This window comes from Sceloporus undulatus, chromosome 2 (genome assembly GCF_019175285.1).
Source record: "Sceloporus undulatus isolate JIND9_A2432 ecotype Alabama chromosome 2, SceUnd_v1.1, whole genome shotgun sequence".
In the NCBI taxonomy this organism is placed as follows: domain Eukaryota; kingdom Metazoa; phylum Chordata; class Lepidosauria; order Squamata; family Phrynosomatidae; genus Sceloporus; species Sceloporus undulatus.
The window spans coordinates 98,724,546-98,796,634 of NC_056523.1; the positions used below are offsets into that span (position 1 = coordinate 98,724,546).

Sequence of the window (72,089 nt, forward strand, 5' to 3'; positions counted from 1 at the left end):
CGAAAGTGATTCCAAGCAAGCAAAGCAAGCGAAAGTTCCCTGAAGCAGCTAGCGCGGCGGAAAAAGGAACTGGGGAAAGAGCGGAAGGCAGGGGCCTTATAACGGGTGGGCGGAGTTACCGCCAAAAAGTTTCAATATGTTGCAGAGTTTAACTCTGCCCAGTGATTCCAGTAGGTTCCGAGCAGCACTGCGCAGCGCAGTGAAACCCATTTATATGATTCGCAGAGACCACGAAGAAGAAACCCATTTACTGCACATCCTCATTTCTGAAGTGTGTGGTCCTCGTTCTAGAAAGGCATAATCCAATTCTTCAGTTTGATTTGGGGAAAATCCCACAATATCATCCCTGTTGCTTCTCTCCTCTTAATTTTTATCCGAGGCTCTCTTCCTGGACCTCTTCACAGGCGTAACATCTTGACAAATAATGCTACTCTCCTCCCTTCCTGTTTGGCTTATTCTCATTAAAACGTTAACCTTTCTATTACAAATCATGAAACTCACAATAGTTTTCAGTGACACCTATTAATCATATTTTGCTTTGCTAGTTAGAAGTTCAAGTCATCTTGTTTTTTTCCCATGCGCTGAATTGGTGATAGACATCTAGGACCATGGGACATCCCCCTGACTGCCGGGTAAAGTTTTTTCCCCCGCTACTGTTGTGTCCTTGCACATTTGCCTTATTCCTCATATAACAGTTTGGCTCGTATCCCAACCCTTAATGAACTCCTGTCTCCTCGCCCAATACAAACTCATGTTAAAGCCTCCTGATCAAATTTTTTAGACTGTTGGCACCCATCCCTGCCAGAAGTCCCTCTCTCTTGCAACTGCAAGCCATGGTCCGAGAACCCAAAATCTTCAGTGGCACCTCCTGGGGAGCCGGTTTGTTTCACATCTGCTATTTTCCCTCTCCTTCCTGGACCATGCCCTTCAACTGGGAAGAAGAAAAATGAAACCTGTGCACCCAGCTCTTTCGGCTTCCAACTCAGATGTTTGATCTTTGCACCAAAACTTAAAGGCAACTAAGCTTTCAAGGGTGCCATCTGATGACACAGGCTTCGACCTCTAAAAGCGATGCTGCCATAGATGCATAAAGTCTTTAAGGTATTTCTAGGAGTTTTTGACATTTTGCACTGTCTTGACGTTTGTCCTAATCTAGGCACTCTGTGTTAATAGTGGAGGGAAACGGTAGGATCAGGCTATGTGGTTGTAGTTTGTGAAGTTTGTTGATTAGTGTAACTTTATTAGCTACAGCTAAAGGCTATTGAGACACTCAGCTACAGATGTATTTTGAATTTACCTTCTGATTCAGGCATTATGAAGGGTTAAACTCATTGGAAAGTCTGCTTGCGACAATTTTTTAAATAGCTTCCCCTGACCCTCCTCTACAGTGCAAATAAGCATTCGGCTTTAAAGCTGATGTAGAGGAAGTCATTGTATGGATTTTTTAAAAAAACCAACTATATTGTGTTAGTATTTCACAAGGAAGACAGCTGCTTCCCAGCTGCCGTACATTACCCATAAGTAGCTAGGTCAGGCAGCATGAAGCACGAGCCTCTGCCGCAGCAAATAAACAATTAAATATTAATCTCCGGCAGTTTTCATGATAATGCTGCAAGCTGAAGGGAGCCAGAGTGCAGTTCCCCCACGGTCTCTCTTCAAGAGAACTTGTTATAAAATGGATTCCCAACCTCTGCTCACCTTTAAAATGTGAGTTTACAACAGGCAAACTGAATGAGAATGCTGGACTCCTAATCTAGGATCAAAACCAATAAGGCATTACATAAATGCAAGAATTCTGGCACATTCTTTGATAGCAGCAGCAAATAACAACAAAACAAAAAAACCTTCTTGCCTAACATATCTTTGCTTTTTAAAATTAATAAGGCCCTGCATTTATGTTACAATAGTGCTGCCTCTTCCCCCCTTAGGTTGCTGGAATTTATGTGGAAATGAATCTGTTTTAAATGCATGTTTACTTGTGTGCAAATTGAAAAGAATCAGAAGTGATTTCCAAATATAAGTCCAGGATTCGCCATTTCTAGTTGTGGAGGTAGTTTCATCGTGGGATTTCTTTCTGTATAATCACACTAGGCTACAAAGCTTACCAACCAATATATCTAATAATTAAATTATATAGCCACTAGGCTAGCACAGAAAATGTTTTTATCTTGAGATTCAGGCCAGACTAGATATTATAAGAGATGAAGCTGCTGCTGCCAGATCACTTTTCCTTCTCTTCCTTGTAAACATTCAACAGAAGTATCATCTAGAGGAAATTAATCATAATGGACATTTGCTCTCTCCCTACTCTGTGTTGCACATATAGTAATGTGAGGTGAGGGAAGGAGATACAGTCATGCAGTCAGCTGTTAGTTTTAAACAGGAGATGGGAATACACCAGTGGTGAAGTTCCATATCTCTTAGTACACCATGTGAAGCCACATCTACTGTCCTTCTCCTATGATGGGGAAACTGGCTGCACAATTGCACAACAGCCTCAATAGCACTGCCCTTGTGTATGCCAGGGCTGATTTGCCAATTCAACTGCAGTACTCAAGTGCGTTTGTCATTCTAAAGCGGTTATGAAGGTTGAGCTGCCTGTCTTTCCTCTCTTTACATAATTTGTTCTAGAAGAACTGGGACTATCTATATGGCCAGTTTTGCCCAGATAATTATAATTAGAGTTCTCAGATCTTCTTGCATTGCTGGTGCAAGATGGTATCGACAGGGTTAGGTTGTTCTACGGAAGTGTTCAGACAGTGCTGTTTAAAACAGAATGGTTATTAAAGTACGCAGCTTGGGGTGTTATATTGTTTTAAACATTTTTTATCTTTAAAACTGTATTTGATGTTTAACATGCAAGTTTTTAAAATTTTTAGTAATTTAATCTGTTTAATGTATTATTTGTGTATGTTTTAATTGTCTGTTTTTATATTGTAAGCGCCCAGCGTCCAATTTTGGGAGACGGGTGGGATATAAAATAAAATAATAATAACAAAAAGTGACTGAATCCAGATTTCTCAGATTTGTTTTCATTACCAAATGTTTGAAAGAATGACAGGCAGGAAAGATAGTGCTACGACAGGAAAGGGCGGCACAAGTCCGGCAGCCAGCAAAAGAACGGAATTTTAAAGTTTTAATAATTGGTTGTGTTTTTAAAAAAAGACTGTAATTAGCCCTGGGAAGAACACGAAGTGCACTACTATACTTAAACATGTTGCCTTTGTTCCAAGGCCATTTGTGCAGGCATTGCATAAAACAAGATGAGGGACGGGCCGTATGAATGCCAGTACACTGTAGTGTGGCGCTACCAACCCAGCTAGAAGCCTTTTCAAGTTGCCCTTTGTGTCCTGCTGTTCACAGATGCTTGCCTGTAAAACGGGTGACCAGAGGGCCCCATTTTCAGGACATACCTACATTTCAGCTCTGTCCAGGAGAAATTCCAAGGTGTCCTCCATGGTGAGTAAGGCGGAAGCCATGAATTTATATGATTGTTTTACCTTTTATTTGTCATGTCCCCATTTCTTGAATGTCGTGTTGTGCAGTGCCTGTCCTCCTTTACTGTGAGGACACTGGTCACCTGGTTCGCCACCAATAAGGTCTAAGCCTTTTATTAAAACACAAGGAAATAAAATTTGTCCAGCTGACTGGAAATAGGTGCAGCCAGCTTGAATGTGGCACTAAAAAGGAAAAGGAGTATCCTTCCCCCTTGGCTGGGGGAAGCTAGACAAGATAATTGTTGAAAATGCTGTAGATCGTTGAGTAGTAGGGATCTGTAGAAGCAATTATTTTACCAAAACACACATCGTCAATACAGTTAATGAATGAGAAAGGGTTGAAGTGACATAGGCATGGTTTCCTTCACCTATGTTTGTGATACAAACATGGCACAGAGAAGCAGTATTAAAAATATCAAACCTGCTTTCATACTCCCATAAGGATTTGTTTAATTAGGTAGTGAGACTTCTTCTGCCTCGCTGATTTTAATCTCTTATCGTGTCCTCCCTTGAGGTCTGCAGCGAAAAAGGCCAGCATAGGCACCAAGTCCATACCTTAGCAGAACATAGGAAAGGATCTTATCCCTTTAAAAATGTTCCCCCCTGTTTCCAATAAAGGTTTTGATTTTTTTAATAAGAATGTAATTTCTAACTCCTGCCCCCTCACTTGAAGTTAGAAGAAATGAGATACGGTACATGGAGCTTCCGCTGGACAATTTGTTCCGTAACAAAATCAAAGGCTGCATCTATACTAGCAGAATGAATGTAGTTGACACCACTTTAAAATGCCATGGCATTCTTGGATAATGGTTTGGGAATATTAGCGTCACTGTCAGAGAGCTCTGTGCCACAACGCCACTACAATCCAGGAATCCATAGGATGAAGCCATGCAGTTAAAGTGGTGTCCAACTGCATGATTCTGGCAGTGGCAGCAGCCAAGTGCTTCAACTTGCAGCAGGAAGGCTGGTCCACCATTATACAGTGGGCCCTTGGCAGCCACTGAGTTTGGTTCCAGGCCCCCTATGAATACCAAAATAAGCGATGCTCAAGTCCAATTAAATACAATGGGGTGTTGAAATGGTGTCTCTTATATAAATGGCAAAATCAAATTTACTATTGAAAATGTTTTAAAAAAATAATTTCAACCCATGAATGTTGAATCCATGGATTAATTAATCTGTGGATACAGAGGGCTGATTGTATGGAGTGAGGCAGTTGACTCAAGAGAGCAAGTCATATGCAAGAGTGTTTGATAGAGCTACATGTAGACCTACCTTCACCTTCTAACTTAGACCGGCGGTCCTCAGATGTTGTTTGTCCGTAGATGCAGGGATACAGTGGTACCCCGGGAACGTAATGCGCCGCCTTACGAATTTCCGGTTACGAAAAAACCTTAGAAAAAATGTTCCGGGTACGAGTTATGTCGGGTTACGAAAAATTTTTGGTGCTTTTCGGCGTATTGCCACGAAATCGCGGCTTTCCCCATTAGCGCCTATGGCTTTTTTGGTTACGAGCATTTCGGTTACGAACGCGGCGGCGGAACGAATTATTTCGTAACCCGGTACCACGTATTCAGATCTTGATGGTTTTTGTAAATGCAACCAGGCAGATGCCATCTTGTTCATCCCCCGCGCAGCAGTGTCTATAGCAATCCTGGCCAAGGAAGACAAATGCTGGGGGCAGGGGCATAATCCTTTCCCACCAGCTGTAGCCAAAGTAGTGGATTGGTATTTACTTCAAAGATAGATTATAATTTCCACTACCACTATCAGGACAGATTGTAACCTTTGTAAGAACAAAGAAGGTAAACAACTGAATATCAGGTAGTATAGGAAACAGTTTGTCGTGATTACAGTACCTGTTTACAAGAAATATGGGCCTTTCGGATTTGTATGCATCAAAAATGTTTCTTCTTGTAGCTTTAGACACATGCAGTAATTAAAAAAAACCTGCTCTACCGCTGGAAACGCTAACATTTGTAGTATAGCAAATTATGAGGCATGACTATGTATGTAGTAAGCAAAAAATGGTGCATGATCTATGTTATGATTTTCATAGCCTGAGTGAAAATTTACATCTGGGAACTCACATCCAAAAACAATTGACGGCGATTTTAAAGAGTATTCTGCATACTATCACACCTATTTTATGCAATTTGTATCAGAAATATCTATACAATAGAACAGGTTTAGTCTCGAAGGCAGGAGTAAAAATAGGATTAAAGAAGCAGTCAACATTTTAAGATATGCTGGATGACACAAGATATCGTACAGGAAAAACACAGACTTGGAACAATTACTAAGGAAAGGTAAAGAAGAAAATGCAAAGGTAGGCTTACTGTTTAACATAAAAAAACAAAAGTAATTACCATGGAGGATCTATATAAATTCAACCTAGATAGGGGGAAATCAAAATACTAAGATGGAGACGGCAATCAACAAATCAGAAGACTAGTAAGGGGAAGGTGAAGCCATGAAAGAATTGTAAAGCTATACAACAGAGCACTACAAGTCAGAATTGTTCAAGCCAGGGGTAGGCAACCTTTTTGAGCCGGGGGCCGGGTTGCTGTCCCTCAGACAACTGGGGGGGGGGCTGAAGCCGGGGGGGTGGAGCTTCCACACCTCCAGGGGTGGAGCTTCCACCCCCCGGGGGGCCAGCCTCCTCCTCTTTGCCAGCCCCTGATGGGGCCCAGGCCCCGTCAGAGGCCGTCAAAAAAGCCAGCGGGGGCCACCAGCACTGGAGCCTCCTCCTCTTTGCCGGCCCTTTTGCCGTTGCTGGTGGCCCTCCAAGAGGCTCCGGTGGCGGCAGCGGGCCTCCCAGAGGGTCGCTGCCATGCCGGAGCCCTCTTGGAGGGCCCCAGCAACGGCAACGGCCTTTGCAAAGTGTCGCGCGACCTTTCTTGTGGTTCACAAGACTATCACCGCTATTTTGAAAAACAAAATGGCAGCGCCCGGGAGCCGGAAAAAGCCGCAAGTCGGCGGCGGCGCGCAAGCTGCAGGCAGGGGCCGGCAAAAGGCCCCGTGGGCTGCATCCGGCCCGCGGGCCGGAGTTTCGACCCCTGTTCAAGCCATGGTATTCCCTATTACCATGTACAGATGTGACGCGAAAAGTGAGAGAGAGTTGACAGAAATGAAGTCATTTCATTTGAGATATGGTGCTGAATAAGGAGTGCTGAGGATACCATGAACAACCAAAAAATACAAATGGGTTTAGAACGGATCAAGCCTGAAACTCGCCTGGAAGGGAAGATGATGAACTGAGGCTGGCTAACTGGCCCACATCATGAAAAGGCATGATTCACAGAACAGTGGTTCCCAACCGGTGGGTCAGCACCCCTTTGGAGGTCAAATGACCCTTCACAGGGGTCACCTAAGACCATCGGAAACAACATATTTGTATGTAGCATTGAAAATAATTGTATGGTTGGGGGTCCCACAACATGAGGAACTGTATTAAAGGGTCGCGGCATTAGGAAGGTTGAGAACCACTGCACTAGAAGAAACAATATGCTAGAGAAGGTAGAGGGAAGCAGAAAGAGAAGAAAACTATTGCATGGGCGCACAGAGGGGGCGGGGGGTGGGGTATAGACTGGCATCCAGTGACACTTACGGAGCATGACACCACTGGTCCTCAAACACTGCGTTTTTGGGCAGAAATGGCTGTGGCATTTGTCTGTGTCCTCTTTAAAATGCTGAAGACATGGTGTGTGAGTGGGGTGAGGTTCAGTGGGAGGAATCATAAAACATAGAGTGTAAGAGACTGCAAGGGCCATCCAGTCAACCCCCTGCCATGCAGGAAATCTAAATCAAAGCATCCTGACAGATGGCCATTCAGCCTCTGTTTAAAAGACCTCAAGGATGGAGATACTACTACACTCCGATGGAGTGTGTTCCATTGTCAAACAGCCCTTACTGTCAGGAGTTCCTCCATGTTGCGGTGAAATCTCTTTCCTGGAGCTTGCATCCATTGCTCCAGGTCCATCTACAAGCTTGTTCCCTCCTCAGTATGACATCCCTTCAAGTATTAAACAGGGCTATCATATCACCTCTTATCTTCTCTCCCAGGCTAAACATCCCCAGCTCCCTAAGTCGTTTCCTCATAGGGCATGGTTTCCAGACCTTTCGCATTTTGAGTTTGCCCTCCTTGGACACACTCCAGTTTTTCAACATTAAAAAAATTTAAGATTAGTTTAATGAAAAACTTCTTTAAAACATCACATTTTACCAAATTTTCACTTTAACACATGAACTATGTATATGTATACATTTATTCTGTGCCTATGATACAGTAATTTAAAAGTATAATTAAATTTTGCTAGTTGTCTAGAGGCACAACTATTACATTAAATTCAATGACATAGGAATTACAGATTTAAGAATAAACATACTACAAAAACATTTTTTTGATCTATGGAAAAACGATATACAAATTAAAAATTATTATTATTGATTCTGTATAGGGTGGTATGAGAGGAGCTCAATGTGGCAGTGACACCATGAATTACCGCACCAGGTGACACCAACCCTAGTGTCCAGATCTGACCATATGCAAGATGGATAGATTTAATCAGGGAGGTCACGGGCCTGAATTTGCACAACCTAAGAAGAGCAATGGAGGACAGGGGGCTTGGAGATGTTTCATCCACAGGGTTGCCATGAATAAGGGCTGACTTAAGGACAGTTAACACACACCAACAAATTATATCTAGTTTTCCCTTCTCATCTTCTTAAATCCTAGGCTGAAATGCATTCTTTCTGTCATAAACCAGGGTTAACTAAAAGTCAAAGTTTCTTCTAGAAGAAAAATAACCTAGCCTTTAAGTACACAAGCTTGTTTAAGCAGATACCATATTTGGAAGAAAACGTAGTAAAAGAAAATAATCATAAGAGCAGCACATTCCATTTCAGTCTCATGACTGGGAAAAAGCAAGCAAGCAGACAAACTTGCCCTAAAAGGTGGAACAGAAATATTTGAAATAATAAATATGAAGCAAACACAGCTACTCATTCCTTTTTATCTGTTGGACTGAAATGCTAACAAACAGGCTTTATTCTACTGACAGTGTTTCTAGAGCAAAGACTAGGTGCTTTATGTAAGATGGCCAAGGTCCTGCCAGGTTTACAATCTTAGGCAAGACACAGGAGAAGAAGGGACTGGAAAAAAAATGAGTGGATGTGTGAGATTCATTAGAAAATGTTAGTGTGAAGTTGTTTAAAATAACCAACAGCTTGGAAAATGTAATGTAACTCCCAGAATGGTCATAATGGATGGGGCATTCAGATGGATGTTTGTCCAAACAGTAATCTTCTCAGGCTGTGAAAAAAACCATACCCCACCATTCAAATGTACTTCCTTTGCTTTAACTGAAGAAAATATTAATAGTCTTATAAAATATGAACAATAAAAAATGGGAACTAATTCACAGGCTTTCCTGAATAAAAGCCCGGCCACAGAATGACTGCTCCCTGCATCATGTATCAGCCCACCGCTCTGTCCTCACTGTATTTATTATTGTGTTTTTAACAGATGTTTTAATTGTAACTTGTTTAATCCTGTTTTAAGGGGGGGAATTTGGGATATAAATTTGTAAATGTGGATTATAACGTGTTGTAAGCCGCTTTGATTGTCCTGTCACAGAAAAGCGGGATATAAATAAGATTTATTATGATTATTTTATAAAAAAATTCTGAACAAGTCAAACATTCAAGCAGACAAGTAAAAGAGTAAACAAGGTATAGAATGGCAAAGTGTTCCAGTGGTAAGAAGAATGGTGGGAATAAGTGAGAACTGATGGATAAAGAAAATGGGGAATGATGTACTGTGTTTTAGAGGAAAATGGTAGTAGATGAGTAAAATGTCTGAAGGGGTCTGAATATAGAAGAGTAGATATACAAGTGGGAATGTAATAACGAAGGTCTTTCAAAGCTAACAGAAGAAATTTAAATAGAATGTGAGAAGAGAAGTTGGTGATTTATCAGTATCTAGAACCTGAGTGACTAATGAAGGTGATCAGACCTTACCCATAGCTTTATCAGGCTTAGTATAAAGAGACTGCACATAACATAGAATAAAAAGCAGTGACACTGACCATGTGATATTATTTTTTTCTGTGGTAACTTTTTTTACATCCATACCAACGAAATCAATTTTTATGATATAATTATTGTACCTTTCAATATACCCATAATTTGCTTTAAGTAATTTGGCTGAGTCGGGAAATTCTAACCTACCTCTTGCACTGAAAATATTATCTGTGTGCAAAGCAGTTTCAATTTATTTATAGTTACTTATTTGTTTATTTACTGTATTTATACCCTGCTCTTCAGCCAGAAAGACTCTCAGCATTTTAAAGTTGCTAGATTTGGATTGTAGGCAACTATGTCCACTCCACTGACTGAAAATAGAGGCTTCTATGAGCAGAAAGTTGGCAAATTATCATTTTCTTCTGCAGACTTCCCTACCCTCTGTAGATGTGTGGTGAGCACATGGTCTGCAGAGGGAAGAGCCAACAAAAAATTGTTTCCTCTGTCCTTTCATTCATAGGAGCTGCCACTGGATCAAAGAACCTTCCATCAGCAAAGAGGACACATTCGGATAGTCCTTAGAGCTGTTGTTTTTGCAACTTAGGGTTCAACATTGGTGGTTACTTGCACCTAACTTTCCTCTTTACATGTAGCAAAAATGCCTAGAATTCAGAGGCATGTTAGTCAGGAAAATCAGTATGCAAAGGGATCTTGTAGCACTTTTGAGGCCAGCTGAAGAGAAGTTGGAAGCATAAGCTTTCATAGACTTGAGCCAACTTCCTCAGATACATGGGGTAGAGTGAAAAGTCTAGGGACAGACCTGTCTAGCAATCTGTGCATGGGAATGTCCATAAGAATGCAAAACTTTGTGGGTGTGGAGATGAGGTGATATGTTCAGTTTTAACCATGGCCATTGGAGAAGACAGGAGGAAGGATGTTGCCCAAAGCCAAGTTGAATGGATAACCATAGTGGGTGTACTGGGATGTAGTGTGGGAACCAAAGAGAAGACATGATGAACTGGCCAAGACAGCCCACATGAGACTGGGGGGGGGGGGGGTGTTAGCTAGTGTTATGTTTATGCTAGGAAACCATTGTCTCTGTTCAACCCACTACTGATAGACTACAGTTTGTTGATATATTCCAGTTCTGCTTAGACTAAAATACCAAAGTCTGTAAGCATGTAAGCAGGACAAACCTCTTAATGTTTTCAGAAAAGGAATACACAATGACTTTTTATTTTATGAGGAAGTTAGAAAACACTTATATCATGAAATTGTTCTTTACAAAGTCCTGTGTTAATTCTAAAAGTTACAGACACGGTAAGATTTCAGTTTTTATACAATGAAACATCTCCATCATCATACCTGCTCCAATCAGTTGCAAACACAAAGTTTTTCAAACAAAATTTTGCTGCTGTCCCATTCTCCCACTCCTTGAATGAATGATTACATCACTTTGAAATCAATTTAAACTTTAAAAACCAGCTATGGTCACACCACATGGCAAGATGGCATTTTTAATAGACAAAAATTATCCCAGAATATATAATATAAATAATGTTGTCACATTGCACTGCTGTGTCTGCCCCATAGATAATAAGGGCAAAAAACAAATAAGAATGTGTTAGGGATGGACTGATTGAGACTCTGAATCTGTCTAGTACAAATAATTCTCACTTCCTGATTTGGGGGAAAATACACCATCCCTGGTACTAATATACTTACTTTCTTACTGAAACCAACAGGAGGGGAAAAGAAAGAGAAGAAAAAGAGAAGGACTGGTAACAGGGGAATGGGTAGATGGAGGTAGGTAGGTAAAAAGGTGCTTCTTATTCTTTTCCTGGCTAGCACCAGCCTATCAGAGATGAAGGGGAATAGTTTTTCCACTATGAGGGCTCCCTTTTTCAGAGAAATGCTTTATAAATGTATTACACGTAAAACCCAATTTATTTAACTCAATACACAAGGTATGCATTTAAAATGGAATTTTGCCCCACAGCATTGAGCATTCTATAAAAAATTTCCAAAAAGGAATTTTCTTCTCCAATTATTGCCAATGTTTGCATATACAAAACACCAGCACTGGAATATATTAAAAACAGAATTACAGCATTTTGGGGAAAAATATCCCTTGAATTTTTGTGTGGATACCAATCAGAAGTGTGAGTTGTGGAGAGTTATGCTGCAGTCTGAGATCAAATAGTGAGCCAGCATATCAGGAACAGAAATGGTCAACTAGACTACTATGTTCCAAGTGAATAGTAGCCACCACTACTAGAGATGGGTAATCAACTTATTATTTACTTGTAATCTCACAAAGAAAGCCTGCTAGTAGTGGTATATTTAAACACACACCACACATATAGACTATCTGCTTGACTAGTTCTGTATTTCCCTGATGAAAAAGATTTCTCATGTTATGGAAGTGCACTTTTTCTCTCATTAAATAACTTTTATTTTTGGCTGACTCCTAAAATCAGTCATTTATAGAAAAACAACTCTGATTTCTCATTTTGCAGGAAAATATACAGACATTACATTTTTTCTTATTGACCATGTGCATCAAAGTCCATTAAGAGTTTTAAATCCTCAAATTTTCCAGAATCCATTTTTTGATGCAAAATTTGTATAGTGTTGGAAGATCATAAATCTTTTAATGATTTCTGGGAATGGGAGAAAATGAGATTTTTCTAACAATTGAGGGAGGAAAACACATCTTTAGTTTTGACATACTTTTCCCCATTATTCCAGAATGTGAGCATGGAAGAACTATAACTTCAGGCCCCTGACTACACTTCGTTTTTTCAGGAACATTTTATTAAGATTGTTTAGAATGGAAAGCATACAAATTGACACAGTTTAATCATTCCCTCCTCCTATGAGTGGAAAATGTTCCCCCGCAAAGTGTTTTGATCTATAAAAAAAATCCAGCATGACATTTTAAAAACATAATTTACATATAAGCAGTGTAAATAGTAAAGATCAACAGAACACGGGTTCACACATAGACTTGCTTTCAATATTTACAAAACTTTGTATCTTCCTTTGTTGGTTGGTTGGTATGAATTTTGCTGTAAAAAAAAAAAAGAGAGAGCATGCAGTTAATTACATGTAGTTGATAATGTACTATAACATTATAAAAATAGAAACCAAAGAACATAGGTTAGATGTAGAGTTCTGTGAAGAACTCCATGAAATAGAGGAGAGGGAGCTGTACTTTGCACAGATTCCTTAATTAGAATGCTTTGTACCCCTGAAAAAATTGTTTACAATAGCTGATAAAGCCTCAAGAAACAGTGTATGAGGTGCCACTGGAGTCTAAAGGAAAATAACTGAAATCACCTACATAAATTATGAAATTTTATTTCACTTACCAATCTGATTAGCTCTTCTTTGATAAGCCGAGTGATTTCTGCCTTTGCTTTCTGTACAGCCAATTCATTGGCACCTTTAATTAGAAAAGTAAAAAAAAAGAAAAGAAAAAGAAAGAAAGAAAGAAAGAAAGAAGAAAAGATAAAACATTTACATGTGTCAGCAATGCACAGTGATGAAGCTTAACACAGGAGGCAACTGAAGCAAGTTGTAGCTGTGGCAATAATAATTCAATAATGCATTTTATAACCCATAATTAATAAACACCACACTGCATTGTATTATATAATCCACAAAATATTTTGTAGCAGGGTGGAATGCTTAAATCAAACCAATCCTATTGAAAAGAGACAGATTTAAAGCAATGGTTATATCAAGTTTCTCATTTGCAGTTCAGATATGGTGTGCCCACACCACGTGTGGACACATTTTACGCAGCTTCCAGTGTTTTTAAGATGTAAGTACCTACATTTATTTGTTGCTAGATAAAATAAATATCAATAACTTGAAAATTAAGTAGGTCCCAGAGCTCAGATAAAAGTATAGATATGTTACAGTCATCATATTTCCAATTAATAATAATAATAATAATAATGATGATGATGATGATGATGATGATGTTTATTTCTATCTTCTCACCTCTCCCAATGGATCGAAGCGGGATCACAACAAGATTAAAATTACAATTACAGCATTAAAACCACAGTTAAAATAAAAGCATAAAAACATAAGAGCCTAAAAACATTAACGGGGGCAGCTGGTCTCGTTCCATACTAGTGGTCTTCATAGTAGGTCAGGAGGATAAGCGCTGCGGAAGAGCTCTGTTTTTACTGCCTTCTTGAAGGTTTCTAGGGATGTAACAAGGCAGGTCTCCTCTGGGAGTCCATTCCAAAGTCTAGGGGCAGCTATGCTGAATGCCTTTAGGAAAGTAGAAACATGTTTGGATGCTGGTATCTCCAACAAGTTCTTCCCACTTATTCTAAGAGTGCGGGGCGGATTGTATAGGGAGATGCGTTCCTGTACGTAACTCAGACCCAAGCCATGTAGGGCTTTAAAGGTAATAACCAACACCTTGTATTGTGCCCGGAAGCTAATTGGGAGCCAGTGTAGATCTTTCAAGATAGGTGTTATATGGTCATTTTATCTTATACTACGATAAATGATCCCCTGAAAGGTCTAGATCTCAACAAGTACAATAACCTGCCAATCCCCTGGCCAGAAATGTCAAAAGCATTTCTGCATCCAGATTTAGGCTCCACAATTCAAAAATGATGTTGACAAGCTGGAGTGTGTCCAGAGGAAGCTGACCAAGGTCTACAAACCATGCCCTATTAGGGAGCTGGGTATGTTTAGCCTAGAGAAGAGAAGGTTAAGAGTTGGTACAATAGACCTGTTTAAGTATTTGAAGAGGTATTGGGTATCCTCCATATTGAGGCGCAAGCTTGTTTTCTGCCGCTCCAGAGAATAGGACCCAGAGCAATGGATGGAAATTACAGGAAAAAACTATTCCAGCTCAACATTATGAAGAACTTCCTGACAGTAAGGGCTGTTCAACAGTGAAACACACTCCCTTGGACAGTGGTGGAATTTTTATAGATGTTTAAACAGAGAGTGGATGGCCATCGGTCGGGGGTGCTTTAATTCTGTGTTCCTGCATGGCAGGGGACTGGACTGGATTTTGGTCTCTTCCAACTCTATGATTCTATATGCAGCACATAAAGATTTCACACAATTTATAATGCTTGCCATAAAGTCAGCAGGTATTTTCCATGTCTTCCAGCTGAAGTATATTAGGTGGCTTTGCAAGAGAGGGCTTTGACTTTAAAACTCCTTTGCCCAGAAGCTCTGGTTGGTTCTCTCCACTCCTGCTAACTCAATGACAATTCATCATGTTGCTGATTTAGTTTATACTTTCCAGTGTTATGTTATTTTATACTGGTTGATAGGTGTCTTAGGAGGATTATTTTTGGACTAAAAAGCAGGATAGCATTTTAAAAGATATCATCATTCATACTGATAACAAACTGCCAGCAGAAAGGCAACCAAGTTAGAAAAAAGAACTGCTTGACATGAAGCCTTTGTTTGTCATATGGAACAGATGAAACACTAAGTGTGCACTCAATTGTAATGTCCTTATTATCTGGAAGCCCTAACTTCCAGTACAATATCTGATACTCCCTGAAAGTCTTTAACACTGCAGGAGAAACCTTCCATGTCATTGGAAGGGCCAGCTCTTAAGGTCCAGTGAACTCTCAAACAGGAGACCATAACTCTTCCCTCTCCTGTTTTACCACATTTATAGCAGCAGTCTATACAACCACTTATTACAGATGGGAGGCTGAGGTGAAGGCAGGTTTACTGAACATTTATTTAAAAATTCAAAGCTAAAGGAAGATTTCTTGTTCACTCTGCAGCTGTAATTGTGTACAACACTCATACCCCCCAATCTTATTCTGAGTGAGGTATACCAAAATTTCAGTGGACATAGAAATATATTTTCTACATAGGATCTGACTGTTTTGTTGTTAACTGCACTCAAGTTGAACCTGGCTCATGGTGACCCTGTGAATGAGACATCTCCAAGACCCTCTGTCCTCCACTGCTCTGCTTAGGTCCTGTAAATTCAGGCACGTGGCCTCCCTGATTGAGTCTATCCATCTGGTGTGTGGTCTACCTCTTTTTTTATTACCTACTACCTTCCCAGCATTATTGCCTTTTCTAATGAGTCATGCCTTGGTGTGGCCAAAGTATGACATCCTCAATTTGATCATTTTGGCCTCTAGGGAGAGGTCAGGCTTGATCTATTCAAGGACCAATTTATTTGTCTTTCTGGCTATTCACAATATTCTCAGCACTATTCCCCAAAACCACATCTCAAATGAGTTGATTTTCCTCCTATCCATCTTTTTTCACTATCCAATTCTCACAACAATACATGGTGATGGTGAATATTTGGATATCACAATAAATGCAAAAAAACCTTACTTCCAAATTAATGGTGGATTTCTATTTATCCCAGTGGGACTGGGAAAAACATGGTTGGCAGAGGAAAATGAGGATGGTCTCTCCTTAGCTAAAGCAACATATCTGCTTCAGCAGCTGGGTCAGCTCAACAGGAATTAGGTCTTTTTCAGGGGATGGGAATACTGTGATCTGTATCAACCCCTGTTGAGAACAGTTAAGAAGGTGCCTAGGATAATCAATAAGCAAGGCACTGATTCTTGTCTGGGTGCCAAATGCCTGTGGGGCCATGTGTAATCCTGAAGTGCTTCCAAATCTAGGAACCCATGATTTTACTGCTATTTTAATTTGTTTTTCTGAGCATTAGTCAAATAAGGCAGACAAAATAGAATCATGCCTGCTGTGCTCGCACAAAGATGAGGGCCTTGTTTTGTGACACCTTTAAAATGCCAATACTATTAATCTTTACTTTCTCTTCTTGCAGTGAAGAAACACTGCAAATATTTTTAGACATTCAAGCTGTCAGAAGGTCTGAGGACTAAGGGGACCACATGGCAAATTGCTGCAGTTGTCTGTTGGACAGATGAGCAAAGTAGCTTTTGGTTGACTGACAGAGAGGTAGATTGCAAACTTGATTTCACAAGCACAAGGTGTTAGGAAACTACCACTGTAACTAGGCCCTTCCTTTTATATATCACCAAACAGGTTATCAAGGGTTTTGGTACCTCAGCAGCAGCCTTTCTTTCTGATAATGATTTTGGAGGGTCTGATCAGCAGTACACTCTGCGAATGTAGCCGATCAAACAAAGGCCTCATCATGTTATTCCCAAAGCAATTCACTAATTATGCAAATCAGGAAACATGTAAAATGACTCTCAGTTGTAGGGTTTTGTAACCTTGCCATAGAAGTCCCCCCCCCCCCATGTGGTCAGGTTTGTGTCAAAGTTAGTAATGCTATAATAATAAAGCGGATCCTTTCCATCCGTGGGGTTTTGGTTCTGCTGCCCCCTATGGATGGCAAAATATGCAGACAGCCCAGACTCATATTATTAAATGGCAAGAATGTGTGCGCAGATGCATCAACATATTTATGTGGATATGCTGCTTCTGAACAATATGAAACGTGGCAGCCTGTACACAGCCAAACCCACAGATCACCAGCCCACTGTATGCTGACTGAGTAGCTAATTACTACAACAAATGTTTATTTTAAAAACTTCTTCCATTACAGGAAATCATTACATTTTCACTTCTTAAAAAAAAAAAGGTAGGATACCATTCCCAGTTATGGAAACAACAAGCAGTATGTGTGAACTCATAAAACCACAGAATCATAAAATTGGAAGAGACCACAGAACTGTGGAAGTAAATCTTTTCACAGGAATACTATTCAAATGGTTTGTGTTTGTCTGACATAAAAATATCCTAAGTGGTATTTATTTCACCCCAACTGAACTGTACCCAGTACTGCCCAGGTCCACACCTAATATTTCTGAAGGGGTCTCATGAAGCATAGTGTCTGCCCACACTCTTTTACCTCAGGAGTCTTACGAGTAGGGCTCCCATCCCCCCCTTTCCCTTTAAACTACAGGAAACTTAGTAGCAGTGTCTGTCCTGGTTTCCTCTTTTATCCCATTTGCAGTATCTCAGAGCCAAATCCTCTTTGCTAGCTGAAATGGTAGAATGGTATGGTCCAGGTCTACATCTCATCTACCAAAAAAAACAAAAAAAAAAAGGGGGGGAGGGGGGTTCCCTGGAACCATTTGTTTTTCCAACACCCACCTCAATTCCTTTACCTCAGGAATCTTATTTAGAGAGTGCTCTATCTTTCTTCCTTCCTTTTGAAAAATATTAGAAATCTTAGCAGTAGTGGCTTAGCCTACACCTATTTTCTAGCCCCTTTAGAAAATTCCAACTTTTCCAAAGGTGAGTTATAACAACCCACGTTTTTTCTTTTAGAAAACTCTTCATTTGGAATATGGCCCTTCCTACTTTGGATGACAATCAAAAACACTGTCAAATTCTGAAGAGTCTATAATAATGCCTGGTAAATTATAGCCATCCTGTTTTGCCTGAAAGAAGCCTACTCTTTAGAATTTTAATTTCAAACTAGCCACTGTACTTGGGAGACAACTTGACACCTGAACAAATTTTAAGAGGTCTAGCATGATGTCTTGATGAGACATGGCTGCCCAAGACACAGCAGCATCCTCTTATATATATTACTCCAGACTGATTCTGACATGGACATTTTCTAGCATGGTTCTAAGAGGAAGTGTTTTAGTGAAAATTATCAATAATACTCACTCTCAATGGCCAAATAAATTTTTCGTTCTCCTTCCTTGGGCTCTTTGCCTGGAGGAAAGTATGTTCCTCTGATTGTAATGGCAGCTTCAGAATATTCACTTATTCTGTGCAGTGCTTCCTTTGATGTTACCTTCCACCTAGCAGTCTGCAAATAAAAAGGAAAAGATCTCAAGTATTAAATCTAAAAGAAGTTAAGCAAGATGGTTTCACAACAGAGTCATCACATATCAAAAAGGACAGCGTATGTTATTTTTGTTTTGAACTCTCTAGAAATTCATTTTGGGTGATAAAAAAAGGAAAATATTTGATTATATATCAGAAGTATGCTACAAACCTATTACGGAAAGATCTCAATTTGATTCATGTGTGAGGTTTCAATACCAATTGTTTCCAATAACATTTGTAAAGTGTCTTTATTGAATTAAAGAGATTTTTTTCTCTGATAAATGGCCAGAAAATTGTTACTGTGTCTCATTACAGTAACAATAGTGTGTGTGTGTTTTAATTTGAAGAAGCCAAATTATAACAATCAAACAAATGGCTGAGACACAAAAACTCTCTAACTGGATCAAAAATATTACTTGATAGCAACAGGAGTAACCCAAATGAAAATAGTTACAAGGAAGCAACTACACAATTGTAGGAATGTTAGGCATAGATATACAAGAACGTGCGCAACAGGATCAAGAACATGTGCTACAGAAAAGTCCTGGTGAGTCAGGAATATAGTGCATACCAAAACTTTTGAACTACAGCCCCGTGCTATACACAGCCATTCAAGTATGATTAAACAAATAAATAATCCTTGCCTGTGGGAAATCATTGATCTCCAGTTCTTCCTCATATCTTTTAAAAGATTCATTTTGTCCCCCTTCCTGTTTCTCCTCCTCTTGTTTCTCTATTGGCACATAATTGAGCTTAGCATTGATCTTCTCTGCCAGTTGCTCTGCAATAGTCTTGGCTGATACAGTTGGAGCCTGAATAGTACCTCCTCTCAGGATAGCATTCGTAGCTTGCTGCATCACATCCTGTAATAAGGTATTTAAAATAAAAACAAAACCTACTTTCAGAAACTATTGTTGCACAAGGTAATATAATGATAAACATTGGACTTAGGGTCTGCTTAGTATACAAAGCAAACTAGCTCTGATGTTACCTCTGAGAACAGCAAAACTAGACCACAATTTACATATATGTAAAGAATTTTAGAGTTTCTGCTTTCACACTGAATTATTTCACACATCACTGTGTTTTAATGGTTTGAACCCCAAGCTTGCCCTTTTGTGTTTTTTTTAATATTTTTAATTTTATTAAATTATCTTAACATATATACAGTGTTGCATAAAAGCTTGCCCTCCTGTGAAAGCCAACAAAAAGGGAAGAGAAGGTGACATTGGTCAGTTCCGTCTATTCCCTTATACACCCCAGCACTCTATCTTTGCTATCCCAGAGGATGCCCTAACCCTCTGGAGCATGCAACATGCAGTGGGAAAGGGGAAACAGTAAAAGTTGTCTCTGGTTCTCTCCCTACTAATGCTAGTAGAAATATCTCATAAAACAAGTTCTGCTCATGGGAAATTCAGAGGCAAGTATCTGTGTATGCACTAATTGTTTTTATCATCTATTAAGAGAACCCCCAATAGCCAACTTTCATTTCTGCATGAGCTACTTGCTGATCTGAGAATAAAAAACAAAGGCTGAGATGACACAAACATGATAACTACAAAGAGTCATCTGGCCCATCATGTCATCCCAGGAAGGCACAGCATTCCAGCAACCCTAACCTAAGTGGTAGAATTCAAAGATACAGCTATGTTAGTCTGGAAAATCAATATGCAAAGAGATCCTGTAAATACCTTTGAGACTAACTGAAAGAGAGAAGTTGGTAGCATGAGCTTTTGTAGAATTGAGCCTACATGCATCTGAGGAAGTAGGCTCAGGTCTAGGAAAGCTCATGCTAGTAACATCTTCTCTCTTTCAGTTAGTCTCAAAGGTGCTAGAAGATCTGGTAACCTAGGTGTTATGGTTATAGCAAAACCAAACAATTCTGATATTCACAGTAAAGTCTGGAATCATGTATAAAGTTATCAGAAATGTGGGGCTTGTCATGTAACCAACAGAACTGCCACAATTAACACTGCAGATAAAAACCACTGCTGTGAGCATCTACAGATCAACGTGTGGACTATATTCTGTCTTTTGTTGGGGTATGTCCATGACAGCTTAACAGTGGCATAGTTCTCATAACAATTGTTATCTAATTCATCAATAGATCACCAGGTGGACCAATGTCCCTAAAGGATAAACAGGGATGTGTGTGTATGTATACATATATGTGTCCAAATATGAAATGGTGTATTTATCCTGTGTGTGTGTGTTTTAAACAAATAAAATGGCACAAGGCCATTTCTCTATGCATTTTACTGCTTCCAGTATTCTTCTCCCCATTTTAAATACTGAAGCTGAGGTGAAAATAAGAGTATGACAACAAAACACAGGAGAGGCTTTAGGTCTTATTATCCACACACTCTCCAAATCCTTCCCACTCTGCATGTGAAAATGGCAGACACATGCATAAACATGTATGCTCCTCCACTGTGTTTAGTTTAAGTACCAAGACTTAACAATGTAGACAAGGGATTATGTTTTGCAAAGAAGTGCAGAAGGTGAATCATTAGCAACCTCTTGCCCACTGTTGTGCATGTTTGTATCTATATTTTTAATAAAAATAAATAAAAATAAAAATTTTATTATATTGCCCCACCTCTTCCTACGGATTGAGGCGGTGTTACAACCTGATAAAAACATACAGTGCAATCATAAAATACAACAGTTCCAATAAATACATCCAGTTCCTATAAATATATCAGTGGTTAAATACAAAGAGTCTTCTTCAAGGGGAACGTCCTAATCAAGCTCAGGAGGGTAGGCCCGCCGGAAGAGCTCTGTCTTGATTGCCTTCTTAAAGGCGTCTAAGGTAGTGATAAGACGGATCTCTTCCGGCAGGCTGTTCCACAGTTTAGGGGCAGCAGCAGTAAAAGTTCTTTGGGAAGTCGTGTGCAATCTGGTAGATTGTATTTCCAGCAGATTTTCCCCAAATATTCTGAGAGTGCGGGGCAGACTGTGTCAGGAGAGGCGCTCCTGCAAGTAACTCGGGCCCAAGCCATATAGGGCTTTAAAGGTAATAACAAACACCTTATACTGCAACCGGAAGCTGATTGGCAGCCAGTGGAGTGATTTTAAAACAGGAGTTACATGGTCAAATCTGGAAGTACCAGTGACCAATCTGGCTGCCATATTTTGAACCAGTTGAAGCTTCCGAACTTGGCACAAAGGTAGCCCTATGTAGAGTGCATTACAGAAATCAAGACGAGAGGTTACCAGTGCATGTACTACTGCTTCAAGGTCTCTCGTTCCAGGCAGGGGTGCAGCTAGCGTATCAACTGAAGTTGGTAACAGGCACTCTTGGCTGTCGCGTCAATTTCAGGTGACAGCTGTAGTGACGAGTCCAGGAGTACTCCCAAGCTGCAAACTTTGTCCTTTAGGGGGAGTGTAACCCCATCCAGGACAGGTCGACAAATTTCCTTCCTTAGGCCAGGGGTACCTATCGCTAGTACCTCCGTTTTCTCTGGATTCAGCCTGAGTTTGTTTTCCCTCATCCAGTCCATTACCAACTCAAGGCAGGTATTCAGAGGAGAGATGCCATCCTTAGTCACTGCAACAGTCGGAGACATAGAGAAGTAGATTTGGGTGTCATCAGCGTACTGATAACACCGCACCCCATGTCTCCGGATGATCTCTCCCAGCAGCTTCATGTAAATGTTAAACAGCATGGGGGACAGAATGACGCCCTGAGGGACGCCAGATGTCAGCTCTCTTTTTGAGGAGCAGCTGTCCCTCAGCATATCCATCTGGAATCTGCCTGAGAGGTAGGAACGGAGCCACTGGAGCGCAATGCCCCCAATACCTAACTCTCTCAGGCGTTCCAGAAGGATACCGTGGTCAATGGTATCGAAGGCTGCTGAGATGTCCAAGAGCACCAACAGGATCACACTTCCTCTGTCGATGCCCAGACAGAGATCATCGACTAAGGCGACCATGGCTGTCTCAACTCCGTATCCCACCCTAAAGCAACTGTGAAATGGGTCTAGATAATCGGCTTCATCCAAGACAGTTTGGAGTTGGGTGGCAACTGCCCTCTCGATCACCTAGCCCAAGAATGGTAAGAGACTGGTCTGTAGTTATTTTGAATCAGGGGGTCAAGGGAGGGTTTTTTCAAAAGCAGTTTAACCACTGCTTGTTTAAGTTTTTCCAGAAATTTTCCCTCCCTGAAAGATGCACTTAAAGAAATACTGAGTGTGATCCCATGGTCAACAATACTAAAAGAGAAGGGAGTTCAAGATGGATGGGAGCTTCTAAAAAGGGAGACACTGAAGGCACAATTTCAAACAGTTCCAGTGAGGAAGAAAAATGGGAGATGTCTCAAGAAACCAGGATGGATGACTAAAGAACTTTCAACAGAGCTAAGTTTTAAACAGGACATGTATAAGAAATGGAAAAATGGGGAAATCACCAAAGAGGAATTCAAACAAATAGCGAGCCTGTGTAGGGGTAAAGTCAGAAAAGCTAAAGCGCAGAATGAACTCAGTCTTGCTAGAGAGGTTAAGAACAACAAAAAGGGCTTTTTTGGGTATGTCCGCAGCAGAAGGAAGAAGAAGGAAACGGTAGGGCCACTGCGTGGAGAAGATGGCAAAATGCTAAAAGGAGACAGAGAAAAGGCAGAATTACTCAACACCTTCTTTGCCTCAGTCTTCTCAGAAAAGGAAAAGGGTGCTCAACCTGAGGATAATGGAGCAGAGGACAGAATAGGGGAATTTCAGCACAGAATAAGTAAAGAGATAGTAGAGGAATTCCTTGTTAATCTAAATGAATTTAAGTCTCCAGGACCAGATGAACTACATCCAAGGGTATTAAAAGAACTGGCAAATGTAATATCGGAGCCATTAGCAATAGTCTTTGAGAACTCCTGAAGAACAGGAGAAATCCCAGCAGACTGGAGGAGGGCAAACGTTATCCCCATCTTCAAAAAGGGGAAAAAAGAGGATCCAAACAATTATCGTCCAGTCTGACATGAATAACAGGAAAGATTCTGGAGCAGATCATTAAACAGAGAGTCTGTGAACATCTAGAAAGCAATGCCATAATCACAAAAAGTCAACACGGGTTTCAGAGAAACAAGTCATGCCAGGCAAACCTGATCTCTTTCTTTGATAAAATTACCAGCTTGATAGATGAAGGGAATGCTGTGGATATAGTATATCTTGATTTCAGTAAGGCCTTTGACAAAGTTCCCCATGATATTCTTGCAAACAAGCTTGTAAAATGTGGGCTAGACAAGGCAACTGTTACATGGATTTGTAATTGGTTGACCGACTGAACGCAAAGGGTGCTCAACAATGGCTCCTTTTCATCCTGGAGAGAAGTGACCAGTGGGGTCCCACAAGGCTCTGTCCTCGGGCCAGTTCTATTCAACATCTTTATCAATGACTTGGAGGAAAAAATTGGGGGAATACTTATCAAATTTGCAGATGACACCAAATTAGGAGGAGTAGCTAATACTCCAGAGGACAGGATCAAGATTCAAAATGACCTGAACAGACTAGAAAACTGGGCCAAAGCTAACAAAATGAAATTCAACACAGAGAAATGTAAGGTACTGCACTTAGGGCGGAAAAATGAAAAGCACAGATATAGGATGGGGGACACCTGGCTGAATGAAACTACGTGTGAAAGGGATCTGGTAGTCCAAGTAGACCACAAGTTAAACATGAGTCAACAGTGTGATGTGGCAGCTAACAAGGCCAATGCGATTTTAGGCTGCATCAACAGAAGTATAGTGTCTAGATCCAGGGAAGTAATAGTGCCACTCTATTCGGCTTTGGTCAGGTCCCACCTGGAATACTGTGTCCAGTTCTGGGCACCACAATTAAAAAAGGACATTGAGAAACTGGAGTGTGTCCAAAGGAGAGCGACTAAAATGGTGAAAGGTCTGGAAACCATGCCCTATGAGGAACGACTGAGGGAGCTGGGGATGTTTAGCCTGGAGAAGAGAAGGTTAAGAGGTGATATGATAGCCCTGTTTAAATATTTGAAGGGATGTCATACTGAGGAGGGAGCAAGCTTGTTTTCTGCTGCTCCAGAGACTAGGACCCGGAGCAATGGATGCAAGCTGCAGGAAAAGAGATTCCACCTCAACATTAGGAGGAACTTCCTGACAGTAAGGTCTGTTCGACAGTGGAACACACTCCTTCCTCGGAGTGTAGTGGAGTCTCCTTCCTTAGAGGTCTTCAAACAGAGGCTGGATGGCCATCTGTCGGGGATGCTTTGATTGTGATTTCCTGCATGGCAGGGGGTTGGACTGGATGGCCCTTGTGGTCTCTTCCAACTCTATGATTCTATTCTATCCTTACATTTCCAAGAAGCTTGTCCACTCAAATTGATCCAGTTTAACATAGTCTGCGGAGTCACTGGATACCTCTCTTGTTGTTTCTGTTATAATGCCTGTGCCCAAATCAGTCCTTATCTGAGAGATTTTATCTGCAAAAAAGTCATTAAATGCGTCACAGCAGGCTTTTGTTGGTTATAAAAAAGGGTTCTGGGTGGGAGGTAGTTGGGTGAACTCTTTTACCACCCTGAACAGCTCTGCTGAACGAGACTGTGCAGACGCAATGTGTACAGCATAGAACCAGTTCTTTGCTGTATCCATTGCCACTCCATAGGTCTTCAAGTATTCACTGTGGCGTGTCTTGCCAGGTAATAACTGATGTTTCCGCCAGCGGCGCTCTAGTCATTGCACAGTCCGCTTCATATTTTGAAGGTCTTGGGTGTACCATGGTTTTCTGTTAGGAGCGGACTGGAAAGGACCCTTGTGAGCGATAGTGTCTATGGCCCTGCTAAGAGTGTCATCCCAGGTATCAACCAGGGCTTCGACAGAATCGCCGTCATTCCCAACCATATAACCCTCTAGGGCCCCCTGGAATTTAGCCGGTTCCATCAGTATTCAGGGGCGGACCATTCTAATAGGCCCTCCATCCCCGAGGGGGATCTGGGTAGTTGCTTCAGTCTGACTTTGACCAGGAAATGATCCTTCCATGACAGGGCAGTGGTGGAGATCACCTCGGCCCACGGATATTCATGATCCGTACTAAAGACCACATTGAGTGTATTACCCGCATGATGTGTAGGACCCGAGACTAATTGGGACAGGCCCATGGCTGTCAAGGGAGTCATGAACTCCCAAGCTGCACCTGTCAGATCTAATGAGCCAGCCTTGAAGGGGATGTTGAGGTCCCCCAGGACCAAAAGCCTGGGGGACTCCAGCACCAGCTCTGAGACCAGCTGTGTCAGGTCATCCAGGGAGTCTGTTAGGCTACGGGGTGGACAGTAGACCAACAGAATCCCCAGACTGTTCCTAGCCTTCAGGGTCAGGTAAATGCACTCAATATGGTCTGTTTTCCAAATAGGTTTCCTGGTCAGAGTGAAGGTGCTTTTGTGGATGGTAATAAACACAATCAAAATTATATGTAAAACAGTCCTGCGGATCAGACTAAAAGCTTATGTAATCTAACATTTTGTTTCCCACAGTGGCCAATCAGATGGCTAAGGGAAGCTCTAAGAAGGACATGTGGCTGTTATACCCCACTGACCAGAAGCTAAAGAGCCACTGATTGAAAGCTGCCATGGACTTGTTTGCACAATTTGTCTTTGACCAAAGAAGAAATAATTTATACAGTATTTAAAAAATGATATGTAATCAATCACTTCTCAAGATAATGGTGTATGGTATCTATCCATACAGCAATTGAACTGTTTTTTTAAAGGAAAAAAATAATGTAATGCATATGTGAATATCTGAATTGGGAAATTAACTACATACCTACGTCCTTACACATTTAATAATGACTGTTTTTTGAACAAGCCAACAACCATTCACATAAAAAAATCTGTTCAAGCAGAAATATCATTTGCCCTCCAATCGAGTGACATGTGTGCAAATCAAATGTTTGTTAGACCTTCCTTGGAGATGGTTAATTTAAACTGAGATATTTCTTTTACACTATGGCCGATTACTGGTGTGAATATTTTAAATTTCTGCATCAACAGTGGCATCAAAAACATTGCTAACAAATACACAGTACAACTTCAACTATTTGGACTCCCGTATGTGACTGCTATCTATGTCTTAATGTACCCATTGTCTTTCTACTAACCCATCAAATATTTTAACTGTGTTGATCTAAAGTGTACTCCTCCCATGGGAATTGTTTGTATGGCCCTATACACAGCCATTGGGAAGAACAGAAATTTGTACTCGTTTCATAAATAGGAATTATACATAATTTGGACTGTGTAAATTCAGATGTTTGAATGCAAATCAAACCTGACATATATTAACACTGAGCTATATAAAGATATCTGTATTCTTCCCCTATTGTTAATATTTATGCATTTTTGGGGTGTCCAGATAATGAGAATTGTACTGTATAGTCAGCAAAAACATAGCATTCAATGTAAGTATAAAAATATTTTCTTTGTAGAGAAAGGTGACCTTAAATTGAAAAGAGACCAATACTTGTGCCTCGGCTCCAAGATTCCTCTGTGCATTGATTCTCAATGCCAATCTTTTAGCAATCTCTAATTTTTCTGCATTTCCTGCTGTTGGGGCAGGAACATTAGATGTCCCACCAGAAGATGCCATGTCCTTCACTCTTTTCTTTGAATTGAACATGCTTTCAATCTGCTCATCAATCTATTAAAAAACATACACCATGTAAGTTAAAATGTAAGGAAATATTTACAAAAATAAATAATATTTGAAAGGATTCAAGTATCTGACTGGAATGAGTGGTGTCTACTTCAAGTATTATACTTTTACTTCATTTTGAATGAAGACACTCATGGCTTTCGCTGCAAACAATAGTTACTATTTTGGTTTAACATAAACATAAATTAAGAGCAAGAAGGTATGTGAATTCAGAAACTTTTAAATCAATATAAAAGGAAGTAAATTAGTAACCAAATTGCTACCATATATTTCAGAATTTTTTAAATGAAATCAATAAAATTCATAAAAACTGAATCACAATTCCATAGGAAATGCATGTTTTATATATTATGTGAAAAACTAACTATAAAGCAATTTTAAATACTCACATCAACAGCTGTATCTTCATCATCTGAATCCTGCAGGCCAAGTGCAGCTTTTTGTAGTTTCTTTCGTTCATTTGCCAAAGCCTCTTCTGTTTCATCAAACTTGAATCCTTTACCAGAGAATCCACTGCTCTTTTTAATTGTCTTCCCTTCCTAATAGAGATATATCCTTGTTCAGAAATCACTCCCCACACATAAAAATACTTTAAGACTGAGTTTATAAACATTTACTTGTAAATATTTCAATATTTGTTGTGTAGGGTATTCTATTTTAAATGGAAAGGGTTCATCATTCCTTTAAAAAGTGCTGCTACACACCAAAGCAATAAATACAAATATAAAGACTCAATTTGCCAATGAAAAAAATCAGATTATTTAACAGATATTGGATATATTAACATCAAGGAGTGGAACAGACTGCCACAAAGGAGCAGCTTGAAGTTTCTCCTGAGAAAGCTGGATTGGGGCTGCGGCAACTGCACACTGTGGCCCCAATCCACCTTTCTGTCAGCTCAAAAGGAAGTGGCAAAATGCCACTCTTTTTTGCACTAGCAAAAAGCTGGCTTTTCTTGTCCTGCTGTGGCTTTATGGTGCTCCGGTGGTGCATGGCACACTGCACCACCGGAGCACCTGAAAGCTGACTTCCATGTGGGCAGCCGGGCAGTGTGAAGTTGGCTTCCAGGCATCATTGGACCGTGTGTTGCGTGTATGCCATGCCTCCCAAGATGGCTGGAAGCCAGCTTTTCATGCCAGTCTGTACCGGCTTTATGTTTGTATTTCAGAATTATAAAGTAGCATTCATCCTAAAAAGATTGTGCTGCATCTTCAAAACAAATCCATTGACTCTTGTGCTTTTCAGACTATTTTCCATACACATTCAAAGACGGAAAACTCAGCCCATGTTTTAATAATGCCTGCATTAGGAGGAGTGACAAAAATTTAAGCTGCTATTACATTCAATGCTTTTCAGCCTGAATGTACACGCCTAATCTGTCCATGAGAATGAGCTGGTAGAACAGACTGCATCAACTCAAACTACAGGTATGGGAGGTGCAAACTGTGAACATTTTTTATACATAATGTCTTTTGAGGCAGCGAAAAAGGCACATTAGGATATAGAATTCTAGCACAGTTCACTCTTTTCTGAATTAGATCCCTACTGTTTGGAAGGGATGCTTAAGGCACGAAAACATTACAAAATGTGATCTTCTAAACCTGATTTTTTCCCCTTCTCAAGTCTTCAGTCCATAACATTATATAATCACCCCTCCCAATTCACAGGGGATCCATTCCAGACCTCCTGTGAAATACTGAGGATATTCAAGCCCCATTGGTTATAATGGAGACACGCTCCTGCAGGCGCAAGCACCATTTTGTCCCTCCTCGTTTCCCATCTGTGAAGGATCAAAATGGCAGACTCCAAGTCCATGAAAGGGTAGAGATGAGTGTATTCTCATTCTGATAATTTGGGGCTTGAATCTACTATAGTGTTTAAAACAATTGGTTGTATCCAAAAAGCCAGAAGCAGGAGGATATATAATAAAAAAATTCAAACAGTGTTATCTACAATAGACTGGTTCCAAAGCTGTTTTCCTATTTCCACATGAGCTAGCAGAAAAGTCTTCTGACTTAATTTTCAGAAGGACAAATGGGTTATTTCAGCAGGAGAGCAAGAGTTCTGTGACAACTTTTAAACTAGTAGATTTATTTTAGCATGACCGTTGTGGATTACCGTCCACTGCCTCAGATGCCTAGGGTAAATATCAACACTTCAAGTACCTAAGCACATTGTAGGGAGTAAAAACAGAAGAAAATTGGATACAGCAAATGGCATATTACTGTAGTTGGCCATTTAAAAAATGGCATAAACATCCTGGCATTAAGGAAGGCAGTTAAAAATGCTTCTTGTTGTGTGCCTTCAAGTCGTTTTCTGACTTATGGTCACCCTAATAGCAATAGCAAGTACATTTCTATACCGCTTATCAATGCACTTAAGCACTCCCTTAGTGGTTTACAATGTGTAAGCTAATTGTCCTCAACAAGCTCCCTCCATAACTGTCATCTTTTGGACTGTGAGTGAGAGAATAGGCTGGCCCAGCTCCATCAGGGCTAGCCTGAAGAAAGAGGCTCCTCCCTCCATAACTGTCATCCTTTGGCCTATGAGGGAGAAAATAGGCTGGCCCAGCTCCATCGGGGCTAGCCTGAAGAGGCTCCTCCCTCCTTAACTCTCATCCTTCGGCCTATGAGGGAGAGAATAGGCTGGCCCAGCTCCACCAGGGCTAGCCTAAAGAAGAAGAGCCCTCCCTCCAGTCCATCTGCCTTGGTCCAGGCCTCAGAGAGAGAGAGAAGAATGCTGGACCTGATCCCCCCCCACCACCATTCCCTTCTCCTTTTGTGTCATGTCTTTTTAGATTGTAAGCCTGAGGGCAGGGAACCGTCTATTATCCCCTCTGTTGTAAGCCACCCAGATTCCCAGTGATTGGGTGGCATATAAATAAATCCTATTATTATTGTTATTATTATTACGCTGGGTACTCATTTTAGCAAACTCAGAAGGATGCCAGGCTGAGTCGACCCTGAGCCCCTCCCTGGCTGATATTGAACTCACAACCCTTGTGGTTTGTGAGTGAGTAGCTGCAGTACAGGCATTTAACCACTGCGCCACCAGGGCTCAAGGTGGGTAAGGTGACCCTGTCATGGAGTTTTCTTGGCAAGATCTGTTCAGAGGAGGATTGCCTTTGCCTTCCTCTAAGGCTGAGAAAGTGTGATTTGCCCAGGGTCACCCAGTAGGTTTCCATGTCAAACGAGGATTCAAACCCTGTACTCCAGTCTTAGGCCAATGCTCAAACCACTACAACACACTGGCTCTCTTCTTTTTCTTCTTTTTCACATAGTTTGTTTCAGCAGTTTATTACATCTGAACAGTAATAACCACGAGAAAGTGTTCATTTTTTAGACTATCCTCACATTTCTCTAATAACACTCCAATGAAGATGTAAATTAACCTATTGCAGAAGAACAGTTTGCTTCCTACCTTATACAGGTTATAGTAAAACTATGCCCCAAAAATGTTCACACAAACAATTTTGCAATTTAGATACACAAGCTGAAATCATAAAAACAGATGACTTACAGCCTTCTGTTGATCTTTGAAGTCAGTCCACAGCTTCTCCAGCTCAGGAGGAACTGGAGTACCTGACAACTCCAAAGCTTTGATTATGTCTCCAGCATAGCGTACCTGATCTTCAGTTATGAAAGTATATGCGTACCCCTGTGAATAACATATTATAGATATATTATGTATCATCTAAATTTGACTTCCAATTCTTGCTGAACTTCTGATATTTTAAAGAAAAAGGTGTTCAAAGAAGAGTGTATTGACTATTCAGTGTCAAATGGAGCAGTCCTAGCAGCTTCTGTGTGAAAAATGAGTAGAGGAGCTCTGCTGGCCTTGCGCTGGCAGACATAAAAGAAATGTGCTGGAGGAATGGAAGGCTATGGATCTTATGGATCATTCTAAGCCTTTCCAAGGGACCACAAAACTGTAGCCTAAATTATTCAATTCAAATAATTATTCAGTTACTTAGAATTCTATATGTTTATAAATAAAGCATTTCAAATCTGATTTTTCTCTCTCAGTTTTGGATATAGGAAATTTCTTTTTTAAAAATAAAATTTTAAAATTAACTTAATCAATATAATGTATTCCTATAGTATGCGCAGCTACTTGAACTCAGTTATGTGCTCCGTTCTGAAGTTAAACATTTCAGCAGTCATTACAGTTGTACAGAAACAGTAAAAGAAAATATGTTCCAAAAACTGAGACACACAGCAGTGGAAGGCGGAAATGGACAAACATAGCTTGCTCCCTTTGTGCTAGGAAGTACTATGGGTGAAAATTTGATGCATACCAAAAGGCAGTATCCAATGAAAGCAATCTGGCTGGTAGAACAGTGGAAAACACTAGAATTCAGAAGAGAGGCAATCCCCCTTCCTGCCAGCCACACATTTCCAAAAACAAGGCTGGAAAGTTATCCAGTCCCAATTATTACACAGTGCTGAAGGCTCTAAGAGGTAGAAGATGTAGCTCAATGATTTAAATTAGTCATTTTCTTGGTGGTTTAGATTCAAGATCTTAAATCCTTTGATTAAAAAATATATAATCCACCTGTAGCATTAAACAATCTCACCTCCTACAAACAATATACCATCTTAATCAGACTAGTTTTATGAAGTTAATGAAGAAAAGGATTGTTTACACACTTTGTTTCCTGCTCGTCCAGTTCTGCCTGCCCTGTGCACATAATCCTCATAATGATTGGGACAGCTGTAGTTGATTACAAGCGTAAGATGTTTTACATCAAGACCTCGGGCTGCTACAGATGTGGCCACAAGAAGTTTGCATACTCCACTCTTAAAATCATTGATTATACTGTCTCTGTCATACTGGTCGATGCCTACAAAGGGCAACACATAGTAAGGAGGTTAAGCAATACTTCATACTTAATTATTATTCTAGTTAAGTATTTAAAAGTCCTGAAAAGAGTCCTCCACCTCCATGAAGTGACAGGCAAGGATAAGAAGCTCTCATTAAATCTTTCAGCAATCCATCAGCATGTTCTTGTTTATCTACAAAGATGATGACAGATCCCTTTTCTTGAAAGTGTCCTAGTAATTCAAGTAGCTTCAAGAATTTGTTCTCTTCCTCTATCACAATCTGAAAGAATAACACAATTCAGAGAGAGCATGTCAGATTTTTTAAAAAACAAATAGGTCACATTTAAAAAAAAATAGATCCCAGTTAAACTGGCAGGAAGAAAAATACTGATGCAGTCTATAACAAGCACATTTGACTTCAACCACTGCAGCCTAAGTTTCTATCACAAGCCTGTAAATCTTATTTTAATTTTTAGAAGGCAAACTGTTACTGCTTTGCCAGGAAATCTACAGCTGCAAATAATAAATGGGACAAGGCTCTTCTCTATTTCTCTTACCTTTTTTGAGGGAGGGAGCAGTCAATATGTTAATTAGCCAAGATTCCAAGAACCACTCAGATTCAAGTAAGGGATTATGCTAGCCCAGTGGAATTCTGAACTTTCCCTCTCCAGTTCACCCTGGCATATCACAAATTACTTCTGAAAACAACCTCTTTCAAAAACAGCTTGCCCTGGAACATTAAAAGACTACTCTTCCAGATGGTAATTCTTGAGCCCCACACCTGAAGTAACTTCACAGTATTTGAAACCTGGCCCTTGGCTCCATAACCTATAAATAGCAACTGAATGCACTAAGAGTCACCTGCTCTGATTAACTCCATATCCCATAATAAACAAATGCATTCTGGCACAAAAGTGTAGCAGTGCTAGCTTTAGGGCAAAGTTTCAGGTCCTGTCTCATCAATCACAGGACCTTTCTGACCATGACATGAGTTTACTAACACAACTCTTCTTACACTGCAACAGCAACTCTCGACACCAAGAATAAACTTGTGGTGTAAGAAAAAATCTTACCACCACAAGACATCTGGGTCAGCCTATCCAATCATACAAGACAAAAGTAAACATAAGCACTTTGTTTGCCATTTCGTAAGCATAATGTATGTTACTTAAGTTTACAAAAGTTCTGTAGCATAATTCTGTCTAGTTTTACATTAGAACTTTATAGTTCTGTAGCATAATTTGGAGGAGAATCTGCCCTGATAATTTTGCCTGTAGACCTGTCTTTTGACTGCTGTCACCAAAGCAGCACATCCAAAAGATATACTGCAACTTACCACATTCTGCTCCACATCAGAACAGACGACACTCCTACCACCAACCTGGACCTCAATTGGCTTACTTAGTATTCGACGAGCCAAAGCCTCCATGGCTCTAGGGAAGGTAGCAGAGAACATAACAGTCTGGCGATCAGGTCTTACATTGTCTACAATGCGCATAACCTGTTGTGAGCAAAAAATTAAAATTAATACCAAAATCCTTTTCATTTTTAAACAATCCTGGTATATTTGACAAGAGATTAAAACACTCCCATCTTTTGCTGGGTAATAATGATAATAATGATAATAATAATAACAACAACAACAACAATTATTATTACTATAGCCCCCCTCTCCCCGGAGGATCAGGGCGGGTTACAATAAAAAATAAAACACAGTAAAATAATAACACAATCCCTAACCCACAATTCAAAATACAACAGCATAAAAATCAGTTATTAAAATTGCATTAAAAATTACAATAAAATTTCATCCCCATTACAATGAGGCCATATAAGGGAGAGTCAAGGAGGCACAGTTGTGGGACAGTGGAGAGGGCCCATGTATTAGTCTGGGAATGCCCGCCGGAAGAGATCCATCTTGATGGCTTTTTTAAAGGCCTCAAGAGATGTTATGTGACGGATCTTCTCCGGTAGGTCATTCCAAAGTTTAGGAGCGGCCAATGAGAAGGTCCTCTGGGTAACCACAGCAAGTCTGGTGTTCTTAGTCTGTAGATAATTTGTTCCAGAGGACCTGAGTGTGCTGGGTGGATTGTATGGAAGAAGACATTCCTTTAAGTAGGGCTTTAAAGGTGATTACCAACACCTTATACTGTGCCCGGAAACTAACTGACAGCCAGTATAAAGATTTCAAACTGGAGTTATAGGGTCACCTCTTGATTTTCTGGCAACCAACTTGGCTGTCATGTTTTGGATTAACTGAGGTTTCTGAGTTAGGTACAAGGGTAGCTGCATGTCGAGTGCATTGCAGAAGTCCAATCGAGAGATTACCAGAGCTTATATTACTGTTTCTAGGTCACCCGTTGCCAGGTAGGGTCGTTGTTGGCATATCAGTCGAAGCTGATAACAAGCGCTTCTGGCCGTCACATCTATCTGAGCTGTCAACTGAAGGGATGAGTCCAAGAGCACTCCCCAACTACAAATGCAGTCCTTTAGGGGAAGTGTGACCCTGTCTAGGACCGGTGAACATATCTCCATACCCGGTTTCAGGGTTCCTATAGCAAGTACCTCCGTCTTATCAGGATTTAACTTTAGTCGGTTTTCCCTCATCCAGATCATTACTGCCTTAAGACATTCATTGAGAGGAGAGATATTATCTTTAGTCACTGCTGCAGTCTGACACATAGAGAAATATATTTGGGTGTCATCAGCGTACTGATAACACCCCTCTCCATGTCTCCGGATGATCTTGCCCCGCGGCTTCATGTAAATGTTAAACAGCATTGGGGACAGAATCGCTCCTTGAGGGACACCCAATCTGAGTTCCCTCTTGGTCGAATAACTGTCCCCAAGCATCACCATCTGGAACCTTCCCGAGAGGTAAGATGTGAATCACTGCAGCGCAGTGCCCCGATACCCAACTCTCGCAGGTGTTCCAAAAGGATATTGTGGTCAATGGTATTGAAGGCTGCTGAGAGATCCAAGAGCACAAACAGGGTCACACTTCCCCTGTCCATGCCCAGATGGAGATCATAGACTAAGGCAACCATGGCAGTCTCAACTCCAAATCCTGTCATAAACCTGTTTTGAAATGGATCTAGAAAATCAGCTTCTTCCAAGACCACTTGGAATTGATTAGAAACTGCTCTCTCAATTACCTTGCTTAAAAATGGTAAGAGCGAAACTAGCCTGTAATTATTTTTGTCCAGGGGATCAAGGGAAGGTCTTTTGGGGGCAAAAATATGGATTTTTCTATGACCCGTGGATACGTCGAAGGTGTGCCCTCTTCAGTGTCTCCCTCACTGGGCTTTCCTCGCAAAAGAAGCCCAGCCAGGGAGAGGCATTTGGGCGATCGCGCGCCCTCCTCGGCGTTTCCTCAGCCAGGCCCCTTCACTGAGGAAAGGGCCTCGGCCAGGAGAGGCTTCGGGGAAGGCAATCGCCCTCCCAAGTATTTCCTCGGCAGGGCTCCCTCCCCAGGGAAGGGGTGTCTCCCAGGTGAGGCTTTGGGGAAGGCGACTGCCATCCCTGGTGTCTCCTCAGCAGGACTCCCTCCCCAGGGAAGGGGCCTCACCCAGGAGAAGCTTTGGGGAAGGCGATCTCCGTCCCCGGCGTCTCCTCGGCAAGGCTCCCTCCCCAGGGAAGGGGCCTTGCCCAGGAGTGGCTTTGGGGAAGGCGATCGCCGTCCCTGGCGTCTCCTCGGCAGGGCTCCCTCCCCAGGGAAGGGGCCTCGCCCAAGAGAGGCTTTTCGGAGGGCGATTGCCATCCCCAGCGTCTCCTCGGCAGGGCTCCCTCCCCAGGGAAGGGGCCTCGCCCAAGAGAGGCTTTTCGGAGGGTGATCGCCGTCCCTGGCATCTCCTCAGCCAGGGCCCTTCTCTGGGGAAAGAGCCTGGCAGAAGAGAGGCTGCAGGGCACGCGATCATCTGTCTCGCTGGGCTTTTCCCGTTGGAGGGAGCCGAGCCAAGGGGGGGCTGCTGGGCAATCGGTCACCTTTGCCTGCATCTCCCCAGCTGGGCTACCTCTTGCAGAGGTAGCCCATCTGGGGAGAGGCTTGGTCAAAGTACCGCACTGCCCCATAGATAAGTTGACCCGTGATTTTGGACACCATTTTGGGGCAAAAATTTCTCGACTTATAGTCAAATATATACGGTATATTACAACCAGTTTCCTTATCTGCATGTGGCTTTGTATCTAGCCTACTGAACTTGTAGCACGTTGCAGCACAGAGTAAAATATGCACTAGGCAGGGACACGGATCTTTTTGTTTCGGATCCCTTGACACTTCTGCTACTTTTGGCAATCGTATCAAAGGTTTAAATATACCGTATTTTCCGGCATATAAAATGACTGGGAATATAAGATGACCCCCAGCTTTTCCAGTTAAAATACAGAGTTTGGGATATACTCGCTGTATAAGACAACCCCTCTTCCAATGCACACCAAATAAAAATTTAAAAAAACATCAGATTTGATTTCAATATGGTAATTTTAATTCAAAGGCTTATGACATGCAGGTACTTAGCAGGAAAACTTGTTGTATACAAAGCCTGCTTGGATTGGTCAGCTCTCCCTGCCTGCCCAGCCCTCCCTTTCTCCAGGACTATCAGAGCGGGAGTGCAAACATGGCTCTTTTTTCCATACCCCCGGGCATCCTGGACACCTGCAGCTTGCGCCACCCTTCACTTACACCTTCCTGGTGAGGCACTCCCTCACCTCATCATCGGGACCACATTAAGCCACTTCTTTCCACGAATCCTGATGAATGGATTTTCTTCTACTGTACTTGTATAGTGCCGCCCTTGCTGCTTTCATACAATTGCCACATATGGTGGGGATGCAGCTGTGGCCATTTTTGAGCTCCCCCCACCATATGCGGCAACTGTAGATTCTCCAGTCTGGTTCTGAAGTTTCAACACCTGCCCTATAAGACAACACCCAGCGTATAAGACGACCCCTGACTTTTGAGAAGATTTTCCTGGGTTAAAAAGTAGTCTTATACGCCAGAAAATACAGTAATGGTTATTTTACAAGCACTTTTTCCTGAGCAACCATCAATAGCAGTAACATAACAGAAGTCAAGAATTTTTTTTTACTTTAAATATGTTCTTAGTCTTAAATAAAATGCATGAACAGTTTAGCAACCTCTCTTTCTTACCTGAGGCTCAAAGCCCATATCAAACATTCTATCAGCTTCATCAAGAACAACATACGTTACTCTCCGAAGATTTGTCACCCGACCTATGGAAAGGAGAGAGAAAAAAAAAGGGACGCAAAAATAAATCTACAGCTATTTCCCCTCAAGAACAAATGTAAATAAAAGATATATATTCTAACTAGCATCTAAACGTTTAAAATTGTATTTATTTTAGAAAATAAATGCACCAAAAGCCTTATCTCTTTTTCCATTAACAGACATTTCGGCAATTGGGTACTGATGCATAAGGCCCATTATTTTATCAAACTCTTCTTTTGCATACCAGTACAGGGACAGAAGAACCTGTAAAATTCAGAAAACAGCCCTCACCAAAACACATCATAAAACTAAGACTGAGGTGAAGCAACGAGCCACATCAGCCATTATCTGTGAACGCCACCTAGAAAAAAACATATTAGAGATTACAGCGCATGTGTGGAAAGCAAAGTTCAACTGCTAATGGAAGTACTCTTAACAAAAGTCTCCAACCAGATTATACTTTGAAATATTTATAACGGAGTGGTTTAAGCAAACTGAAGACAATAATGAGAGTTCTGTGATTGATTTCATCAGTAAAATATGTCACAATGATGGAATCTGGATAGAAAATTAGTAATGTGCACATAATATAGTCTATACTTACAAAAGCAGTATAAAACTTAGAAAATAAAACCAACCATCCCAACTCCAGTGGCATCTGGACTCATGAACAATATGTCTTTTTGTCTTAAATAATGGTCTAAATTCAAAGAATAAACTAAAAAGGTCAACTAAAAGAGATTATCTGTTAAAGGCACAGATACAAAATGCTGTAAAACTATCCTAGAACAGTTGAGAATGGTACTGCAGCAAGTCTACACTACGTCTTTGATCCCCATTATGTGTGCGATAAATTCCACTCTATCCATGGTGCTTCCTGTCCTCTTCCTAACACTATACACCAGAGATGAACAACTTGCAGCCCTTCAGATCTTGTTGGATTGCATTCTCATCATCCTTTGCTATGGTGGCTCAAGACATAATGGGAACTACAATCCAATATTGGGAGGGCCTAAAATACTCCCCTTGTAGGTGAGCAGGAAGCTGCATGCAACTTAACATGGCAAATGACAGCTGAGACAGGGAGTCAGAAAAATGCACTCAGCCCACATGTGTGGAAAAGATAATCCCATGTAGATGTACCTTTTTTAAAGCAATACCATCTGTTTAATATCTTGAAAGAGGCCTTACGGGATCTTTTCAAAATCTGACACAGATGTCTGTGTCACTTTAGTTCTTAAAGGGTCTAGAAAGAGGGCAAAAACCAAACCCACTCCATCGACTCTGAGGAAGGTTAGGTATACACTGTAAGCTAATAAAACAGAGAATTCTTTAAACAGCATAGAGAAAAATGAAGTATTCTGCCCTAGTTTCCTTCCAGGTGATATTCTGTACTCTAAGGGACAAATCATATCCATTCCACCCAGTGAATATAGGGGAGGGAGCGGTTTCATGGCACATCGGTTCCTCTATTAGTTGGATTTATTTAGTTAGACCTGACTGGAACTATTGATGTTATTGTCAAGAATGGGAAACTAAATCTGCATGAGAAAATACTGCTTTAATGATGTTTTTAAAGTAATTTAAGGTGAATACAAGAAAGCTTTTCTTCTTGGACGTCTCAGTGCACATATAGCATGTTAATATCCTAAGACTAAAAACATTTTGGAAACATTTTCATTACTTATTCAACTCCTAGAAGTGTACATTACTTGGGAACAGCATTGTTGCACCTACCTCTGACAGCTTAATCTTGAAAGCCCAGTTCTATAATTCTTGAAGGGACTTTTTCCACAGAAGTTAAATGTCAACAGTTTAGTAGAGATTTTGAAGTGCAATATTTAAACAAATTATCAAACACTATTTGAGAAGCATGCACATGGCATTAAACAACATTTTAAAGCTGTAATATCTCAGTTAAGTTAATTTATCCATATTAAATAGGAAGACTTTTAGTGATGAAACACCTTTCATTTTTTTAAAATGTTCCCCTCAATTTAGAAAGATAAAGCTAAATTTCTTTAGCAAAAAGGAATAAATCATTTGTTGAATAAATGTCTTCAAGCAACAAACAGGTAATGTAACTTCAATATAAGTGGAAAAAACAGGAGTTTTTCTAAGCAAGCCAATTCAGAAATTCTGGTATAAATTCAAAACGGATGTATTTATTCTTCTTCACGAGCTATTGTCCTTCAAGTATATTTAAATCCTATAACAAAAGGCAATGAGCAGAGCCATTTTATGACAACAGACCACATTAGATATCACAGCTTCAACAGATACTTGAATTCCAAAAGCAAGTAAAGAAGAGCTGTCATATTTATTTAAAATCAAAAAGTCTCTTCTTACCATTATTGGCTGCTAACATATCAATCATACGGCCAGGTGTGCAAACGATTACTTCAGCACCCCTTTTCAGTTCAGCAATCTAGTGAGGAAAAAAGCAGAAGACATTATTAAAGATTTATAATTCATCATCATCATGCACTGATGTAGGAGCTGGACAGTGTGTGTGTGCATGCATATGCAGAAGTGGACAAAGCTTGTTACGGTATATGATCAAGGTTCTAATTTTGCTTCTTTGGATCCAACTCAGCTTGTGAAATTGCTCAAAGCTACTGAGTTTGAAAGCTAAAGAAAAGGATTCCAAACAATGCATATGCTAGTAGCAACATGAGCCAAATGATGAGAAAAAGATGGAAGAGTTTAAATACCTGTTCACTTATTCCCGTTCCTCCATATACACACACCACTCTAACTCCAAGAGTCTTTGAGAACTTCTTACACTCCTTTGTAATCTGTAACGCCAGTTCTCGAGTAGGAGTCATAATGACCGCTGAAAATAACAAATATTGGAATTGTAATCACAAAGTTACTGTACCTAAAACACCCCTATGTAGAAGCAAACCCCAATTGCAGTTTCAGTACAACTGCTTTCCAGCTAGCTGTGCTTAGAATACATGTATAGAAACATTTCCACTCATAAAAGAAATGTGGAAACTAATGACACTACTCCCTTTATAAAGAAACAGTATTTTATGTAGTTGTAGTTCTGGTATTTTGAGAAAAACAATTTTATATGCAAATAGGAAACATATCCAGCTCTGCCCAGGTTGCTTACAGAGAAAAAAAAGCAGTTTTCTGAAAGAGTTACTATTCAATCCCAAATTTGCACAAAAATATTTGTGATGTCAGCTTAAGCATGCTCTATAATGCAGAAAAACAAAGAAAAAAAACCTAATAATTCAAAGTGTATTTGGAAGGTAGTTAGTGCGTGCCTTCAAGTTGTTTTGGACTTATGACAACCCTAAGCTGACTATAACATGGGGTTTTCTGGGGCTGAGTGTGTGTGATTCACCCAAGGTCACCCAGTGGGTTTCCAATGTAATCAGCAAATGAAGCCTAAAACTGGATTCCATTTTGGACTCAATCATTTGGTGACTTCTGTGATCAGACATGTGGATTTTTATAGTATAATACTGAGAGCAAACATGGTGTAGTGATTTCACTGTTGGAACTCTGACATTAGGAGACCAGGGTGTGAATCCTCCCTCAGCCATGGAAACCTGCTGGATGACCTTATCTAAGTCATAATCTCTCAACCTCAAAGGAAGGCAAGGGCAAACCCATTTTGAATAAATTCTGCCAGGAAAAACCCATGGTAGGCTTGTTCTACATCAAAAATGACTTGAATGCACACACCACCACCACCAAAAGTATAAGATAAACATATTTTAAATTATACAGTACAACCAACATGTCTGTCGGGGATACCTTGCACAGATATATGAGAGCATGGATAACAGCAAACCCCAGGCTGGGTAAGACTGAGAGGGAGGTAGCATTACCACGTGGTTCCTCCTTCCCTCTCAACCTGTGAGACCTGTTGAGTTCCCCTCATGCCCCTCTCCATGCTCACTGGTTCAAGGATGAGGAGGATGGGGGGCTGCCCCCTAACTGTTGCTGCCCTCTGCTTTGTGTAGCTGCTAGCCAGCCAACAAATTCTGCCTCAGCCATGCTCAGCTTGTCACTACCCCCAGCTCATGCTTCTCCAAGGAAGGAGATGGACACTCCTTCCTCAGCTGAGAGAGATGCAGGGGGGCCCATCTACATGAAGCTGTGCACCTCATTCTCACATGTAAAAACAAAAGGAAGGCAGCTGGCCAGGTGCAGCTGAAGCAAATGCTGCTGGTCGGCTGACTGCTAGCAAAAGAGGGCACTGCAGTGCGCCAGGCAATGACACTGCTTCTCTCCCTCCCTTGCCACTTTGAAAGAAGAAAGATGAGGAAGAAACCACTGACACCGGCCCCATGGATACAGGGGTCGTACTGTAATACAGATTTAATAATTAGTACAGTACTTAAAGCTCTTTGCCCTCTTCAGCTTTATTGGCCCAGGAGAGGCAATATCTTTATTGTGTAAGCAGTATCTGTGTTGTGTAAGCTTGGATAAATTTATGATCCAAACTCAAGATTTTTAACTCCCCACACAACCCCTCCTCTAGAACCACATCTCTACAATATTAATAGTAGGCAGGGGTGCACAACCTAGGACCCATAATCTCCAGTATGTTTACTACCACTGCTAAATCTCTCACACCAATTTCTCACCAATATCAAAAGGTCACTTTTTCTTCACTGCTGCTAGCAACAAGAAAGAGCAACCTGTATCAGGACTGCTAAAGATTGTCATAGAAATTGCTCTTTCCTCACTGGGAAGAGTGGCCTCTGTTTGGTACACAAAAATCTGTGCATGTATGTATGTGCAGCCCCCAAACCAGCACCACATGTTGTCCTAGGTTGTGCACCTCTTTTTGAGAGCTCATTCAGTTCAACTTTTATTCACTAAAAATTAATCTACACACTGGAATACCACACCATGAAAAAGAAATATTGTGATTTGTGTCATCTGTACCTATTGGACCTTCCCCTTCTTCTAATGGTCTCTGGTCCATAATGTGTCTGAACATGGGCAACAAAAAAGCAATAGTCTTTCCACTTCCAGTTTTAGCGATGCCAATTAAATCACGTCCACTCATAATTGCAGGTATAGCTTGGGCTTGGATAGGAGTGGGCTTTTCATACCCATGCCTTAAAGAGGAAAAAAGAAGAAAGATCTTAAGAACATGACAAATACATTTCTGAGTCTACTGATAATTTACACAGCCTGAACATTAAATACAATGAAAAACATTACTTAACAATTCTATGATTAGTAAACTAGTGATACATTAGAATTAGGCCAAGATCCTACAGACTTTCAGCACAGCATAATTATATACCAGCAGTTACTTTGGATCCAACAGATATTCAGCTTAGGTTCACCTGAAGAACACTTTATGCAACTATTTTGATACTAGTATAAGGCCTCAGCAGGATTCTAGCCAATGTTCTTTGCAACTATTCTTTCATCTTGAATTATATGGTTTGTAGAGGAATTTCTTATACAGGGCTCCCCCGGGTTATGAATTTAATTCGTTCCGCGGCGCCATTCGTAACCCGAAAAGCATTCGCAAGCCGAAGCCCCATAGGCGCTAATAGCGAAAGCCGTGATTTGGTGCGAAAAAGCGCCGAAAAGCACCAAAAATTTTTTCGTAACCCGAAATAACCTTCGTAACCCGGAACAATTATTTTTAATGGATTTTTTTCGTAACCCGGAAATTTCGTAACGCGGCGCATTCGTATCCCGGGGTACCAGTGTAGCTTCTAAACAGCTGGTCTACAGTAATTGTATGTTGTAAATACTGTAATGTGAGTCATAAAATAAGGTATTAGTCCAGGATACTGAGTCTACATCTTGAAATGGCAAGCAACATTTGCATATATTGCTCACTTACTTTTTCAGGGAATTCAGGATTTTCATAGAAATACCACATTGCACCCAAGTTTTGATTGGCTTGGGACATCCTTTACCCTTGACAGTAATCCCTTCCATTTCCAACCGATATGCATTCACCTCTGCAACATACAACATTAGTAAAAAAACATAACTTTTTCACATTAGTAGCTGCACCCTTGTAATATGTTCTTTATAAACAGAACAATTATTAACTATTGCAGTTTCCTTAAAAACATTCTAAGATTTGATAAGCTTTCTGTATGACAACCATGACTATTGACTAGCTATACAGATTCACATACAACTGTGGTAGGAAATAAGAAACCCTCAAGAGAACTCTCAATCTTTTTGGCTTATACAGCATTTTCATACTGCTTTGCTCTCCCAGCTCCCTCTACTTCTTTCCGTCGATGGTGTCTTTGCTGACTTTCCAGTCAAAGACGCAGACTAAGAGGAAGGTACTGTGCCTCTGGGAGGTCCTTGGAATCCCCTATGCCAAGGGGAGATATCGTCCTATTGTATTTGTGTTTTTGGACAAAAAAATGCAAAAATGAAGCACTTAACAGAGTGACGGAAAGACACTTCTGCATGGCTCCATCAATCAACCGGAAGAGATATGGAATCTTGGAATGTTCAAAAAAATCTAATCAGCCACTACCATGCCTACCCCTGACTGTGGCTCACAACTGATTCCTCCTGTGAATCAACAGTTCACCACAGGAAAAAGTTACTCATCACTGACATATAACACTTCTATTAATTGCTCTCTCCTTTTTAAAATAACACATCTCTCCTAAGGTATTTTATCAACATTCATTTGAAATGCGGCAATTCTGAAACCTGAGTTGGTACAGTGGTGCCTCGGGTTACGAAAGTAATTCGTTCCGCGGCCACTTTCGTAACCCGAAAAGCCTTCGTAAGCCGAATTGCCATAGGCGCTAATGGGGAAAAGCCGCGTTTCGTGCGAAAAAGCGCCGAAAAGCACCAAAAATTTTCTTCGTATCCCGAAAAAACATTTGTAACCCGGAACAATGATTTCCAATGGGATTTTTTCGTATCCCGAAAATTTCGTAACCTGGGTATTTCGTATCCCGAGGTACCACTGTAGCCATAATATTCTACAGTGTAACTATATTGTTGAGGGCTACAAAAAATGAATAAAACTAGTGGATCCAACTGAATGATACACTTTTGTTCACATTGCTCTTGCTCCGAGAAACCACTGTTGTTTTTTCCTTAAGAGTCTCTGGCCACTTTGGAATGGAATGGGGAAAAGGAAACAAGGAATCATTGTGGGCTAATTCTGCAAGGAAGCTGTATGTACACATTACATCAGAAATGGACAAAAGGCAATATTCTGTTACTGGATTGCAGTCCCAGTAGGCCTAGTCAACATAGCCAATGGCAAGGAAAACTAGTAGCTGCAAGTGTGGGTAGCCATAATTTGTTCACCCTTGATGAAGATCCCTACTGTCGCCACCTGGGCAAAGGATATAAAAGGCTGTTGCTGATACGAAAGGGCCCTCAGTTTCACTCTCTGCTTCACACATTCCCATGCTATTTCCTAAAATGGTGGGCATGCCCAATTTCAGATTCTTGCCCTTATAGTTGAGAAGACTCTTGCAAAAGAGCAGAAAGTGTCTAGTCAATACTCATTCCTTGTGACAGTAGATAGTCTAACAAATTGGAAATTCCTAAAGGCCAACATCCTAAGCAGTGTAACATTCCCCATCTTCTATTACAACCTTGCATTTCTAGAAAGCAATGACCCCAAAAGCAGGCTCTCTACAATAGCCTCCAAAGCAAACTAAGAAAAAAATTAAGAAAATGTTACAAAGACACTGGCTTCAATCCCTTTCACAAAAAGAACATCCCTTTTTATGAAAGTCCTTCTTTTACAAAATGGTGATCAATCCACATGATGTTGCAGATGCTGCTCACAGGAAAGGGAGCTCTCTGTACAGATTCTCATGTTGTTCTGGAGGATCTTTGTATTCTCCAGACTGGATTGGAGGTAGGTATGTACAGAAGAAGCTAGAACTGGGGGAACAATTCCTCTGTAATCCATTCTATGAATGGGAGATTCCATGAGAAATCTGTAGCAGAATCTCTGTACCCAATGAATAGACTTTAATTCAGTTACTTTTCAATTGTATTACTCATTACCTTCTTGGGTCATTTTAGCTAGCTCTGGAACTTCAACATAGAAGTTTTTCCTGTATGTCTCATATTCAATCTTTCCATGATCCACTGGTTCCAGCAATTTCCTATGTTTGGTCTGATAACCAGTCAATGCAGTCTGAAGATCAACTTCTTCCTCTTCAGAGGAATACTGTTCAATTACAAAATCATGAAGTTCAACATTAACAGAATGTAATGTTCACACAGAATCAGCCTTCTGTTGAGCACAAGTATCTCACCTTGAATGCTAGACTATGAATTACAATCACTTAGTGTTAAACTAAACAGCCTTAATGTGGCTTGTCTCTTTGCTTGTTTTCAGGAAAATATTAGTGAAGGATGTAGCAATATACCATCTTCTCCCAACTGGTGCCTTTCATATTATTTGGACTGTAACTCCTACCAGCCACAGTGTGAGAGATAATGGGAATTCAAGTTAAGTTTCCAGAACTACTGACTATACTGCCCAACAATGTAACATTCCTTTCACTCCATTTTCACATTCTGAAAAAAATAATCTATATAAAATGTATTATAAAATATAAGCATACACAAATTGCACTTAATTTTCACAGCTTCAAAACCAACATTTTAATTATTCTTACAAACTGGGCATCCTAATACTATTAAGAGTACTTGCCACAGTTAAAAGTATTTTCTACCATATGGCCTTTTCAAGTGGGATTTTAGTTGCTGAAACAAATAATGTAATGCATTTTAATTACCTCCATTGCATCTTGATCATTCACCATGAGTTCTCCTTTTTTCTTTTCTGTTTCTGGAGATGCTTTTTTGGTTTTCACCACAGTTACTACTTTAGTAACTGTTGGGCCAGATTTCTTTAAAAAAATTATCATAATGGTTAGAAACTGTACAGAACCTAGGTTTGTCTAATACAATTCCATTTAACCAATGATATGAATCATCCTTCCACACAACTCTATATAACACTAATTTCAATCCAATGTTTTTCAGAATTCATGTAAATTCCTAATTTAAAGACTGAACAGCAATAAAAGTGATTTACCTTTTCACTTCCACCTCCACCTTTGACACTTCGCATATTAAATTTCTTGACCTCTTCTTTTACTTCTTCCATATATGCATCTAATGGATCTAACTCTTCATCTTCAATCTCATTACCTTCCTTTTCCCCTTCTGCAGTTTCTTCATCATCATCTAATTGAAACAGAAAACTTTTTTAGTCATGTTTAAAGCATTTTGGAATACAGTCAGCTATGGGCATATAAATCAGACATTCACAGATAAGTTAATTAAAATGTTTCTGTAAGATTAACGACTGTAAAAACACTGTCCAAGAATTTTCTACATAATCTCATTAACTGTATTCGGAAGCTCCTACTAAATACAAATATTTATTTGTTTACATCTTGCTTGCAAACTACTGCTAACGCATCATGGGAATTTCACAACTTTCTATAGTTTAGAAGTTTATCTAGTTTATTCAGTTCAAGTCCTCTTCCATTCAGCCAATCCTAAAGCAACACAAACCAAACATAGCAAACTACCACAAGCTTCCACTAAATCATTCACTTAGCTTACATCTCTGGAAAGGCAAGCTTCCCCACCTTTTCTACAATTCATTATCTTCTCCATTTTGATACACTTGCATTTCCAAAGTCACAACTTCAGCAAAGCTCTGGCACAGAAAAGACTGGTCCTTCTGATTTACCTTCTTTGAATCTCTGTCCCACAACCTTGTGTAGGGGTGTAGTCCAACATCAAAACCTTGGCTATAATTTTTCTTCCCACTTTCTCTCCAGAACTTAAAAACTTAGTATATATGAAACAGAGGGTTATAGAACCTTCTATATCCACTCTGGGACACATCAAACAACATACAAAGCCAATTTTTCCCCACAATAAATTAAACATGAAGTTAATACCATCATCATCTTCTAAGCTCCACTTCTTCCCCTGTTTCATCTCTTCAATTTCTTTCTTCAGTTCTCCTATGTTTTCCATAGCTTTCTTGCGTTGTTCTTCTCTCCACTTCTCTACTCTTTCTTTTCGTTTTCTCATTTCCTCTTCTAGCTTGTTCTGATCAAAATTCTATGAGAGAAAAAAAAAAGCTTTCAAATGAAATGTGATTTTTTTTTCAAAAGTTGGTTGCAGAACCAACCTTTGCCATGCCAAAGCAAGTACACCAAAACATGGTTACTTGGTACATCGGACATCATCTTAGGACACCTGAGCTTCCCTCCTGACTGGAAAAGAACAGCAAAGACATACTGCAAGCATTTTGTTACACGCTGCAGTCTCTTTTCAGAAAAAAGAGTAAACACACGCCGTGGCCCCATTCCGGCCAAAAATGGAGTGGATAAGATCCATTCTTTTTTTGGCCAAGGAAAAGCAGGATCTGTCAACCCCACTGCAGCCCAATGGCAGCTTCGTTACGCTCCAGCAGCGTGGAGCCTGAAAACACCATGCTGTCAGAGCATCATGAGGCTGCCCATGTCTGGGAAACTTCAAGCCAGCTCCTAGGCATCATCTCAGCATGTGACATGTAAACGCCACACACCAATGACACCTGGAAACAGGCTTTTTTCGCCCGTCTGTTCGGGTCCTCAGTGAACTGTATGAAGATTTCAGAAACAATTAATTATGTCTGTTATTCAACAGTTAAGCTTTACAATGGTACTAGATATACATTTACAGCTAGACATACGTTTACATCTTTATCCTTTTCTTCTTCCTTGTCCTCTTTCTCTTTTTTCTTTTCTTTGTTAACTTCCACACCTTCTACCTTTTCTTTAGAGCGTGATCTGAAAGGAAGCATTAAGAGTTGTGTATGAGTGACAAAGCACTTCAACTTGCCTTGTGTGGCAAAAGTGGAGCAACAGGAACTATCATGCTATTAAATACAGGCTTTGATCTGCCACAACGTTGAATGATGGTTTAGCATTATCTGAATGAGCTGAGCTTCAAGCTCATTAGCTCCTCATTCTTCTGGCACAATTACAAAAGACCAGAAATGATCAGTTCCATTTTTAATCAACTGCAGTTAAAACATTTCTAAGTTATGCAAATTACAATTAGTCTTTCATTTCACAGAAAAAAATGTGAAATGTTGAGCCTGTGAGGATTCTCCGTGTACTCTGCAAACAAGTATTCCCCCCACCTTTTCCACTGAGTGGATGGCATACATTGTCCCTAAGGAAGTTGACAGAGTAATTCATGTGTGCCAGTGAGAAGGAGGAAGGATTATTTATTTAATTATTTCACTCATACCCCACCTTTCTCCCAAAATGGGATTCGAAACAGCTTACAATATTTTAGAAAAACAAAGAACATCTAAAACATTTATTACAAAAGTTTAAAGAGAATTAAGTATCAGTGTTATTAAAAAATGGTTAAAACAGTTAAAACATATTTATAACATACAAAGAGTTTCATTAAAATTAAAAAAAAATTAAAATTACATCACACCATGTTACATACACACACACAGAGGCACACACAGACACACCACAACTCTATAATTAATATTCAGAGGGCCTGTCTAAATAATAATGAGAAGAGAGGGGAGGCTAAATGGATCTCTCGTGGAAGGGAGTTCCAAAGCCTGAGAGCAGCCATGGAAAGGGGTATCTCATGAGCCCTCATCAACTGTGCCTGGGAAACTGTTGGCACTGTGAGAAAGCCCTCTTCTGCAGATATTAACACACATTCTGGCTTATATAAGGAGATATGGTCTTTCAGATAGTCTGTACCCAAGCAGTGTAGGGCTTTAAAGATTAAGCTTCAAAAACCACATTCCATATGCCCTTAATGTCTTAATGCCAGTTAAAGAAAATAGGATACATCATGCTACTGTTGCCTCTTTGGATTGTAACTCTAATCAACCTGCAAATGTTATCACAAAACTTGCATTCAACTTTCTGGACTCGATTTTGTTCTTCTCCGGATGACAGAACACTTACTGCAAATCTCATTTCCAGAACACTTAAGAATAATACTCTAATAGTTCCAGTGTTTTTTTCCCCACACCTCCTTTAAGGTAGGGATTTTTTTTCAAATCAACTTAAAAAATGAATTCCTTTTTTACTAAGCGATTTAGCACTTGCTTTAGAAGTATTAGGATTCTCTAAGGAATCACTTGATGGCTGAAATAAATGTTCAAAAACACACACCTTTCTTCTGCCACAATCTAAAAAGAGTTGGCTTCAACATGAAAGCAATTTATCATATTTATTATGGATTTTTATTATTCCCACCTCTTCTCCCACAAAACACACACTAACCCATAGTAATAAACGTAGAAATCATTTTGGTTAGTAAAATCCATGGAACTATTTTAACAAAAACCATATGCTTGTCTTGAGTGAGTGAATTTATTTTACTTAACTTTTCAAACATGACTGTTGTGACTTTAAAATAAAGTTGATAAAACAACCTAGTCAGATAGGTATTTCAGTTATTGTTGCATATTTTAACTATATAAACTGATTGCATGCTGTCTAATACTTTATATTAAAACCACCTGTTTTTAATTTTCAGAAAAGAGATTTACAGAATAAATGGGATACATTGAGTCTCAATCAAACTAGGGACAGCACTCCAGAAGTCTCACTGGAAGTTTTAAAGGTTAGTTTTAGTTTCTGAAAGGCCAGAGAATGAGTGTCATTTTCCTGCAAGCTCCTAACAAAGCAGTAGACAAACCCAGAACAGAGCAGTGTGATCAATCTATGCCTAGGTAACATATAAATTACATTTCTAGTCCTGTGTTAGCTCTTCAATGTACAACCTTAGATCTCAAATAGAAAAATTAAATCTATCTCCCCTACAGCACTGTTTTTACAAATAAACCTGATATGGGTTCTTACTAAGATAGTTGGTTACATAAGTCTTTGATCTACTTGGCTCTTAGTTGACTCTCTGAAGTGCATGTTTATATATGTGGCAAAAGAATGCAGGAAGGAAAAAGATGGCTTTTCATGGCCAAGAATGAAAGTAACACTGGCAAAGGGGAAAAGCCCCATCAAGGTACTTGTGGTGGATCCAGTCTACTTTATCAACTGATGGTAGAGGGGCTGATGCCAAGGATATATCCTTACGTGAACCTTCCTAGTGAAGAATGCAAAGGAAGGAGTCAATCCCTGCATGAGGCAAAGGCATTGGTGTACATGAGGGTGAGTCAAGCTGATACATATATGTCCTCACTCTCTTCTGTCTGTGTGATTCTTGCAGCAGGAGCTGCCTGACAGGCCTTAACAGCCATCACCCATACAAGGAAATAACGGTAGCAGTTTTCATTCAGTTGCATGCAACTGGCAGAGTGAAAAGCCCCATCAAGGTGCTTGTGGTGGATCCAGTATACTTTATCAAATGATGGTAAAGTGGTTGAGGCCAAGGACATAACCCAAGGATTCATATACCAGGGATTCACCATTTATTCCCTCACTTCCAACCACACAGCTGCAGCTAAGCCTTCTCTCTCCTCCTCCTGCAAATCCTGCTTCTCTCACATTCTAGCACAGAGCTAGTCAAAGAGTGTTTGTAGGGTGCAGTCAGAAGCACGAAGAGATTTCTGGACAAGGTTTGTTGGTGGAGACTTTGGGCTGGGGAAGCACTAACATACTTATGCTCACACAAGGAGGTATCAGGTGCCTCTTTATGCAAGTTGTTAAAAAGTCCAGCTACCTGAAGAACTGGGGGCTATATGAACATAATGCCCCAACTGAATTCAGGTCCATATACTGTATATTATTCCCCAGTAATGTAATTTATTTTTAAAAAGAGTTTCCTATCTGTGTAGTTGTCATTCAAGTCTTTAATATTCCCATGGTGATTTCCAATTCATCTATTTAGGCTTTCTTAGAGTTCTGCCTAGCTGTGGAAGAGTTTTACAGACTTAAAAATTATACAAAAATAATTTCTATATAAAATATGGAACTATATTTTGGTTTCTCAGTTATCAGGAAAATTTACAATTCTGCATTTCTGGAATGTTTCCAACCATGCTATCTGCACCACTACTGTATAATCAAACAACATTTAGGTAACATTTTAGGAATGTGTCATTGTTACCTTTTTCTGGGTGTAGTCAACTGAACTACTAACAACAAGAATGAAAACAGATGTAAAGAGATGGCTGAAAAAAACACACTTACATTTTCAATAAATTTATGAATGTTAGATCCGTTCTGTTTATGTGTACATTTAATTAATCATTTTCTACATTAAATTTACTATGTCTTCCAGAATAAAATGAATGTTTACTTTTTACAGCAACATGACATAAATATGAGTATTCTATTGGAGTACTTAGATAATATAAAAGGCATTAGTATGTTAGATACCTGTCTTCCACTTTCTTGTTCTTGCCAGGGCTGGAAGATCGAGACCGTCTCCCTCGGCTTCGGCTTCTAGATCTTCTTCTCTCTCGACTACGTGAGCGTCGCCTCTCTCTGCTCCGTTCCCTCTCTCTACTTCTTGAGCGCCTATACAGAAGAACACTTTGAGTATTACTTTAAATAAAATCTTTTTCTGGTTTGAAGAAATATCATTAATCAAAAGAGTATGTAGGAAATACAGTGTGCCCTTGGCTTACACGGGGGAATCCATACCGGACCCCCCATCCATGTAAGGCAAATTCCGCATATGGTCAAGGCCCATTGAAAATAATGGGGTTCATGCACGTGGCATGGTGTGCGCACCATGGGTGCGCATGCCATTTCCTCTTCCATCGTGTGGCTTTCAGTGTAAGCTGAAAGCCTATAATCACTTCAGTAGAAGTCTATAAGAAAAAGGTGTTCCCCAATGGAATAAATATTAAGATCAATTATTACATCTCGTCAAAAACTTGAAACACTAACTCAGGACACTATAAGCCCATATTTTTCAGTAACAGGCAACATCTGTTATCAGATACAATATAGCACAAAGCATACATTAAGAATTTCCTGCTTACCTTACACGCTTTCTGTCACGAGATCGGGATCTCCTTTTATCCCTGCTTCGTGACCTCTCACGCCTGCGATCTCTTTCCCTACTTCTAGAACGTCTATCATCTCCACGTTTCACTCTTTTGTCAGATGGAGAACGACTCCGTGAACGACTACCAGAGCGCCCCCGTGAAGAGGAGCGCTTTCGATAATGCCTGTGGTGGTATGACAACAAAATTGTATGCAACACAGAAAAACAGAGTGTGAAGTTGTCACTGAGTTTGTTTTCAAATAACACAACATTTTAATAGTGTTTTAAAAGGATTTATCTATAATTAACTGTAGAATTAGCTTGGCTGATATTCAGTGCCACTACAAAGCCTTTGCCCCTGTAGTTAATTTAAGACAAGGTGCTGAAGTTGTTTGGTTGTTGTACTAGGACAAAGGAGGCTGAGATTAAATCCTCACTCAAACATGAAACTTGCTGGGGCAATTGTTTTCTCATAGATTCAACTATGCTACAGGTTGCTTCAACCATGAATAGGAAGGCATATGCTACTCTGAACTTCTTGGAGGAAGACCAGGCTTACTACATAATAAATTAACTAAATAAAGCAGTTACAATATATAATTCATGATTTGTCAGAGAAATGACAATGGAATTTGGGTGTTTTCAACCCCTATTACTTTTTAATTTGAAGTATTTTCTACCCGGTGGAAGCATGGCTCAAGGCAAAGCAGCATAACAACAATGGGGGAAAGCAACTGAAGATGTGATGGTGCAAGTGACAAAAGACCAAAGCAAATTATGATTACCAAACATTATCTAAATTAGCATGAACAATCAAGTTCATTAATATACAAAACACATGTCATTCAATACCCAAATAAAGGCCACTGCAACTGAAAAATTTAGCCAAAGTTAGTAAGCACAACACACAAAGAAATCCCATTTGGGGTGAAAGCAGGGATATAAATAAATAAGTGAAGGGACGAAATAACATTGCATCCTTTTTTATATTTGCCCAAAACCTTTCCTGAAGAAACTGAAAATATTGACAAACAGAGGTCTGTTGTTTTGTAGTTTCACAGAAAACTGGCCACTTTTGATACAGTAAGCTTTCTTTGTTATAATTGCACTTCACCTTGAGCATGGAACCACCACAGAGTGCTGAAAATTGAAACCATTAAAAAACCCAGTGATCATCTAAACTGGACCTCATACAAATATACTGAAAGAGGTAGAAACCATTTGAGTAAAGCAATCGCTCACACAGTACATTTATACTTAGAAATTTGTGAGATCAAAAACTATTATTTTAAATAGATTAACTCACTGTTTTTGTTTGGACAACTGTTGCTTTGTTGATCTAAGAAAATGAGAGAGATAGGTAAGTGAGGTGGTACCTTCTACCAAATCAGCTTCTGATACCAGCATGAAACTTTTCAAACCTTGCTGGAAACAAATGGGCCATGTTCATGACATGCAATGCTGGGATTTCCCTGTATATTATAAAATCATGTTTATTATGCAAACTATTACTGGTTTATTATGGAAATACCTAAACAGTGCACCATGCCAATCAAAGTTTTGTTTTTAACTACTGTACTGGCTTAATGTGGGAATTCCTTTGCTTTGAGGCCAGGCTCCACCTAGGGGGGAAAAACCCACCAAATTGTATAAACTGTGTCAGAAGTACCCAAGGAGACAACAGATCTAACAGCTGAGATTGTTTTATAATCCGTCACGAATATCAAATCAAAAAATACATACACTGTTCATTACGCAAAAACAGGACATATATGTATTTTTACTTCTATTCCACTTCAGCATATATACAAGCTGAGAAATAATCACCTGGTTGTATGCATTTTAAGGTGAAGTGGAGTTTTAAAAACATTTATTGTTCACACAGAAGATAGAGCATGTGTTTTAAATTCAGCTTTGCATGTACACCTATAAGAAACAAACAAAAAAGGGGGGGGGGAAATTGTAATATTCAGCCCATTTTTAAGTGGGCATGGCTCAGATCTTTGCCTCTCAAAAAACTAATCTGGGGCACAGGAAAATATACTGGGGGCATAACAAACAAAAAGGTATCACTATGAAATCTCCAAAATCACTGTAAAGATTTTCTCCACAGGAACAAGTATGGAACAGCCATTGTGTTAGATCCAGATTTAGGAGCAACTTCCTTTGACCGACAGTAACTGATTATCTCCTCTGACACATACACATCCATCCTACACAAGACATCAAGTGATTCAGATGAATGGCATAGGTTGCGGCATAATAAGAGACCCCTGAAAATTTAGCAAACGTATACAATACACACAAACAGATATAAATCTGGATCCAGCCCATGGAGCACCAGCCATGGCTCCTTCCAAGGTCGCTAAAATGAGTACCCAGATTGTTGGGGGCAATTACCTTACAGTTGTAAACTGCTCAGAGACTGCTTAGTTCAGTATGAAGCAGTATATAAACAAAGCTGCTATTGCTATGGCTTTTTTTAGTTAGAATTAGCTGCAGCTGAAAATCCATGTTTGTATCCAATATTGATTAATAATAGCAACCAATCTATCTCTACAGTGTAAAATAATGACACACTTAAGTTTACAAGAAAAGAAAATTTGAAGCTGCCCTTGTAATGTTTTCTGTACTTTAAACTTGAAGCTAATGTGCACAACCAAGTTCATTAAAAATACTTTAAGATTAGTTTCCAACCTGGCAACAGTTTGGGAAACTTGAATAAATAATCATTCCTTCTTATTTATGGATAATTATGATATACTAATAATACATAACCATAGAAGTCAGGCAAACAAATCTACAAGTCTAATCTGCTAAACTAGGGTGCATAGGAACCATGTGGCATTTAGTGATTACAGGTTGAGTCTCCCTTATCTGAAATGCCTGGGACCTGAAGTGTTTTGGAGGAGGGGTGTTGCTAAACATGAAATTAATATATGTTCCTTATGCCTGAAGGCAATTGTATACAATTCTTAAAAATAATTTTGTGCATGAAACAAGGTTTGTGTACATCCAGCCATCAAAAAGCAAAGGTGTCACTATCTCAGCCATCCATGTGGACAATTTTGTTCTTTAACATTTTGGATTTCAGAATTCTGGATAAGGGAGACTTAATCTATACTGACAACTGACCTGCAACTCCCAGCATTCCCCACCACTGGATACGCTATCTAGGACTAACACAAGTTGCCATCCAACTTCTGGAGGGCCACGTGATTCCTACCTCTGTGCTAGACAAATGCTGGAAATGAACGTACAGAGCAACTCATGTCAGAATATGTGGGAAGCAACAGGAAATTCAAAAATGTCAAATAGATCACATAAAATTTATCACAGCTGGTTTCTGAATTTGCATTCCAGTTATATTACATTACATTTGTGTACAAGTGCTGAAGTACATCCATGATACCAATCTGTGCTTCTTTGAAGGTGTTGCATCTGAGGGGAAATAGGATGTCCCTTCCTCAACTTTGGCTGCATCTGCAATGCACAAATAATGCATTTTGACAGCACTTTAACTGCCATGGCTCAATGCTAAGGAATTCTGGAAATGGTCATTTGCTGTGGCACCAGATCTCTATGTCAGAGAAGGCTAAATGTCTCACAAAACTACAAATCCCTGAGGGAATCAAGCAAGTGGAAAGGTCAGAGTAAGTGAACGAAGCGGAGGAAGAGGAAAGAGAAAGGAAGGGGGAAGACTAGGTAGAAGGAGGAAAGAAGGAGAGTCAGATGAATTGAAGAAGAGAAGGGAGAAAGAGAGAAAGAGAAAATAAAGGGAAAGAATCAAAGGAAGATGAATAGAGAAGATGGTGAAGAGCTGAAGATAGTTTTTAGTTTTAGATGTGTAGTAAGTAATTGTTTGAGATTGTACATGTAATGCTGATTTGCCATGTTATGTATATGTATAATAAGCTAATAAACATATTTTTTTAAATGCTGCAAATCCCATAATCCCATAGCATTGAGCTATAGCGGTTAAATCGGTGTCAACTGGTGGATTATTTCTGCAGGGCGATGCAGCCCTTAGGAACACTCTGAGCTACTGGAGCAGTGTGGTTTGTGAACCGGGGCGCTTGACTGCTGGGATGCAGCCACTTGCAGGCAAGAAAGACACACCTGCTTTCTAAAGGCATAAACCTTGGCATCTCTGACCGCCTGAGACTATTTTCCCATTAGCTCATTCTGATGACTGCCAGTTTGTGGAGAAAGTAGGTTTAGACATGGAGGTGGGGGGGGGGGGAGTTCTTCGTTGGCGGAGGATCCCCTGAATCTCCCAAGGAGAACCAGAAAGAAACAAGAGGAAGAAGCAGGTGTGGAAAACTGTCTCCCTCCCCAATTCTATTTAGTGGGTTAAACTGCCACCGGCGTTGATGTTTTAATTAACAGGTGGCATAGTGGTGTGAGTGTTGGACTAGCCACATTACCACACTATGCTTTTATAGTGCTGCTATTCCACTTTAACTGCCCTGGCTGCCTCCTGTTGCAGTCTGGGGTCTCTGGCTAAATGAGAATACTAAATGCCCTTTTGTTAAACTGCAAATCCCAGAATGCAACAGGAGGCAGCCAGGGCAGTTAAAGTGGAATAGCAGCACTATAAGAGTGTACTGGGGTCATCTAGTCAAATTCTGGAGAGCAGGGCTTGATTCCCAGCTTGGCCATGAGACCCCCTGGGTGACTTTGGGCAAGTCACGCTCTCTCAGCCTCCTCAGGGGAAGGCAAGGGCAAACCTCCTCTGAACAAATCTTGCCACGAAAGACCTGTCACAGGGTTGCCATAAGTCAGGAACGACTCAAAGGCACACAATGACGACCATGACAGCAACGGATGAATGGTAAAAGGCTTCCACTAAATCCATGCATAGACATAGATATCTATTCTATCCAGGGGGATAGAAGACAGCTCTTTCAGCTCAGTTTACCTTAACTTTTAACTAAACTCTCTGACTACTGTTTCATGATTTGGGGGAGGGCTGGGATTTGGGAACTTTTTTATTCTTATGATACACTTTATTATTATGTTTTGTTATGTAATCCGCCTGGATTTCTTTGGGAAAAGGCGGAATATGATTACATTAAATATTATTGTTATTATGATTAATGTTATTCTAGACTTTACTTACACTGTTGATCATTTTACATTGTTAGTGTTCCCTTCTTACTTGTCGTTTTATGATCGGGAGGGAGGGAGGGAGGGGGGTCACTGGGGAGTGTGAGGTTTTACTGCCATCTGTACTTCAGCCTCGCCCCTGTTCTTGTAATCCGCCTCGATTCCTTCGGGAAAAGGCGGGACATAAATACCCCTTGGTCCTGATCAAGATGGAGGACGTTTCCTCCTGGGCAGGAGGCTGAAGTGGAGGACGTGCCCTGCTCGCCCTGCAGCCGGGGGTTTAGCCCCAGAGCCAGCCAGCCGCCCCCTTCCCTCTCACCTGGACTCCCGACCCATGGCGGCCCCTCAGGAAACAGCGGCCTCCGCGCTCGCCCTTAAGCCCTGGAAGCGACGAGGCCAACAGCGGCCATTTCCTAAGGAGAGAATAAACCGGAAGTGAGCCGCCTACGCGGAACCGGAAGCAGGAAATGAAGGCGGTACCATCGACGCCGCCGCCGCCACAGCGCTTCCGGAACCAAAGTACCAGCGGCCCCTGGCGGCCGGAGGAGCGAACTGCAGCCCATGTCCCTGTCCATCCTTGTGCATCCTGACGACCAGGCAATGATTGCAGCGCCATCTCCTCCTCTTCCTCCTCCTGGACAGCTGCAAGCCTGGATGCACGCCCTGCTCCTCCTCCTTGTCCCGAGGCTCCGAAGGGATGCTTGTGGCTGTGCAGTGCTTTGAGGGTTGTGCTATGACTCTGGAGACTCTTCTGTTCCCCATTCTCTTCTGGAAACCCAGGTCACATACTCCCAGCCTCCTCAGGGGAATAGTAACAATCATCTGAAGAGGCCAGAGGCCGGAGAGGCTGGACAAACGTCAGGAAGAAACTCTTCTAGAACATGGCCACAGAGCCCCCCAAAAACCCACAAAAAACCATGGATGCCGGCCATGAAAGCCTTCGACTTCACTCCTTTAGATGCATCCAAATACCATTTGCCCGGCAAGACTAGTGTGTGTGTGTGTGTGTGTGTGTGTGTGTGTAGTTACTACTGAACTGCTTGAGGGGCTTCCCAACTGGTTGGAAGCAAATCCTGGACTACATGGGCCCAGAAAGCCCTGTCATAAGTTCACCTTAGGGTTGCCATAAGTAGGAAATGACTTGAAGGCAAGCAACATCACCACCACACAAGACAGTCTTTCTTATGTAGGGGATCCATTGAAATCTATAGACAAGAGGTCTTTCAATATTAGGAATGACAAAAGCATGGAATCCCCAGAGTCATGGACAGAAGCAAATGTTACTGTCAAGTATGTGAGTGCAATAAGAGAAGACAGCTCTTGTTTTTAGTGAGCTTTTTGGGCTATGTGGCCTTGTTCTGGAAGAGTTTATTCCTGACATTTTGCCAGCATCTGTGGTCGGCATCTTCAGAGAATGCTGGCATGGGATAGTGTGTGTGTGTGTGTGTGTGTGTACACATACATACACATACTGTATGACCCCATCACTCTCTGAAGAGGCTAACCACAGATGACAGTGACATGTCAGGAATAAACTCTTCCAGAACACAGCCACATAGCCTGAAAAACCCACAAAAAACTATGGATGCCAACCGTGAAAGCCTTGGGCTCCACATAATGCAGCTGTTGCTCTCCTACCCTGACTAGGATCTTTCCACAGAGTTTTCTTTGGCCACTGTGTGAAACAATATGTTGACATCAATAGCTCTTTGGCATGATGCATCAGAGGTCTTGTTATACAAACCAGACATCCCATGAAACTAAATAGCGACATCCTAAAATATTATGTATGTTACCACTTTATTGTATTATGCTTGTCAGAGCAACCAGCATGTTCCATCTGAGAGGTCTGGGGAAAGTTTGATCAAGCACATAAAATGCACAGATATAGGATGGGGGTCACCTGGCTGAATGAAACTACGTGTGAAAGGGATCTAGGAGTCCAAGTAGACCACAAGTTGAACATGAGTCAACAGTGTGATGTAGCAGCTAACAAGGCCAATGCGATTTTAGGCTGCATCAATAGAAGTATAGTGTCTAGATCAAGGGAAGTCATAGTGCCACTATACAGTGCGTCCTCGCCTTATGCGAGGGATCCGTTCTGGATCCCTCCGCGTAAGGCGAATTCCGCCTATGCTCGAGCCCCATTGGAAACAATGGGGCTCGTGTGCGGCGGCGCACATGCGCGCGGGGCGCCACGGGCACGTGCGCCCATTCAATTGAATGGGATGTGCCACCCCGCGCACGTGCTGCGGCTTGAGCACGTATGCTCAAGGCCGCGTATGGCACGCCCGCGTATGGTGCGGGTGCACTGTATTCTGCTCTGGTCAGGCCCCACCTGGAATAATGTATCCAGTTCTGGGCGCCACAATTCAAAAAGGACATTGAGAAACTGGAGCATGTCCAAAGGAGGGCGACTAAAATGGTGAAGGGTCTGGAAACCATGCCCTATGAGGAAAGACTTAGGGAGCTGGGGATGTTTAGCCTGGAGAAGAGAAGGTTAAGAGGTGATATGATAGCCCTGTTTAAATATTTGAAAGGATGTCATGTTGAAGAGAGAGCAAGCTTGTTTTCTGCTGCTCCAGAGAACAGGACCTGGAACAATGGATGCAAGCTACAGGAAAAGAGATTCCACCTCAACATTAGGAGGAACTTCCTGACAGTAAGGGCTGTTCGACAGTGGAATGCACTCCCTCGGAGGGTGATAGAGTCTCCTTCCTTGGAGGTCTTTAAACAGAGGCTGGATGGCCATCTGTCATGGATGCTTTGATTTGGATTTCCTGCATGGCAGGGGGTTGGACTGGATGGCCCTAGTGTCTCTTCCAACTCTATGATTCTATGATTCTAAGCAGGTAGTCTGCCACTGAGCCAAAACTTAAATTTCTTCAGGTCTGTTGTAACTTATCTCAGGTGTCACACATTCCTAGACATGCAGCTTTTTACAAATGGTGAAATAACCTTAAGAAAACTGGACATATTGGTAAAATATTTGACACCCCGTGCAGCCTTTGAAAATTCAGTACTTTAGTGTCAAACTAAAAAAAGAATGACAATAAATGTAAGTTTAATAAATTTATTAGTACCAGCATAGAAATAATTATATTGAAGAACATACATGGCCACATGAGTTTATTACATACAGGAGCTCCAGTTTTTCCAAGAAGACATAAATAGAACACTTTCTGACTATTCAGCAGTTATTCCAGCCTATATTTCACTTTTCATGTTGAGACTAGGGCAATATAGGAAACTTCCATGCTCCTGAAATTGGGGTTTTTAATTAAGAAAAAAATCCGACTGGATCTTAGATTCATATCTCTCTTTGTGTGTGTCACTCTTTAAAAGTACATTTGAAATACAGGACTTTAGATGCAGGCTAATTATAATAGTGTTAACTTGGACAATGAGACTGTTTGTTAGGAGTTATGAAGGGTTCAGAGCACTTTGGAGATTTCTGTGATGAATCTGTGGAAGCCATTAGGCACACAGAATTCTCCATTTCAAAGTTTGGATGTTTATCCATTATCTTTAAATAAGACTTTTTAATATGACAGAGATATAACGAGACCTTAATGAGACCTCAGTATTTGGAGAACATAACATGTACAATTAAAAGCTGACCACGTTACTGTAGTGAAAAAATTTATTGGACAGACCAAAATATATCAAGGCCAAAATCTAAAGAGGAAGGAAATATTGGCATAGAAAGAACCCAAATTCAAAGACAGGTTTTAGTACATTTTCTGGTCTGTGGGTTTTTAAATGCTTTTTTTCCCATGTTGCTTTTTAAAAATGAATGTAGTCTTACCTTGTGGCAAAACTGTGAGTTTAAGTCTTTTTTTTATTAATCTCACTACAAGACACATTTCTTATGTAACAGATGTAATCAGAACAATGAAATTCAATTCAATTTTATACAAGATTAAAATTATAGTCCAGGAAAGTTACCAAAAACCCCATCTACCACTAGTTAGGATCTAGTCTTCTGTTTGGAAACAGGCAGTTTTGATTCCCAGCAGAAATACCACTAAAAAGATGAATAATTTTAGACTGTAGAGGTTTGACATTGGCTAGGTAAGAGTCAGGTGGCACACAGATTCATTGACTCCATGGTGGCATGCCAGTTTTCAAAATTGTTTAGGTAGGCTATTTGGACATTAGTTCTTTCTATGTCAAGAGACAATGGAAAATTCTTAATCTGTTAGAAATTAGAAGTGAGGTGTACAATTTATAGAGCACTAGCTGTTTTTGGACTGCAACTCCCAGCATGCCTCACCATCAAATGTGCTGCTTAGGCTGATGTGAGTTGCAGTCCAATATCATCTGGAGGAACACACATTGCTCATACCTTCTTTAGAATAATGACAACTAGACCATAATGGTCTGATTCTTCAATTAACCCATAATTGAAGGGTTGTTGTAACATAGGACTACATGCTGGCCTTGTGATGGGCAGCAGTTTCTGTACTGTTTTGAACAGTGATGGCAACAGTCATGCACCCCACTGGAGTAGATGAAAATAGGAAAATGTTCTCGCACAAGTAAAAAGATCTGTGCGTGCACACTCTCTCAATTTTTGTTCGGTGTTATATCTGCACCTGCCCTTGCTTCAATATGACTTTATCACTGAAGAAGATCAAGAAAAAAAAGTATCAATCTTTTCATTATGTACAACAATTATGATTTACAAAAAGGACTCCGAAAATGTGTGGAGATAACTTCCTTACCTGAAATATAAATACATAAAAGACTCTCCGTTAAAAGCAAGAAAAAGTATGTTACTGACCACAAGACAGAAGGCTTCAGCAGCATAAATTATCCCACTGATCTCAATGATAAAAGCGTCAAGTAATTGTTTCTGGTCTTGTTATAAGAACCTATTTGCAGTACACCTTTTAACATAGAAATTCAATATGTTCTGTGCTATCCATCTTATAAACTAGAATGCATACAAGGCAGTGACTGAAACTGGGGTCAAAGACTAATTTTTAATGTACAAAGCAACCCTCTTTCTCAATTACAAATAAATGTATGATTTCCTAAAATGTCCAGGCAAAAGAGGCCAAACTCCATATGCACATATCCTTAGGAAGAAAAATGTAGGAAACATGACTGAAAGGCCTGTATTGGCTTACCCTACAATGAATTAAGAACAACTATGTAAATTTTGGGTCTATGGATGGTAATAAACAACAACAACAGAGTCATGGATAAAACTGACACTGTTAAGTACAAAAGTCTAATCACCAAAGAGCCGTTTTTAACTTGCAGTGTTCACTTAAAACAGCACATTGCATTAAACCATGTAATAAACAATGTTTGGATTCCTACTTGGGTGAAAAATGCATGTTCAGTGGTAACACAAACTGCAATTCAGTCTTTTAAGATCTGGAATTCACATTTCCAATCAATCCTTCCCAATTATTATAAAAGAAATAGAACATTAACACCTTCATGAAAGGAATTAAATTATGAACTACACCAAGCTTAATTCTGGGGGCTGAGAGTGTTTTTGTCAGTATATTCTAATGGCTAAAAAATTATGAATGGAGCTGTTTAAAGTAATCTAGTAGTATGAATAGCCCCTAGAAAATACCTCTGGGTGGATCCAGAGTACTTTTTTCCATGAATAATAGGTCTGCTTCCTTTCACAGAAGGGACAGGACTCCTACTAGAGGATATGGGGAAGAAGCCATTTACACTTATTTCCTCTGCCCTGAAAATCCCCTTATCCCTTTTACAGTGTTCCAGAAGGTACCCCCAATCTCCAGGGCAGATTTCAGAGAGCACACAGTAAAATGGAATTGGTAGAAATTGTTCCTCATCTTTTTTGCAGCAGGAGCCATGTCATTAAACATAAAGTTATTGTGCCAAGCACAAGACCTCAGTTGTCCTCTGTTCTCACACTAAGAAACCAGAGAAAAAATCACAACTGAAGATGATGCCTTGAACAAGGGGAAAGAAGGGAAATAATCTAGTATAACAGAAGGGCTCTGCACTCGGAATGATATGTATATTCTGTATCTAAGACATCGTGCACTGTCTTCAAACAGTAGTAATTCAGCTTCAGCGCTGGGACCATGCCCTTCTCTTCAGAAGGGTGCTTAGGCTGCACAGAAACAAGTAAGAATGGGATAACCCTGTTTATATATCCAGAGACATGTTCAAGAACAAAATCAATGCAGTCCTGTCGAAGTCACCACACTGAGTTCCACCGCTATCAAGGTACTTCTGAACCAAAAAAAAGAAGCAGTTCATGGCAGAAGATGAAAGTAAAGAAATAGACACAAAGGTCAGTAAAAACATCCCCCATTTTGCTGTAAGTGTCCATGGAACGACTAATCACTTCTGCAGGGATACCAGAGAGCAAAAGAGCAGCTGTTAATACTGTAGTCTTTGTCTTCTTTTCACTCTGTATAAGAAAGAAGGAATGAAAGATTACTTCCAGATTTACATAAGCACATTATCACAGTTTTAATGTGTTAACTACAGAGTGCCCATACAGGTAAAGCATGTATCAACAGGCATGCTATAACATACTCTACCACAGATCCCTTATGTAAGCCGCCCCAGTTGTGCTACACAGATATAAATACATTTTATTAATATTATTATTAAACCTAACAGAAACTACTAACATATTTTCTTATAATCTTGACCTTAGGTTTCTGCTACGATGGGCTCCTCTTATGCTCCTATCATTTGTTCTTGCTTACAAATTAGGCATTTGTTCTATTTTCTTTTTTACATCAAGCAAAGGTTACATGACTTTTTTATTATTATTATTATTATTTTCTGTCAGACTTTTATGAATTAACTCTGGGGAGCTTTTGATGGTATGCTGTTTTATAGTTTGTCTTTTATTGACTTTTAAATAGTTTTAACTGTATATTCCCTTAATTTTTAAAACACACATAGACATTATTGATTTTCTATTTTATTTTTTTCATCTCTGTTTTTACTGATTTATAACAATCCTTGAGTCTCACTGTTAGGGAAAAGGCAGGATAAAAATAAATACATCAAACTAATAAAGGTACAGTGATGTGGTAGTAAACATAATTCTGAGCCAAAGACATCAAATTATCACATAGAACAAAAATTAGTAAGATGCTTTTCTTTCTCCAAAGTGTTATAACACGTGTGTCAATTTTCTATACCACTGAGGATTTTTGTCATCTAATCCATTTGATAATTCTCCCATGTTTATCCAACACAGCTAGGCCACAAGAGCAGAGATGATGCAACAAAAAGTTAGCTGAAAATGTCACTAGCCTGAAACAAAGAGTATGACATGTGATCAATACACTATGGCTGGAATTCTAACTACACTTTCTCAAAAGTAAATTAATTTGGGTAGGGTGTATATCTGAAACGCTTCATTGAACAGCGAAATATTTTTTAAAGGGGAATGGGTTCATATATCAATTTCTAGACATACATGTAAGGCAACAAAGTCAATATTTCCTACTAAAATTGTTTAAAAATGTCTTCCGCAAAGCTGAAGAGTCTGTTTATAAAGACTGTACTATAGGCTGCATAAACAGCAGACAATTGATAAATTTATTGTTAAGGATTTTGGTTTTAATTTACAAACGAATTGCAGCCTAGCAAACCAACTGCAATTGATTTTAAATTGCCTAAAAGGAACTTATTTATTCTAAGAACTGATTTACTGTAAGAACTGTTTGTCAGTGGAACAGATTGCCTGAGGTGGGGTGTGCAGACTCTCCTTCTACAGAGGTCCTTAAGAAGTGCTGTATATTCCTGTGTGGCAGGGGGTTAACAAGATGGTTCTTGCGGTCCCTTCCATACCTAAGATTCTCTTATATGTATGAGTGAAAATGATTAGACTTGCTTCCAAACTAATGTATACATGATTAAGCTGTGTCATGAAAATGAGACATGAAAATGTCAATATAGGTTGAGAATCCCTCATCTGAAAATCTGAAATGCTTGAAAATCCAAAACTTTTTCATGAGTGCCTAAGATAGTGACACCCTTGCTTTCTGATGGTTCAGTGTTTGCATGAAACACATCTGTTTCATGCAAATAATTATTTTAAAATGTTGTATAAAATTAGCTTCAGGCTATGTATATAAGGTGTATATAAAACATAAATACACTTTGTGTTTAGACCTGGGTCCCATCTCCAAGATCTCATTATGTATATGCAAATATTCCAAAATAAATGAAAAAAACAAAAACAAAATCCAAAACATTTCTGGTCCCAAACAGTTTGGATAAGGGATGCTCAACCTGTACCATAATATTCTATAGAGTTAATAAAAACAGTTGATTCAACATTATTTTACACTCTGAAACTGTGTAATACATTGTCTGATGTTTTATGCAGTTTCCTGAAGAGCAATTATTTCCTTTTCTGAATGTTTAATACCTAAATGCCTATTCTGAACTGGAGTAAACCAAACACATTATTTCCGTACTGTTACTCTGTTATTCCTCTTGAATATTCTTCTTTTTGTCTTTGGTTGATTTTTTTTATTTACGGGGTTTATATCCTGCCTTGCTCCCAAAATGGAATTCAAGGGGGCTCAAGCATTCCATTTTTCCAACAAAGCTGTCTGCTTCACTGGTTTCTTTTAAATAAAGCAGCAGCAGATACAAACATTTTTATTTTCTTTTTTGGTAAGAAGACTTTTCTACATGTTTCACATTTAGGACTTCTAGTTCTTTAGTCTTCTATATTGAAAGCTATGAGAAATGAATGACTAAGAGTTGACCTAAGATCTCACCTTTTTTATGAACTCCACTTATAAACCCACTATAACAGAGAACAACACACATATAAGTTTCCTTCCACAAAAACCCTGTTTCTTTTCAGTAATCATGATTTACGACTGAAACAGACGACCCTAAAGGGGTTCTGACTGCTGGATCAGGGCTGCGGCAACCACATGCCATAGCTCCGATCTGGCATTTTGTCACCCAAAAAAGAAGCGGCAGAAAGCCGCTCCTTTTTTGAGTTGGCAAAAAGCCAGCTTTTCTGCCGGCTCTGCAGTTTTGTAGTGTTCCTGCTGTGTCTGGTGTATAACTTCTACGCTGCTAGAGCGCCGCAAAGCTGCCTACTGTGCAGTCGGGTGGGCAGATTCCTGTTGGCTTGGGGACATGCATCGTCTAAACAACACGTCCCCCAATCTGCTGCAAAGGGGCTGTCTGTTTCACCCCTATATCAGTAAAATGGATCAAAACCCACCAGATACATCAGTGAATTGTGTCAGGTTGATCAAAACAATCGAATCAACAGTTCACAATTTCTTACTTGGATTTTTGTTGCTCACCAAATCTTACCACCAATAGCAATAGCAAGTACATGTCTATACCACTTATCAGTGCACTTAAGTACTCCCTAAGTGGTTTACAATGTGTAAACTAATTGCTCCCAACAAGCTGGATACCCACTTTAGTGACCTACCGAAGGATGCAAGGCTGAGTGGACCCTGGAGCCCTGTCTGGGATAACAAACTGTGAATGGCCACAATACTGGCATTTAACCACTGTGCCACTTGCTTCTTTCAAATAAAGTTATGATCCTGGAAGATACAACTATAAAATACTGCATATCTTGTTTTAAAAGAGAACATTATTTTTTGCTATGGCACCACCAAATTTCAGCAGCGCAGTGACAAATGCACTAGGGGTTAGGCAGGCCCTTTTACTCTGGAAGGTAAGCCTCAGGTCTAAATCCAAAGAGAGCCAGAAGCAGCACAGGAAAGGGGCTTAGAGTGGCTGACATCTATGTAAGAGCAAAACTGACAAGTTAGCTTGAATTACACAGCAGAAATAAATTCCCAGTAAGGCTCACCCCAGATATGTGTAGAGAATAGTACATGACAAGCTGTAATGTCATTAGTTAGCACACTGTTTATGACCTGTAATCCAAGAATATTCTAGAAGTTCTTTGCATCTGTTTTAGAGAGGTTGAGAATGCTTTTGTTCTAAAACAATTCTTACCTTTGGGAAATACTTGGACAGCCCCATATATGCAAGTTGTAAGGTAAGAAAGGGAGCAAATATTGACTGTGGAAAGAATAAAAATTTATATGAATTAGAAAGTAGTAATGACGAGGAGTCACAACGATGAATACTTTCAAAGAAAGGTTTATGTGTGTGAAGGATTTCAGCCAATGCACTGGAAAATCTAAATGTTTCTAGCCTAATGTTTGGGGTTTTTTCCCTATGTTTTTAGACTTCTTGCGGTCTGACTCTCTTGTTGGTTGTATAACACTGGAGAAATCATGAATTGTTCAACACAAGAATATTTTAAACTTCAAACGTTAGTGTTATCCTTAAGAATTACTACTTGGGGCAAGCCACTGTGGAAAACTGGACAAACTTGTGGGATAGGACAAAATTAAAATACCTACTTAGCTATGAACTCACTTCACATCATAAATGACTACTTGTGATAACTGGAATTGCAACTACAGTGTTATCAGTAAAACAAGCAAGTGGGAAGGGAAAAAAACAGCAGTTTGTTTTTTTTTACTTACCAGATATTTGCACACAAAGGCTCTAACTCCAATGGCAAGGAGTACACAACCAACTAATCTAAGAATGCGGAAGGAATCAAATTCCTCCATTGCATTTCCATTTTCCTGGCTTGGCTTCTCACTCATTAGCTGGTTTCTTAGCTTCATTGCTTCATCAAATCTTGACAAGTACTGGTCTAAGCCATGGCGAGGTGTTCGCTGAGGAACTTCCATCAAATCCCCTCTGCTGCGCTGCCGGAGCTCACTTGTGCCATCACTACCAGCTTCAGGAGATTTGCTAAACATGTCCTTTTTTTCTCCCTTGTGCTCCCCTATGCTGCCTGCATGGTCAGCTGTTCCTGCCAAACTGCAGACAGTATCCCCAAGCACAACCCGCTTGGAAACAGGAACTGGAAGAGGACTTGGTTTATCTGATTCCAGTTTAAGTTTAGCTTCTGAGTGGCTGTCATCATCTGAAGAAGAAACAAAATGAAAGAAATGACACATGCCAAATACTTTAGGCTGAGCTTCAAGGTTTGAGAGACAAAGGAGCTGTGGAACTAAATGTTTTAAGGAAAACAAGCATCCAACAGAAATAATATATACCTGACACACTGAAGTTATGGTACCTCTACTCCTAGGTCTTTATGTGCTCTTAGAAAGGCAGTAAGAACCAAGATGCCTTTGATCCAGCAGAGCTTTTCTGCTGGTTGAGGGCGGGAGAAGTTGATACTTGTTGACTTCTCATCCCTTGCCAGTAGCTGGCAAATTCTTGAAAATGTGTGTAAGTGGGTTAGGCAAACCACTCAGAAAGGTAGGAGTGGCACTTGTGGCTGTAAAGGGAGTGGGGAATTGATGACTCCCCTTTTCTGCAAACAGAAGCATTCTGAGGGAAACTCCACTTGGGAGACAGTCCTGCTGGTAGAAATAAAAACTCTAGATCCAACTCAGAGTCTTTCCCCTTGCAGACCTGAGTCTATAAAAACGCTTCTTGTCAAAGAAAAGAAGAGCACTTCCTTTATAGCTTTTGAAAGGATCCAAGACTACAAATTCAGCAAACATTTGACAAAGCTGGTCATATTACTTGTGTCTTATTGCTAGTTTATTTTTTTTATTGCATATTTAAAATGGGGTGCCTTTATCAATGTCTTTATTTTTGTAAACAGTCCAGAAGAAAGTTATTTGGATCACTCAGATTAGTCAGGCTCCCAGAGGTGACACATTATGCTCATTGCTAACTTTGCCAGCTACCGCTAATGACTGAAGTGAAATATTTAATTGTTTGGCTGCTTTTATTATTTTATTAACTGTTTTACTGTATTTTATTGGTATATAAGATACCTTTGGATTTGTGATTATGCAAGTATTCTTTTTGAGATATCAGTTTGAATATAAGCTTTCTTATATTGCTTAGTAGTAGGAACATGGAACAAAAGAAGCTTGTCTTAGATTTAATGTATAATGATTTCTGGTTCACCTAGAAAATTCAAAGGTTTTGTGTGTTTTCAGTATGTACTTACATACATACAGTACTTACATACAGTATGTACTTACATATAATAAATATAACTTAGCCAGACTTGCATTAACTCACAAGTTTTTTGCCTAAGTCAAATAGATGAAAACAGAGAAGCAGTAATGCAACCATAATGTTCTTTGAACACCAGATTCTGCATATTATACAGTTGGAAATGAAATGTAATTAATTTATAGTCAAGGGAAAAAAAACACTAGGAAGACAAATCAGAAATTTCATTTTTAATATTTAAGGAGTATTAACTATATTTGCTTGCACTCCTATTCTGCCAAGTGCTATGACATATTCATTAAAATACCCAGCCACATGCTGTTCAGAAGCATTTATACAATCCATTAAAAATAAAAGTGGACCCATTAAAAATTCAGACACACTGCCAGACTCCCAGGGGAGCCACAGATGTTTCTAGCTGTCAGCTTTCTTTGGAGGATGACTAATGTCCATGAGTGGCTAGACCATCAACTCCACTGGGCCCTCCACATTCGCTGGGTTTAAGGGCACAGGACACCCAGGAAAGTGAGAAAACCACAATTAAAGAAACACTATGTTTTAACCTGAGAAAACACTAACTCTAGGAACACCTATGGTCAACATCTGTCAGAAGTCAGTAACAGAATCATGCTGGATGATCTACAAAATGCCTAGAGAAGTGTTTTCTCTAGTAATGTCTAAATCCTCCAGTGTAACTCTAAGGCCAACGTCCTCCAGAGGCTGTGCTGGAGAACCTAGATCCCAAGAGAGAACACTTCCCTAGGCATTTGTAGATCCTCCAGCACAATGCTATGGTCACCTTCTGGCAGATGTTCATAAGAGTTGACCACATAAAATAATAGTAATAGAGGAGTGACTTAGCAGGACATATGAAGCACCAGAAGACCTAGAGGTTCCTAGAGAAGTGTTATCTCATGTAAAAAAAACAACAACCAAGTGTTTTTTTACTTGTGTTTTCCCCACTTCCATGGGTGTACTGCACTCCTAACCCAGCAAATGTGGATGGCCCACACTATGCACTTCCTTACATACAAGACCTCTTTACTGAGACTTTGGAAGCAGAGAGATATGTGACGGCATGATTTTCCATGATTTTTTATGGTGGTTCTATGCTGATTTGTCGATCTATTTACCCACCTACCTACCTACCTAACTTTGGAAATGAAAGCAGATGATTCTAACTTAATAAATAAATACAATAGTAGTAAGAGAGGGGACTCTAGTCTTGGATGTGGAAGGGAGGAGAGGGCAGTTCACAGGGCATTCTTGGGCAAACAGTATGGATGGCTGTAAAAGGATGGCACACCAACAACAGAACAAAGTAAACCTCCTTGGCTGATGGTTGAGGAAACAACCATGATATTGGCAGTGAATCCTAGAACCGCCTCCTTGCAAACTTGTGAAGTGCTACTTTTCTCCTTGACTTTAAATCCAAATTGGAAACTTTTTTGTTTTCTAAAACCTTTGAAATTCCCGATTAATGCTTTGTATTTTTACTTTAACTGATTATCTGTACTATGTTTTATTTTGCAGCTTCTGTTTCTGTGTGTGGCTTTATTATTATTTTTGCATTGCATTTTAGTACGATCTTGTATTTTAGTATTTTATGTTATTGAAATACTGTATGTACAGGACCATAAATCAACCTCATCTATAAGTCGAGGTCAGGTTTTGGGGCCAAAACTATGGCTTTTGCCCTGACCCAGCGTGGGCCGGGGATAGGCTGAGGAGGAGGAGGAGAAGACCTGGAGGCTCCTTGGGTGGGTCTGAAGGCAACCTGCTCTCCTCAAGGAAACACAAAACGAAGCCAAAGAATGACAAGTCTCAGGCTTGATCCTCCTGTGGGCTGCGCCCTCTGAGCCTGAGGAAGCAGACCTTAGTCTTGGGAAGCTGGGGCTGCCCATGTCTTCCTTCCAGGGAGTCTCTGCAAGAGCTCTCTCTGGAGTCTAACTCCGAACCTACTTACAGGAGCCGGAGGGGCAGCAAAGGCCTGCCACAAACAACAACAACAATAATAGATGGTTAAATGATTGAAATTCAATCAAAATCATCACTGCGTTAAAGCGGTGCCAAGCCGGGCTTTCTCCCCGGTGTGGACGCAGCCTCGGTGTCAAGCGGGACTTCCCTGCTGCAGGGGAGGCTGAGAGGAGGCCCTCACCCGCCGCCGCCTTGGGCCGGTGGAAGCCCATGATGCGGTTGATCCTCTCCTCCGAGTTCATGAGCAGCTTCCTCCGGCGGATCTCGGCCCGGCGCTGGGAGGCTGTGAGCCCCGAGCTCGGCGCCGAGGAGGGGGAGGCCGCCATGCCCCCACCGCCCTCGGCGTCTCCTTCCAGGGCAGACTCCGGCTCCATCCTGGCTCAGGCACACAATAGAAGAAGCACCCGGGCCTTGCCCTGACAGCCGCCTTCTAACGCGCAGGCGCCGCCCGCCGCCATTTTAGGTGCCGCCCCCGGATGTTGAAGTGGAAGGCGACATTTTGGGTGAGGGCGAGAACGCCGAGAGAGTGACTGACTGTGCCCTTAACAAAGATGGCGAGCGCGGGAGGGAGGGAGGGACAAAGGGTGCTGCTTCAAGGGAGCGCGCAGTGACGTCACTCGCCCAGAGGAGCCCTCTGCCTCACAATCGCCTCCAGGCACTGCTGGGGGATGCCTCCGCGCGGCAGAAATAATCCCGTTTGGCACCACTTTAACTGCCCTGGCTCAATGCTGTGGGATTCTGGGAACTGTAGTTTGTTCTGGCAGCAGAGCTACACGCCTACACCAAAACTACAATGCCCAGTATTCCCTAACACTGAGCCAGGGCGGTTGAAGGGGCGTCCGCACTGCACAAGTAATCCAGTTTGACACTGCTTTCAACTACCACCGTTCAGAGATTTGTAATTTTGTGAGACATTTAACCTCCTCTGTCAGAGGGCTCTGAGGCCTAGACAAACTGCAAATCCCAGGATGCCACAGCATTGAGCTGTG

The 72,089-nt window shown here is 40.4% G+C and overlaps 2 protein-coding genes across 4 annotated transcripts; both read right to left on the bottom strand.

The window, feature by feature from the left end:
• Positions 1-10,724: 10,724 nt before the first annotated feature.
• Positions 10,725-57,553, bottom strand: DDX46 (DEAD-box helicase 46). 3 transcript variants are annotated; one of them, XM_042449623.1, is made up of 24 exons: positions 57,422-57,553; positions 53,300-53,332; positions 51,989-52,177; positions 51,378-51,518; positions 47,744-47,840; positions 46,962-47,127; positions 46,082-46,233; positions 45,780-45,893; positions 45,040-45,205; positions 42,872-42,992; positions 41,950-42,125; positions 39,750-39,871; positions 39,385-39,463; positions 36,958-37,040; positions 33,145-33,309; positions 31,926-32,088; positions 31,635-31,828; positions 30,505-30,642; positions 27,375-27,524; positions 26,794-26,970; positions 18,971-19,189; positions 18,162-18,306; positions 12,896-12,969; positions 10,725-12,592 (listed from the first exon to the last, which is right to left on the bottom strand). In XM_042449623.1, the coding sequence occupies exons 1-24, from the start codon at positions 57,436-57,438 to the stop codon at positions 12,545-12,547; spliced, it is 3,129 nt and encodes a 1,042-aa protein (XP_042305557.1). In that variant the 5' UTR covers positions 57,439-57,553; the 3' UTR covers positions 10,725-12,544. The 3 variants fall into 3 exon arrangements, with proteins under 3 accessions (XP_042305557.1, XP_042305556.1, XP_042305558.1); XM_042449622.1 differs by having other exon boundaries at positions 26,770-26,970; XM_042449624.1 differs by lacking the exon at positions 53,300-53,332 and having other exon boundaries at positions 26,770-26,970; positions 57,422-57,547.
• A 2,608-nt stretch (positions 57,554-60,161) lies between these two features.
• Positions 60,162-71,662, bottom strand: CAMLG (calcium modulating ligand). Its single transcript, XM_042453287.1, has 4 exons — positions 71,282-71,662; positions 67,617-68,068; positions 67,078-67,143; positions 60,162-63,514 (listed from the first exon to the last, which is right to left on the bottom strand). Exons 1-4 carry the CDS (start codon positions 71,472-71,474, stop codon positions 63,323-63,325), a joined length of 903 nt encoding a protein of 300 aa, XP_042309221.1. The 5' UTR covers positions 71,475-71,662; the 3' UTR covers positions 60,162-63,322.
• Positions 71,663-72,089: the final 427 nt, after the last annotated feature.

What these genes read in the sequence shown, in the direction of transcription:
- DDX46 (XM_042449622.1), bottom strand. An exon ending in GAACGGGAATAAGTGAACAG is followed by an intron (nt 39,464 to 39,749) that starts GTATTTAAACTC and finishes TTTCCTCACTAG; the next exon opens with ATTGCTGAACTGAAAAGGGG. An exon ending in AAGAAGAGCTAATCAGATTG is followed by an intron (nt 12,593 to 12,895) that starts GTAAGTGAAATA and finishes TTTTTTTTACAG; the next exon opens with CAAAATTCATACCAACCAAC.
- CAMLG (XM_042453287.1), bottom strand. Translation starts at nt 71,474, where the DNA reads ATGGAGCCGGAGTCTGCCCTGGAAGGAGACGCCGAGGGCGGTGGGGGC. An exon ending in CCTTTGTGTGCAAATATCTG is followed by an intron (nt 67,144 to 67,616) that starts GTAAGTAAAAAA and finishes TTCTTTCCACAG; the next exon opens with TCAATATTTGCTCCCTTTCT. An exon ending in TGTCCAAGTATTTCCCAAAG is followed by an intron (nt 63,515 to 67,077) that starts GTAAGAATTGTT and finishes TTTCTTATACAG; the next exon opens with AGTGAAAAGAAGACAAAGAC.